At 31.8% G+C, this 57,005-nt stretch overlaps 2 protein-coding genes across 3 annotated transcripts; one reads left to right on the top strand and one right to left on the bottom strand.

The window, feature by feature from the left end:
* Positions 1-4,328: 4,328 nt before the first annotated feature.
* LOC118035951 (transcription factor-like protein DPB) lies at positions 4,329-10,566 on the bottom strand. The gene is made up of 9 exons (XM_035041625.2): positions 10,044-10,566; positions 9,628-9,710; positions 9,435-9,478; positions 7,974-8,036; positions 7,704-7,850; positions 7,548-7,616; positions 7,334-7,432; positions 5,249-5,319; positions 4,329-4,929 (listed from the first exon to the last, which is right to left on the bottom strand). Exons 1-9 carry the CDS (start codon positions 10,295-10,297, stop codon positions 4,689-4,691), a joined length of 1,071 nt encoding a protein of 356 aa, XP_034897516.1. The 5' UTR covers positions 10,298-10,566; the 3' UTR covers positions 4,329-4,688.
* Positions 10,567-22,804: 12,238 nt separating this feature from the next.
* Positions 22,805-24,748, top strand: LOC118035954 (heavy metal-associated isoprenylated plant protein 3). Of its 2 annotated transcripts, none has more exons than XM_073405156.1 (5): positions 22,805-23,050; positions 23,131-23,284; positions 23,372-23,607; positions 23,744-23,822; positions 23,910-24,748. In XM_073405156.1, the coding sequence occupies exons 1-5, from the start codon at positions 23,039-23,041 to the stop codon at positions 24,419-24,421; spliced, it is 993 nt and encodes a 330-aa protein (XP_073261257.1). In that variant the 5' UTR covers positions 22,805-23,038; the 3' UTR covers positions 24,422-24,748. The 2 variants fall into 2 exon arrangements, with proteins under 2 accessions (XP_073261257.1, XP_034897519.1); XM_035041628.2 differs by having other exon boundaries at positions 22,806-23,050; positions 23,134-23,284.
* Positions 24,749-57,005: the final 32,257 nt, after the last annotated feature.

Genomic DNA, 57,005 nt, shown 5'->3' with positions numbered 1-57,005 from the left:
TGTGTGGGTAGCGTCCGTATTCTTTAAACGAAGCTTGTGATGAATTTTGACAATTAAATGGTGAATTATGTGACGATGTTTAAAGCATTACACCTCATTTAGGTGAAGCATCTTTGGGCTCCGATGAGTTTTTTCTCTCTTTTCTTTTTCCCCTTTCTCCTTGAGAATCGTGTTGACTTGCCAAAATATAAAGGTGCCCTTCATTTATTTTGTGTATCACATTTAGTCCTCATTATTTTGATTGTTATTTATTTTATTTTGAATTTTGTTTTATTGATTTTGTTTTTATTTTTTCCCTTATTATTTGGTTTTATTTAATTTTTATATTAGACTTGATCCTCGTTCTTTTTATTTATAATTATTTTTTTTTATCATTTTCTTAATTGATTTTTTTTTCAATTTCATCCCTTAATATTTTGTTTAATTTAATTTTTTACTTCAAATTTGACGCTCATTCTTTTGATTACCATTGTTTTTAATTATTATTTTTTTAATTTTATCCTTCCTTATTCAATTGATTGGGGATTTTACTTTGTGGCTTTTTCAGGTTTTCCTTTTATAGGGTTAGCCCCAGCCTCATGACCCGAGTCATGGGTTTCAAAGATTATCTTGAGTTGACTTTTGGTGTTTTTTATGTCCTTTTATAATTATTTTATTATATCCTTCAATATAAAGTTGGTTAGGGATTGAGATTCATGATTTATTTTTACTTTATTTTTTAAAGGGTTTTCTTGATCTCATGTCTTGAATCGCAAGATTAACGGGTTAGCCCGGGTTACATTGAATTTTTTTTCAGTTTTGCTCTTCAATATTGGGTTGTATGAGATTTAAGCTTTATTTTTTTATTCAATTTTCTTTCTACGAGATCATCCTGATCTCACAACTAGTTAGTGTATTTGGCAGGTCGACTCGGGCGGACTCGAGTTATTTTTTTTATAATTTCATCCTTTAATATTTAATTTGCTGGAAATTGAGCTTCAATTTTGTTTCTTTCCGTGGGGTTATCACATTCTTATTTGATTTTTGTTTTGTTATCAAATATTGAGAGGATATATTTCCATAATATTGGCAAACGTTTATTTTTGAAGTTGATCATTGCATTTTTTTAGTTTAACTTATTTTAATTTAACTTATTTATTGTCGTTGCCTAATTTTTAAAATCATATCGTTAGGTTAACCGCGCTTATTGAGACAAGTCGAGTCTTAAATTTTTCTTACTTCTTTAAAAATGCTATCATCGCCTCAACATCCTTTTTTATGTTGAGAAAAACTTGGCTTGACCTGTAGCGTAGCGCGAGCTACCAATCTAGCATGCATACTAAAGCATATATTCAAATAATACTTAAAGTAAAAACAAGTAAAGCACTTGTTGAAGCTCTTAGAATTTGTTCAAGTTTAAATTTTATTGTTGTTAATGATTAAACTTATTTAGATACACTCCTAAACAAAGTTCAAAAAACGGAAAGAAATTATACTCAATATCTCTCTACAAATACCGAACATAAGCTTTAGAATAAAAGGAAAGAGTAAAAGAATATGTCTAAGAAAAACCAACCAAAGAAGGAATAATCTCAAGAAATTTCATCCGACTTTCTACCAATCTAAGACACCTATTTATAAGACTTGAAAACCAAAACATTAATTTCTTATAATTCATAAATCTTCATAATTCATTAATTATGATGAATGTTCATAATACATGAATGAGCATATATCGTAAAAAATATTTATGAATGTTCATATTTCATGAATTACTTATAATAACATCCTTTCTCATCGTATTAATTCATATACTAAGATATTTTATGGACTAAAAGAAATCTCTAATCAAACAAGGACTTAATGGTAAATATTTTTTTATGAACCAAACTTAAGCTCCAACTTATGAGCCTATAAATTCACTGTCTAATCCACAAAGTTATTTTAGGTTTGAAATATTTGTTATTCAAACGTTCTTTGAAAACAATTTTTCATTTAAAATTCAACATGGTTTTCAAATCTAAGTGAACCTCAAGTATAATTTTGATCTTAAAAGTCCCATTACATATTTTATAAACCAATTCCAAAGTTTCCAACACCTTTACCCCGAACTATGGTAGTAGAAGCTGGTCCAGGATTTGGAAGACTCCTGTCTGAAAAGCATATAATTTTTCTATTTCAAGCTGCTTGGAATTGACAGTTAACCAATGAAGTCCGTTTCCACAGAAACCTTTCTCAGACTTCACTTTGTGCTCGGTGTGGCTGTCAAGTTGAGTCTGTTCATCTTCTTTTTGACAGCTATTGGGCGAGACAGCTTTGGATGAAGCTCCTACCTTCTTCTAAAGTTCCTAATTTTTTGCAGGGTGATACTATGGTTTGGCTGGAATGTAAGAGCAATGGTGGCAGGAATCCTCGCTACTGAATTTGGTTATTTGTTAGTATTAGTATTTGCTGGACCATATGGAAGGCATGCAATGAGGTAGTTATTGATGGTGCCCTAATTAATATGCCAGAGCAGTTCCAACAAGTAAAGCAACTCATTCGTGGTTTTTCATTGGCTTTTTCGCCGCCTACAGGGTCTGTTTCTTCTCGTGCTGCTGAGTTGGTGTCCTGGAAAGTCCCCGATGTGGACTGGTGGAAATTAAACGGAGATGGCAGTGTTCTTGCCACTTCGGGAGCAGCTGGTATAGGAGGATTGATTCGAGAGCTTTCTGGACAATGGATCACATATTTTTCTTGCTTTAATGGCCCCTCCAGTATCATTTTTGCTGAGTTGTGGTCTTTACGGAGAGGGATAGAATTGGCAGTTTCCCTGGGCTGCCAAAAACTTGTGGAATCTGATAGTATGGAGGCTATTATTCTGTTGCTTACATCTGATATAGCAGATCATCACCCGCAGGATGCTTTGATTAAGGATACTCGTGTTTTTCTTTCTCGTATTCCTGCTTTCTTTCAAGTCCATGCATGAATTGAGGGAGGGAAGTAATTGTGCTCGTATTTTTGCTCGTATTGATTCCAGCAGGCCCAACATAGATCAGGTTCGGGATTTTCCTCCCCCGGTTTAAGGGATGCTCTCCAATCTGATGCAGTACGTGTTATGTTTAACAAAGTATAGTTTTCCCTATTCTTTCTTCTGTAAAAAAATAAAAAGGAACTCTACAACTCTCTGTTTGCTATGACTTTACTTCCACGATATATAAAATTTAGTATGTAATTAATAGCAAACGATGGACTTGATTATATAATAGCATATGATAGACTTGTATAATTTAAGAAAATTATAAAATTTACTGCGTACCGTCTCATTAAATATTATTTATTATAATAGTGTTTTTTTTTTCAATTTTAATTTTATTTTTTAATATTTAGTTTTTGAGATTAAGCTTGATGAGTTATTTTAATTTGGTTTTTAAGAAGTTAACACAATCTCCCCCGGATCACAGGTTTGATGGGTAAACAGTTTTTTATTATTGATTTTTTAAAAATTTCATCATTTAACATTTTATTAATTAAGAATTAAATTTCATGATTTGTTTTGATTTACTTTTTATGAGGTTATGTTAATCTCATTATCAAAGTTGGGAGTATAGTGGATTAAATCAGGTTGACTTGGGTTTTTTTTCAATATTTTTTTAAATTGATTTTGTTTTTTTAATTTTATTCTTCAATATTGAATTGATTGAGAATTGTGCTTTATAATTTATTTCGATTTAATTTTCTATAGGGTCATCTCAGCATCATAACCTAAATCGCAGTTTTGATAAATTAGTCTGGATTGACTTGAATCGTTTTTTATTTTACTTCCTATGAGGTTATCATAATCTTTATGATCTAAATCACGGATTTGACGTGTTAATCGTGGATTCAAGTCGTAGGTTTGACAAGTTAATCTCGGTTAACTCGGATAATTTTTATTTTATTTTTTTTTAATTTTATCCTTAATATTAAGCTAATTAAAAATCAAATTTCATTATTTATTTTGATTTGTTTTTTTGTAAGGTTATCATTATCTTATGACAATAGATTAATTTTGTTTTGCTATAAAAAAAAAGCTAGCAATGATCGAATATTATTTTTATGTTAAACAAAATTTAATCCGAACTACAATATAAGCCAAATATCTAAGTAGTATTAATAAATTTGATTAAAAAATAAAAATAAACAGATGATAATCAAATTGGACAGGCCTCGAACTAGTTTAAAACAATGGAGATCACTTTCTTGCATGTTCCATCATAATAAGCGCCCTTGCCTTCCTTTTCTAGGTATATATATCTGCCATTGAATTAAAATACAAATAAAACTGGGTAACAGAATGATAACATGGATGAAGCAAGTGCAAGGCAACATAAACTGAACATTAAATTCTCGATGATTGAATTAATTCTATCATTGTGTGTAAGCCTGGACACTCCTACGTAGCCTAACAAACTAAACTTAATTTTTCCCACAATGGGAAGAAAACAACAGGAAAAATGATTAAAAAATTACAAAAGCGAATTCTAAGGCTGATAACCTGACCAAACCACGCGTTCCATGGAAGTCTCAAAGCAAATGGACCAATCTGCTTTGTAATCTCAACTCCTCCTAAGATGGGCAAACTGTGAATGGGGATAATATCGAGAGGAGCCAATCTCCAGCAAGCTACTTTACACAATATACAGAATCAGCTGACGTTATTGCCCATGGCTCAGATGATTGAGCATGACTCAATGCTCATGCTTAACACGTGCTTTTATTATTCCAGGAAGAGGAGGAGAGGTAGGGAGCCTAACGGGATTGTTTGTCCTTGGGGAAGTACCGATTTGTGGTTGATACATGATGGACATGCTAGAACCTTCACCTCCGTCAGCCGCTGGATTGGGTGCAGCCATCTTATCACTCTGGGGTCTCTCACAAAACTTCATTGCCTTGAGAACATAATTATCATCATGGAGCTCGAAAGGAGTGCTGCAAACAGAGTGCAATAAAAGTGTTGTCAATGGAAAAACTCTTTAACTTTCACTGATTGGGGACGAGGAGAATAACAAGGTCCAGAAGTGCTCAGTTGCTAATTGAAAGTGGTATCTCTTTAGGCATGAATGATGAAAACTTATCCGAAGCCCCTTCACATCTCTTATAAATAATTTGATTATTTGCAGATTTCAAGTCCAGTCTGCCACAATGCTGTGCTTTGACTAAACCATTTCAAAATCATATGGTGTAGCAACTCAACAAACTTCACTAGCTTTACGGGGGAGAAAATTGAAGAGCTGAAGGGCATTCTTACCTATTAAAATCAAAATGAACGAGCTGCATATCTTCTGATATCTCCACTTCAACAGTTGCATGAGGGCGTGTCTACAGGTACCAATAGGGGGGAAAAAATTTTAAAAAAAAAGGCATGATAAAAAAAAAAAAAAGTGACTTCATATTCATGTACAATTCAAGAAAATATTTCCAACCATAAAGCATACTTCCAGATAAAATTTCCAACATCGTAAGGAAAATGCTATAAATCTGTTTATCCTTGGCTGATTACAAATTCCAAGAGCTCATCCCATTGCAGTAAGCTTGCCTTAAAAACTCAAAAAATGGCTTCAGATGCATAGGTAACAGTTCCAACTTACAGATATTATATTATTTTTTTCATTAAAATTAATTGTGAACTAGAGCATATGCAGACAATTATTATTTTTGCTCATATGGGAGGCTAACTGTACCAATACCCAAGATCACTTGATGTTTCTTTTTGGTGTGCCAAACATAATTTCTCTGTTGCTTGAAACCCTAGTCCACCAGTCACCCAACAATTAATGCAGTACAAGAAAAGCTCGAGACAAAAGCCTAAAATCCAAAAGGGAATCTTCAATGCAAAAGGATAGTGGAAAAGGACCTAGAAGGTGGATGGAACTTGAATTTTCAAGTCCTCAATAACAATTCCTAACCCTTTAAGGAATGGCTATCTATTGTGAGGCTTTGCTTTTTTCAGATTTCTGGAGCAGAATGTGTAATTCACATAAAAAATGTGAACGCATTCACACATGCTCTGCCTCAACAAAATTCCATCGCCACCTACTTGCAGCTAACCACTAAAAATGGCTCCCTTTATACACTGGCCTCTCCTTCATCTGCGACTGGAATCTACTGCACAAATCTTCATAATTATCAAACCATTAATCTGTAAGAACCTTCCAAACTGCAAAACCTTTAACTGACAGTTATTCATAGAAAACAGGGGTTACCTCCCTTTAACCTATTCAATGTGGGAGGCATTTCTCAATCTTCTCAACATACAAATTTAAAGTCTCTTCCTTCCACCATCCTCCTCCATATCCAGTCAGTTACTATATTCAGCGTGGATTTCTCAAATTAATTTTAGTGTTTATCACATGCAGGTGTGCAAAGAAATACTGTCTCCCTCACGCCTTGTCTGATCTATTTGCAACAACCTACAAAATATCAGTTTAATCCTATAAAGCTTAAATCCAGCTACAGAAAGCAGAAAACTTGCATTATCTCTTTATCCTAACCTATCCTATCAATCAGGTCTACATGCATGTGAAACATGGGAAGAAATAGAGGGAAACACAAATGCAGAAAACAAATGAATTCTCCAACTATTACTCTCCCAAACAAGAGTGCAAAAAAGGGAACCTAATGATCTCACAAGTGAACAGCAAATATACAAAAGCCAAACTGGATGATGTACTTTTAATTGAAAGGAGGATTTCTAATACAGTGGAAATTTTAGACCTGACTTGTACTATCCCTACCTGTGAATTCAACTAAGCCATCCATTTCACACCAAGAATCAGGATATTGAAGACTTGCTTGATCAAGGTCCATAGCACCATTTGCATGGAAGAGAAGTGGAAAGTATCAGTTAGGGAGGTGTATTTTTGTTCTGGTAAAATAAGAGGAATATTTGGGTTCATTCCAATAGACACCTAACTATCAAAATTTTGGCTAAATGATGAAGGTAAATGATTGCTGAGTACTGAATCTGCTGACTGCAATATGCAATACATAAACTAAATTTTTTAGATGAAGTTAAGCAACTGGTGACTGCAGTGCAAACAAAACATATTAACAGAATAACAGCTGAAAAAGGAACCATTCTACAGATTTGAGAAACTCATCTAAAGTAAAACATTTATAAATCTTTTAACCCCGAGGATGGATGGACAATAAGAGAGTTAAAACGCTATTGCTTAAATAACAAACTAGAGAATTTTGAGAATCCTATTGAATTTTGAACAGGGTGGCTGAGCTAAAACCATGAAGTTACATCTTTTTTCGTTGCAGTCTAAGATGTTTAAAATTAAACTAGTTGATGGTCAAATATCCAAAGTAAATTGAGGAAAACTTTTACCTGAACCAGAATAAAAGGCAATGACACACCACCACTAGGAGCATTTCCTGAGCTGTACAGTTGTTCATTTCGCTGTATCAGGTTCTGAAGGCCCATGAACTTGATTGGACAAGACAAGTCAGTTAAAAACACCAATGAGTTTAGCAAAGAGGAAAATGCCTAAGCGCATGTATCTAGCTTAAAATTCAAACCATACGAGTGTAGCTATTCTCACTTGTTCCTCCAGTTCTTGTAAATAGGCAGCTTTCTTTTCAATCCTATTTCTCAATCCAAGACGCTCAGCCTAATAATATTCAAGGAGTTGGAGAAGATCATGTAAAATCTTAAAAGTCAAAAGTCAGTTCTGTTGATACACAAGAAAAGCACATACCTTTAATTCTTCAATATCACTGAGGCTAGTCCGGGGGAGACCTTTCCACTGTATTTCCTTTTTATCCTTAGATATAATGTCTAATGCCATGAGTACATTCAGAGCATCATACACCCTCCGCCGTATGTTTTTCTCATCATATTGTTGCTGCCAAATGAAATTAATACAAAAAAATAAAATGGACCCGCGCCGTCAACTTTTAAGTTTTCACTTAAGATCAAGGATATATACAAAAAAAGGGCAATAAATTTAGTTGACAAAAGAGATAACCTGATCTGGCGTAGAAACACTATTACTAGGGTCAGCAAACTCAGCAACAAGTTCATCTGCTACCTGCGAATTACTTAAAACTCTCAGATATGGGTACAGGAACTTGTGATGATCATAGAAATATATATATATATATATATATATATATATATACAAAGAACTGAAAAGGCATCAATTCTAGTACACAAAACATTAGAACTTAAAGCTATTCCAGAAACTTTAACAGAGCAAGCCAAATAAAATCAAAGCAGATAAAAACAAATTCTTAATCAACAAAATGTTTGTATGCACACGTGACAGGTCACCAAGAAAGCATTCAACTATTGCATAAAGATCTAGAAGGATATTGACAAGGTATAACTGTTCCTGGCTGCCATCATCAGGAAAGTCAATTCATGATCAATCCAATTTGTCTACATGGAGGACTAGGGAAACATTTTTAAGTGCTTAAAGGTCTGAAATTCAACTTGGAAGTGAAAAGGAGAAACAATCTTTCAGCATCTCCAGATATTCTCTTTATGGCCTGCTAAATGGGAATGTAGACTCCATCTCTTCCATCCCCCTCCAATCAACAACCAAAGCAAAGTGGTGGAGTGCATAGCCCCCAACAACTACGCCATGATCAACCCCTGAAATGGTGATTGATATAGATTTTTATGTACTGCCAACAAATCTGACAAAAAATTCAACTTCTCTCTCATACATAACGCTCAATTGACCAATGTGAACTTTATAAATACTCTGACCACTATGCAATGTCATTCATTCTAGGACATTAAATATCGAGTAGTTCATATATTATCCTCATTCAAGAATAAAGGAAGACTTCTTTTGACAGCTCCAATACAAAACAAGTACGTTCCTGGGGATCTCAATCAATGAGCTGAGACCCTGCTATCTCTAGTGCTATTGCCTCTGAATTTCAAACCTAATCTCCCAACTAACCTCAACAAAAATATGCCTTTACCTGATAACCATAAAAGGGTGCATGGAAGCACCAGAGTATCTAGAAAAAGTAACATGTTAAAAGTTCAATAAAACATTTGGGATAAAGCAGAAGTACCAGCATACTTCAAATGCTATCTATCTATCTAATGCCATTACATGGTAAAAATAAGTTCCAGGTTGTCACTTGTATATATAAATAAATGAAGCACTCAGTAAGCACAGTTGGGAATGACTAAGTTCTCATCCCATTTTATATGCTAAGAACAACCTACTTCTGTGTTACTGGAAACCAAGGTGGAGCATATGTATGCTAATTGTTTATCGAAACAAAACAAGAACAATAGCCAATGCTCCATGTGTAACATTTTGACGTCTTGATGTAAGGGAAATTTACAGTGCTGCAAGTAGGTCATCTATACATAAGAAAAGGCATTTCCTGGAAAACAAGTGCCTGATGCAAGAAAAAGAAAAGAATAGAAAAGGAAATGAAGTGACTTCAAGAAACCACCTGACCTCATTGTAAGTGGTTGTTCCTTTGGATTCCACCTTTTCACAAACTGTAGAGAAGCAAAACAGTAGTAAAATCATGACGTCAACTCGGGTATGGCAATGTATCCTGTCTTTGAGAAGACAAGCATACACAAGTGCTGATGATTTCTCAAGTTGTAAAAAAGGAGACATATTAGAAAATGATGAATGCAAACACCTTTCATACTAAATTGACGAAGTCCTCTACCACTCTTATCGGCTCCACCAGCTGCCCGTTGACCTCTCTTTTTCTTCTTATTACTGATCATGGATAAAAACAACTTTAAGCCTCGCAATCGAATCCCTTTTTGGACAATTAAATCAAAATTCACAATTTCAAGACTATCCTAAAATTGAGGCAGAAAGTTATTGTTGTTGTTGTTGTTGTTTTTTATTATACAATGGCTGGCTGGCTGGCATACAATAGCAACCAACAGGTAACAAATTCAGTAATCAAAACAAGAGCAACATGATTTAACAATATATACACGTAAATATAAAAACCCTTCTCTTAAATTATATTTTATAACATGAAAGCGTGATTAATCAACCACTAATGATAATGAGAAAAAGAAGAAGAAGAAGAAGACTGACGCTGCGGCATCTTGAGTGGCAGCATCATCAGCGGCGTGAATGTCGAGATGGTTCAACCTTAAGAAAGTGGTGTCACTAGCGGGAGTGGCCATGGCGTGCTCGCTCCTGCTGGATGGAGACCCCACACTGCCGCTAGTTGACACCGATTGGCCAGACACCCAAGACCCGGTGGTGGCTCCTCCTCCTCCTCCCCTAGTAGCAGCCGACGACGGGTGCCTGTCTCCATCTTCTAGGTGGCCCCCACCAGTAACCATTTAGATTATATGTGTGTATGTATGTATCTATATAGTAAAATAAATAACAAAAATTAAAAACAATCATAAAAAGAAAAGGAGAGTGATGAGAATGGTGAGTTACAGTTTGGAGGGGGTGGGGGAAGGGTGATAAACAACAGACGTGATCTTTCGGAATTGATCTGATGAAATAGGGGAGCGAAGGTGTGGGAAGTGGGAATCCTTTTTTATTTTTCTTTTTAAGCTCAACACAACACACGATGCGGAAAAGAGGGAAATTTCAGGGTTTGGTAAGGTGTTTTTTTTTTTTTTGTTAATTTTTATTCTTATTTGTTGTGTTAAACTAGAGTTGATCTGATTTAATTTAATTGGCAATTTATTAACAGGTTAACGTTGTTAAAAATTAGTTTGGTTTTTTTTTTTCAAAAAATAATATACTCTTAACCTTTTTTAAAAAGAATTCAACATAATATTATTTTAGATCAGCCTGAATTAATTTGTTCAACCTATTAATACAAATAGAAGTTATAACAACAAAAACCACTCAAAAAACACATAATTTGATGAGTAAAAAATTGCATATATAAATTCTAAATTTATAATTTCATGTTTTGAAAAATAAGGCTAATAATGTTTGCCTTCTTAGAGATTCACAAAATCTTTAAAAAGACCTGAAATATTTACTATGAAACAAATCAGAATCCTAAAGTATAAATGAAATTAACATAAAATTTTAAATAAAATAATAAAGTCGAGAAATCAAGAAAAGTAATAAAATTAGCCTGAACAACATTTTCTAGGCCTAATTTTGTGAGATCTGATGAACGACAAAATGATTCTCGATAAGAAAACTATATGTAGAATCAACAATAAAAATTTGAGCATGATCCAATGATTGGATCTCCTTTTATGATCTTTTTTATATAAACCTCATGATCACGTAGTCACATAACCTATAACAAGATTGACAACAAATCCCTAAAAGCTAAAATATGTTTGATAGGAGTGTGACATAATAAAAACATGTCTTAAGATACCAACATTATTGAAATAAGAACCCCTACTCTACGAATATCAATTCGTGAACAAGAAGTATAAGAAATGCGTCACAAAGTCAATTAATCTTTGATAAGTTAATTTAGTTCGTTAGAAAATCAAAGAATGCGATAATCTCTCTCACATAACTTAAATAAATTTAGCAGCAGTAGTATTATCAAGTCAATATTTTATCCTTACAAAAGAGTATTTATACTCTTGAAAATAAAATAAAAAAACTATAATGCTAATGGGCTAATGGTACAGACACACACCAAATTTAAATAAAAATCAAACTAATAAAAATAAAATTTAAAAATAATAAAATAAATAAAACAATAGTCTAAATTTATTTTTAGCCCTTTACAACATATGATAGTGAAAAATAGTAAAGAAAAATAATTATTGAAGAATCCTTACTGAACAAAAGTTTGATGTCTTATAAAAAAAGAATTAATTTCTGATTAATTAATTCTTTTTGTTTGATATGAAATCCTTGTAAAATAAGTCAAAGGCTGTCATATAAGTTTCCAATAGCATTAAGGAGTTCTTGTAATGGATGAAATCTATAATTCTTAAGGAAATAATGTTTTTTCTATTTTCACACTTTGTTGGCAGATTCTACGCTCAGCTTTAAACACGTCGTTGGAAAGGTACAGATGCATATTTTCCAACTCAATTAGAATCTTATTCACAATCTTCATTTAGCTTCAAATATGACCTAAAGAGTAGACAAAAAATCTAGACAAACAAATTTGAACATTTTAAACCCAAGTCTCTTGACTTTGCCCATTGAACTCCTCTTGGATCCACTTCATTTTAGGCTTTAGTATAGACTTAATAGACACTCCTAATGTATTCTTTAATGTCGTAGCCTGGACTGTATCATGCTCTCTCTCCTCAAAAAAAATTGACACTGAATCATCACCTATATTAAACAAAAAAATATCAAAAACTTTAAATATAGCTCTATCAAGATACTTACCCTGTAGATTCACTTTGTAGGCATTGACTCCTTCAAAGATTCTGAATGAACCATCTCTTCTAAGCATCAACTTTGATTTCTTATGTTTAGAAAACCTTTCGTAATGCACATATCTTTTGTTGCACATGGATGCGTGGCATCGAGTGGTCATTTGGAGTCGCCACCTAGTTATTTGGTTCAGGGTTGCTAAGAAATTCGGGTGTACTAGTCTTTTCAAAGATTTGAGGGTAAGGGACTAGTTGTGTTTAGGGAATATATTAGCACCCCTAGCAAATCCTACCTGAGATAGGCTGCTTTGTGGTATAGTGGTTTTGATGGTTTTTTGGTCTCTAGTCTATTTGTAGTTTAGGATTGAGATTTACTTGTATGAATAAATCCGATGTTTAAGAATTTATTATGGACTTGTGCATTCAAACGAATTCTTAGGAAAAGTTGTTTGTAATTTGTGTATTACGGTGAAAACTACTTCCAATTAAAATTGATGAATATTTAGAATAACTCTGAGAATTTTTTGGTCAAGTCTAATATTTCAAGTACCAGCCTTACTTGTAGGTCTAGCATTCTATACCAGGATTTTTAACCATTAATTCTCATGAATTAAAAAAATGATGGTTTATTGAAATATTAATCAAATTCTCATGAATTTAATAATTTGGTTATTAAATCCTAAAACGCATGCAAAATACATATTTTGAATTTTCATATGAACATATTACACAATATGATTATTTTTGTATTTTTAAGACATTGGTTGTAAAAAATTAAAACATTTTTGAAGACATTTTTGCAATTAAAACATTTAATTCTTTATGTCTTTTTTATTTTGAACATTCAAAAACATATATATAAAAAATACAAACATACACATCCTTATCTTTTTACTATATTTTACTCACACACCTATAATTTTGTCCAAAACTCCAACATAAGTTTTTATGCATTTGAAACTTTTCTCAGCTTGCCTTTTTAAAGTTGCTAGTTTTTTTTTTAATTTTAAACGAAAATAAATAAATTTGAGGGAACTGCTTACATTAGGTTATGACACACATCATTTCTTTTCTCACATCATTTTGATTCTCCACTCTCTTTCTTCATTTTTTTTTTTCACTTTCTTCTCTATAAATTGAGATAAAAACATCTTTTTAGCCTTGGTCACAATAATTTCTCCCTCTGATCTGAGTGCCAATATTATGAGCCCGTTTGGCTCTGCGGCTGTGGCTGCGTTTTAATTAAAACGCAGTTTGCAGCTGTTTGGTAATGAAAAAAAATGATTTAATGTACATGGGTCCCACGTAAATTTTACATAAAAAACACAGTTAATGAAAAGCAAAAAAATCATGCTTTTCACGCACTGTGCAACTAATTGCACTGTTCATTGAACAGTGCAATTAGCGCGATGTTCACTTTAAAAAATAATGAACAGTGCAATTCAATTGCACTGTTCATGAGTGAATTGCACTGTTCACGTGAACAGTGCAATTCACTTGCACTGTTTGTCCAGAGTTGTTTTTTTTTTTTTTTTTTTTTTTCTGCAGTGTGTTAATTTTATTAAAAAAGTTTTTTTAAAAAAAAATTAGTTTAGAGTGAATTAAATTCATTCGCACTGTGATGTGAACAATATTTTTTTTTCTCGAAAAAGTAGTATAGAGTGCCCGTTTGGCATTGCGGCCAAACCGGCTTTTCACCAAAATTCAAATTTATTTTTTTTTGCTAAAATTGAGTGCGGTTTGTACTTTTTGGATCGTTTTGATGTGCTGATGTCAAAAATGATTTTTAAAAAATGAAAAAACATTATTGGCATGCTTTTCGGCACGAAAAGCTATTTGAAAAGTAACCGCTACCACACTCCCAAACACCCTCAGAGTGAATTAAATTCACTCGCACTATAATATAAATTTTATATTTGATAATATTTTATCTAATTTTACTACACGCTCAAAAAATTATGAAAACTGTAGTTCTTATCGGATGAATTTTGTACGTAATAGAATTATACATAGTTTAATGGAATAATAAAAAATATTTTATATAAAGTATTATTTATTCCATGATGTAATAGGAGTAATTAAATCTACAATATTTAAATTTAAAACCATCAATATTAATATATATTTCTTAAAATTATTTTATAACCTCAATTTTAAAAGCATTTTTAACCAAACACATTAAACTACTTTTTCTTTAATCTCAATTTCAACCACAGTTTTAACCAAACACCTATTTTTTTCAAACCAACCTCAATTAAAAGTATTTTTTATAAAACAATTTTTTTCAAACCACAACCACAATAGCTACCGCAATACCAAACACATATGCTTACCCTTTACACTAAAGGTATATGTGTTATGTCGTCCATCATATACGATATTTTTGTTATATTGCTATGATTTTCCTAGAAATCGATGGCATATATCAATATAATCCACACCACACCAAGCACTACCAAAATATATTTTTCTTATAAAAAAGGAAATAAAATTGCATTTGTCCAGGATTAACTTAATATCTTGATTTATCCAATTTAGTTTGTAGGGCTTTGTGTGTTTTTCTATCTTAAGTTGCAATATATCTAATGCCCTAAGCCGAATGCAATTATTCTTCAGTTTTTGACAAAAATTTTAAATACTATTATAAATTTTATGTTTCTTTTTATTTTTATTTTTAGTTTAATAATTTAGTTTTCAATTATTATGTATTTGATTTGAAAATAATAATACTAATAATAAATTGTTTATGGAAATTCAATTGAAATCGGCTGTTAATTATTAAAATGTTTAAATAGAATTGGAACATTATTTTACCATATTTATAATTTGTTTAGCTTTCAGTCATACAAAATATGAGCATATATTTTGATATATTTTCTTTACTTGCTTTAACATTCACAATATTTTCTCCTATATTGAACCTAACAAATCTCCTACACTGAAGCACCAATTTTGGCACCACTCAAACCCAACAAATCTCCTACTGCTCTTCTCTAAAAGCTCATTAAGTTCCAAAGCACAAGAAAACCACTAATTTTTTAGGCCAAGATGATGATGCCGAAGCCCCAACCAACTTTTGTTATCCAGATACAATGATTCATGCCCGTTTGCAACTGTGACTGCGACTGCGGATAAATATAAAAACAATATTGAAATGTTTGGTTAAGATGAATCACAGTTTTATTTCATATGAGTTCCACTCAAAAACTGAGGTTGGACCTCAGGTTTTGAAAAGCAATTTACAATTGCTTTTCCGTGTTCTCTTCTTTTTCACCGACACTGTAATTAACACAAAACTTTCTCAACCCCTTCTTCTTTCCTTTCTTCTGTCAAACAAGGCTTCTACCTGCACCAAATTCCCGTTAGCTCGTCTCCTCTGCTCCCTTCCACTCTGTTCCCAAATTACTACCATTGATCTGGAATCCCATTTCCCAAAATTTTCCTTCCCCTCCGTTCCCTTCTCTCATCTCAAACAGAGGCAATAATGGACCAAATGGGCAGCACGAAAAGGAGCAGATTGGGAGCTTTCAGATGCCACTGCACTACCTAAGATGCACCTGAGCCGACTATGAGACCATGCAAGAATGGAAACTTGATTGCCTGATCAGGGCGTATGGGTTACCCATCACTGGGATGTTGAAGAGAAAAGGAAGTATGCCATGGGAGCTTTTCCTTGGTCTCGTTATATATCCTTAAAAGATGCAATTTTATCCTTTCTAGTAGCATTATTAGTTTGAGCTAATTAACCAAAATTTTATTAATTTTGATGCCAATCTGTGTAAGTTAAAAAGACAAGGGCAAGATTATTGTGTGCACCAAACACAAGGAGCAAATAGTTGATTGTTCCTATAATAAAGTAAAATTGCATCTATTATAAATATATAGATATATGTTTTTTTAAGTAATTTTATAATCAAATTTTATACAAAAAAATATTTAACCAAATACAAAAAATTATTTTCTTTCAATTATAATTTTAATCGAAAATTTAACCAAACACATCAAATTTTAAAATGAACCTCGTAAAAAGCACTTTTTATTAAAATTTTTTTTAAATCACAATTACAAAAATAACTACAGTATAAAACGAACTCTAAAAAAAAGCTGTAGATTTGCACAACCAATAAATTCTTTATTGTTGGCTATACGTAGATCTACCCCATATAGATCTTTTTCTTTAGTTGGTAGATTTTGGGGGTCATTTTTAAAGAGCAAAGTAATAGAGCAAAAACATGAAAACAAAGAAAATGGAGAAATTAAGTTTGGATCCAAAAAATAAAAGATTTTCCTTTGGATATGCACAAATTTTTGCAGGTCTTATTGATTTGTTTTTTACCTTTTTTCTATATCTCTAAGGTCTCAAGAACAACCTCTCCCATCAATCTCTATTCACGAAATATAAAAGGAAAAATAAATAAGGATTTATTTATGGTTTCATTCAAATTTAAAAGTTACATTGATCTAAGAAATAAACTGTAATTTCTGAAAAAATAGAGTTGAAATAAAAACGACCAAACTATAGAATGATGAAAATAATTCAAATAAAATTTATTTATTTTCCCTTTCATTCTTATCTTTTTTAATCATAATTTAAGTATTAAAACAAAGTATTAATTCCCTTTACACTACTTTTCTTTCTATATCTTTTCCACAAAATATATACACTTTTAGGATTTGAATCTTGGAAAAACTAAAAGAAAAAAGAAAATTATATTTAAAAGCTCATGAGATAATGATTTAAATTCACCTTTTCCTATCTTGTGTTAATATATTTCATATACTAAATGCCTTCTCATACAAAAAGAGATGCAGGTATAACTTCATCGCTATGACAAAAAAAGAAGAAGGAAGAAAAGACCTTTCCAGCCCCGGATACCTTGAAAGAACCTCCAGTTGTTAGCTACGAACATGCATCTTCAAGATCCATGTATTCTTGAAGACTCACATGGGCATATTAAGACCATTGAAAAATAATCTTAAAAAATAACTTCAAGATCCATGTACTTATGGTGTTGAGATTTTCTTCAGTCACTATGTACATGATATTTCCGAGAAAATTTCTTCTTCCCTCGGTATGTAATGCACTGTTTTTAATATTGCGATGGATATTTTTTAAAATATTTTTTGTTTTAAAATATATTTTAATAATATTTTTTATTTTTTAAATTTATTTTTAATATTAACATATAAAAAAAAAATCTTAAAAAAAACTCTAAATGGCTATATGGGCATGTGGTCCTCATTCCTTCTTTGTTATTTTTCTTCCCCTTCATCCATGAGATCATCGTCCTTGGTCTGTTTTCTAATATATATTATACATTGTCTCGTTATAAGGCCCCCAACGAAGACAAATAAGAGTCGCATTTATATTGATGCTTACGTACGCCTCTTCTGTGGCCTAGAGGATTTATCCTCCTTTCTTGCAATGGAATCAAAGGTATAACTAAAAGTTTTGCAATTTTGGTCCATAAATCAACTATTGCATCAACACTCGTTGCCATCATGCTAGACCAGACTTTTGATGGAAGAAGCAATTGGCAGTGTGCTATCGCAGATGCAACATGCTTGAAATGGCACCCAAGTTTCAGTTGGATTCGAAATCAAGTATTTGTTTGGTACCCAGCTTTTTAAGATTATTTTTTAATTAAAAATATATCTTTTTATTATGACCAATGAAAAAACTCTTAAAAATATTAATTTAATGTTTTTTTCAAGTAAATTTAAAAAAATATTTTTGAAAATAAAAGCTAGCACAATAATAGACATATACTAAAAATAATGAATTCCTCTCGCTCTTAATCTTCCATTTCTTTCTTGGTGCAAACTTTTAATCTTTATGACCAGTTGATTCCAAAGCAACTGATATATATAGCGCAAAACTAAAAAGCTCAGCTCCACACCTTTTTTAGATTTGGTTATATTTTAAGAAATCAGTTGGACTGGATTTACATGAGACCAGGGCTAAGTAAAAAAAAAAAAAAAAAAAATTGATTAAATTGAGATAATCAAAAAAAAAAAACTGAAAAAACTGAACCGTAAAAAAAAAACCAATTAAATCGATTAGAAAAATTAAAAAATAATTTGGTTCGGTTTGGTTTTAAAAGGCTGAAACCGAATAAACCGAACTGAATCGATTCAAATAGAAATAAAAAAAAGGGTATTATAAATACCTTCCAAACCTATCTACTGTTCAACTTTTCATTCTCTTTTTCTAACCTAGCAAACCCAGCCCCCTATTCTCTCTCATCTACATATCAAATCTTCATCTCTATTCTCTCCCATCTACATATTTACTTTGTAGTTTCTTGATTCTTCTTCTAATCTTAGCAAACTTAGCCACCACCCTTCTCTTTCTTGTTCAATCTCTCGTTCAAATCTTCATCTCTTCCATTTACAAATCTACTTTTAGTTTCTTCTTCCAACCCTAGCAAACTCATCCTCCCCCTCTTGTTCGATCTCTTGATCAAATCTTCATCTCTCTCATCTACATATCTACTTTTTAGTTTCGAGTTCTTTGTCACTCCAAATTGGATGAGAAATTTGACGCTGCCTATTCTCTTTTCTAAATTGTTTTTTCTTCTTCTTTTTTTTCTTCTTTTTAGTTTTTATTAGTTTATATTAACCTAATTTGTTAAACTTTTCAGGTAAACTATTCAAGAGAACTAGATGCAGTTTTAATGTCCATGCTTGCGTGCCTCAATAGTTGGTTTTTTCTCCACAGTTTCTTCTCACTTGGTTTCTGAGAAAATACATGCAATAAAATGTTAAAGACATATGATTTAGTTAACAATAATATTAAAAGAGCAACATTTTTCTGTTTGTTTTGTTTTTGTGGGTGCTGGGATTAAGACAATCAATGCGTTTTATTTCAATTTCAAAGGACTTCTGCAGATTGTATATTTTTAGTTTTATTAGAGGCATTGTTTTCTTGGTTAAGCCCATAGTTTTCAAGGACTTAATTATTTTTCATGTTATTTGCTACATAATGTTTTTTTGGATTTTGATTAGAGTTGCTGGATACAAATTAAAAGATATTTTTCCTGTCATTTGAGATGAATTCTAGTAAAGGAAAGTTAAACAATGATTTTTTTTTTTTATCAATTACAAGCTTTTTAAATGGCCCAATCAAAAGTCACAAAAAACCTAAAAAAGACCAGAAAAATTAAACCGGTTTTTCCCTTCAATTAATTGAACCAAACCAAACCGAAACTGGTCGGTTTGAACTGGTTTTAGTTCAATTTCAATTTTGATTTTAAAAAAAAAATTAATTTGGTTATTTTTTTAGATAAAAATCGGACCGAACTAAAAATACTCATCCCTATATATGACCATCAAATTAGACTTTGATCATAACCATAGAAGTATTAATAATTAGGAGCTTTGAAACGGCAGCAAAATGACCTTTGTGCCAAGTCCGACTTATTCGAAAACAGAAAACCCTTAGAATTGGAAGATATCAAATTAATTACCCAATACTAGATATAATTTTAAAATTTGGAGATATAATTGTTATTTTTACAAATGTTTTTGCATCAGCGGAGTAGAGAATATCATTTTATAATATTATACTTTCGTAGGGAAAATATTATGCATGTATTGTGAATATAAATTTATTATTCTATAAACCACACTGTAAATATAAAAAAATTGTATTATGGACGACACTGTAGCACCTGAAAAGCATTATTTTTTTTGTTTATTAGTCAAAAAATATTGCGGAGCCTGGTTAGACAGCCGGACCTAACAATATTAGGTTTGGCTGGGCCGCCAAATATTTCCAATTTTATATTTTTGCCTCTTCAAATTTTTTTTCTTTTTTTTATTTAATTTTTTTCATACTGGTAAAGAGAAAATAAATAAATGAGATTTTTTTTATATTCTACATAAGTTGGGTGATGATAATTTTTTTTTTTTGAGATTGGGTTGAATTTTCTTATTAAAACATGTTTGTTTTGGCGTTTCAAAAATGCTTTAAAAAACTTAATTTTTTATTTAATAAAAATTGATATTTTTTTTTATGTTTGTGTATTATTTTGATGTGATGATATAAAAAAAATAAATGTTAAAAAATAAAAAAATATTATCTCAATATATTTGTTAAGAAAATATTTTAAAAAATAAAAATTATGTAATAATATAATAATATAATAATCAACATATTAGCATGCACTCCCCAATAGGTCAATAATAATTTTTTTTTCAAATATCAAAATGCTTGAGTTGGGTTAAAAGCATTAACTTTATTTGCACCATCACCATCTTCAAATAAGGTATTTTCTACAATAGCATCATGAATAACGCATAACAAAGTAACGACAAATACATTGGCAATTAATTTCTTTTCCTTTAATTTTTGTCCTTTTAAGATATTTTTAATTTTATTTTTTTTCCTCTTTAATTTTTTTTTCTTTTCTCTTCTTGAATTTTTTTTTCCCATATTGTAAGAGAAAATAAATTATGTAACATTTTTTATATTATACAAAAGTTGGATGATGATTTTTTTTTCATTTCAGATTGAATTGAATTTTCTTATTAAAACATGTTTGTTTTGCGTTTCAAAAATGCTTTTAAAAAATTAATTTTTTTCTTTACTTCAAATTAATATTTTTTATGTTTTTGTATTATTTTGATGTGATGATATAAAAAAATAAATTTTAAAAAATAAAAAAAATATTATCTCAATATATATATTAAAATATTTTAAAAATAGTACTGTAGACATAAACTCATTGTATTGTGGATCATATTGTAGACATAGAGTGTTTGCATTATGAACGAAACTATAGCACCCGAGAGGCGTTGTCTTTTCTATTTATTAGTCAAAAAGTATTGTTAGGTCTGACTTGACCACTAGACCCAACGCTATTAAGTCTGGCTTATAACGAGACCCACCGATCTTGGATCTAGTTGGGAAGTCGGATATTTTCAATTTTAATTTTTTGTCTCTTAAGATTTTTTCTTTCTTTTCTCTTATTTAATTTTTTTTTCATACATTAAAGAGGAAATGAATTGACGAGACTATTTTTATATTGTACAAAAGTTGGGTGGTGATATTTTTTTATTTTATTTCAGGTTTGGTTGAATTTCCTTATTAAAACATGTTTGTTTTTTTCCTTTAAAAAATGCTTAAAAAACAATTTTATTTGTATTTTTATTTTTTCCTTTAATTAAAATTGATATTTTTTTATTATTTTGTATTATTTTGATGTGATGACATAAAAAATCATTTAAAAAAAATAAAAAAAATATATTATCTCAATATATATATATATTAAAATATTTTAAAAAATAACAATTACATAATAATATAATAGCTAGCATATTGGCTCGCGCTTCGCAGCGGGTCAATAACATTTTTTTTAAATGTATAAATACATGAGTTGAGTTAAAAATACGAAATATATTTGCAACACCATCATTTTCAATAAAATATTTTTTATAGTAGCACTATGAGAGCAACACCCAATATACCAGCAATTAATTTCTTTCTTTTTATTTTTTTTTTCTTTTGAGAGATTTTCAATTTTATTTTTTCCTCTTCAATTTTTTTTATTTTATCGTATTGATTTTTTTTTCATATTATAAAGAGGAAATAAATTGATGTAACTTTTTTATATTGTATACAAATTGGTGATGATAATTTATTTTTCATGTCAGATTGAGCTGGAATTTTCTATTAAAACATGTTTGTTTTTTAGTTTCAAAAAAATATTTAAAAAAATTGATTTTTTTTTTCAAATTAATATTTTTAATTATTTTGATGTGATGACAGATCCAAAAAACCAGACTAAATGCTGTAAAGTTTGACTCCACAACTAGACCCATGCAATAGGTTTGACTCAACCTTTAAATTCAAAATTATTAGGTTTGACTCGGTCATAGATAGAAAGCATTTAAATTTATATTTCATACTTTTTTTATATTTAAAATAAAAATTATTATTTATCCCCTACAATATAAGCGGATATCTTAGCCTATAAAAAATGCCTGTTCACTAAAATTAAAGAAACAGCCCAGGTCATTACTAGAAATTCAACAAAAAGGTCATTTGAAATTCTTAACATTAAGTAAAAACAAATCAGGTAAATAGCAAATACAATTAATGAGGTATTAAAATGAAATTACAATTTCCTCCTTTGATATAAACTGCTTTTTTGCGTGTTTTTAAATAATTATAATATTTATTTTGTAAATATTTTTATATCATTTTAATTTATTAATATTAAAAATATTTTTTTTTAAATTAAAAAAAGTATTATTTTAATATATTTTAAATAAAAAACAAAATTAACAACAACTACCGAACCTTACCGCATACGTCTACTTTTCTGACACAGTAACAGCAACCGATTCCCTCTGGCATAACTGCCCACACCATCATCTCTCTGATAGAGAAATGACGAGGTCATTCCAGTAATTTTAGCAGACCAGTCATTGTCAAGTCAAACATCAGATGAATTGTCACGACTGTTATAGACAACTATAAGTCCATCAGGGCGGCACAAACCACAGAACTCACAGCCCATACACCTCTCTCTCCTTCTCCCCCGGCTGACCTCATTCTCTAAAAGTTCCCATAAAAACCATCATCATCATGATCATGATCATCACGCCATCCATAAAAACACATAACCCGTTTTATTGTTTCGCAACCATTCACTAATCTACCCACCGTTTCTTCTCTTTATATATTTCGCATCTTCAAAACCAATTCCAAGAATCCACAACGAGGAGGCAGTAACCAAGAAAAGACTAATGGATGCCGAGGTTAGTTAACATTAATAGCTCAATCACTTTCCGTTCTTTAATTATAATTCACTCTTGGCTTAATTTGACTTAATTTCAAGCAGAAAGAAGGTGCCAAAGTTGAAGGCGAGAAGAAGCCCGCTGCTGGTGCAGGTGTAAAGAAAGATGATGGCATGTTTATTTCCGTTTACAAGATGGACATGCATTGTGAAGGCTGTGCCAAGAAAATTAGACACGCTGTTAAACATTTAGACGGTAATATTTGTTTATAACAATTAATTGATGATTAGTTATTAAGGCATTGGAGGTTTCTCAAACGACTGTTTTTGTGGGTTTTTTCAGGTGTGGAAAGTGTAAAGACAGATTGTGCAGGCAACAAACTGACGGTGATGGGGAAAGTTGACCCTGCTAAAATCAAAGCCAGGGTTGAAGAGAGAACTAAGAAGAGAGTTGAGATTGTCTCTCCCCAGCCAAAGAAAGATGGTGGTGCCGCTGCTGGCGGTGGCGATAAAAAGGCCGATGACAAACCCGAAAAGAAACCGGAGAAACAAAAGGAAGCGGAAAAACCACCTCAAGAGGTAAATAAATAAATTACTAAAATTCAATCGTTAATCTCGAGGTGTTCCCCGTATTGAATCCGCAACTATCATAATTAGACGTCGATTATTATTTTTATTTAACAAGTTTTTTGATAAATTGTGGTGGTGGTTGCAGAGTACCGTCGTTTTGAAAATAAGATTACACTGTGAAGGCTGCATTTCAAAAATAGAGAAAATCATCTCCAAAATCAAAGGTAATTGACTCTTTTTTAAAATTTAGTTATTCAAAGTAGGTGGCAAACTAGTAAAATCAGATGGATGACGTGGCTAATTAAAAACAGGCGTGGGTGGCGTTACTGTGGACGCGGCCAAGGATCTGGTAACGGTGAAGGGAACCATGGACGTAAAGGACTTGGCACCTTACCTAAAAGAGAAGCTAAAGAGAGGCGTGGAAGTGGTTTCTCCAAAAAAGGAGGAGGAGAAGAAAGACAAGGGTGGTGGTGGAGATGGCGTAGAGAAGAAAGAGAAGGAGAAAGGAGGAGAAGCGAAAGCTGAGAAGAAAGAAGGGGATGGAGGGAAGGAGGAAACTGCTGGTGGTGGTGCTAAGGTGGAGGTGAGCAAGATGGAGTACTTTGGATATCCGGCATCAGCATCTACATTCTGGTTTGATGGAGTGGACGGTCAAAATCAAGTGGTGGAGAGTTACAAAAATCATTACGATCATCCTTATAACTATAATCAGCAAGGTTATTCTGCGATGAATCAACAGGGGTATGTGGTGGACCATCATTATCCTGATCCTGCACCTCAGATGTTCAGTGATGAGAATCCTAATGCTTGTTCTATCATGTGATGATGGAGATTGGTTGATCGGACGATGGTGGAGAATTGATGGATACATGAGAGAGGAACGAAAATGTGCATGAGCTTTTAGGAAGGGAAGAGTAAATACCAAGATTACGAGTGGAGGCATAGCAGGGTTAATTTTGGGAATGCATATATGGTTTAGGTTAGGAGAATCCGCAAGAGATGCACTGTTGACCGGCTAGATGGCCGACTGGCCCGTAAAGCCTGCTCAGCTGTTGGTGCTGCTTCTTTTTATTTGTTATTTTCTTTGTTTATTTGCTTAGTCAATATGATGAAGGGAATCAATAAAAAAAGAATTAATCATTTTTTTTAATTCTTAAATATTTATTTAAGGGATCTTCTTTGTATACTGTATAGAGAAAGAATATATTTGCAAATCAAATCTGAAAAGAAATTGTAAAACACAAACAAAAAAAAGAGAAAAACATAATATATACACCGTTGATAGATGTTTTGTTTTTCTAATTGGAATATAATATTTCACTTTCGAAGTGTTTCACCGTGCCGAGATTATATTATTCATACACAAACACCTATATGCATATATTCAATAAATATAATTCAAATTCAAGATAAATTAATTATAAATTATGCAATACAAACACAATGTCAAGCAAATATAATTTTAAAATTTAAAATATTTCTAAATAGCTAAGATTAAATAGATCTTTAATTTAAAATAATTCAACTTAAACAAAATATCAAAATATTATGAAATTAAAATATTTTAACACAAATATTTTAAATATAAAACTAGGTCAATGTTATAAAGACTAATAGGATCAAAGCATCTCTTGTTTTTCTCAAATTCCTATAAAGTATAAACTTGAAAAACACAACATGAATATAAACCATATATATTAGTGATAAATATAATTTTTAAGAAATTAATATCATTGTTAATGAAAATAGTAGTAATAATTTTCAATATTATTTTCAATATCATTGTTATTGAAAATAGTAATGAAAAAAAAGCTTTTTATATATGGTGATTTAATTAATTAAATTGAATCAGGTTCGATTTGATTAAATGACTTTTCAAGATCGGAACAAAATATGTAGAATGAAACCGGAACATTTCGGACAAAATTTAACCAAGAAATTCGGAACGGATCGAGCTAGATTTGAAATGAGATGAAAAATTATTCCGTTTTGTTTTATTTTTTGAATCGGTATGAAATATTTCGGTTATTCTGGATAAAATAAAACGAAAGTGACAACCTTGATCTATACAATAGAAATTACTCGGGTTTGAGAGATGGTATCTTGGAAGAGAGAGATTAAATAAGATATAGGTGGATGTGGTTTAAAATACAAGGCCGTAAGATGCAAAATGTATTTTCTGAATTTGTTTGGATTTTACTTTGGATATTGTCTTGTTTGATTTAGTTTTTTGTTCTGTGGCATAATTTTAAAGGAGTGCGTGTTGGAGGGACGACCACTCGTCGTCGTCACTCCTACAAAAGACAACAATAATGCAGCCCTTGGTACAGATTTTTCCTGGATAGATTTGCTGTTACAGACAACATCCACCTTCGTTTTGTTCTGTGTTGAAGGAGTGCAGTGCTTAGCTGTTGTAGTGTATCTTGCAGTCAGTGAGATTGGGACTCCCCTGTTCAGGAAGAGGTGGTACTGCAGTGTCAATTTTATATCAAGGTCAGACAGCAATTGGCACTAATGGTCCAGAAAAGTGGCAACTTGGGCGGCTGCCAAGTTTAGATATTTATTTATTCCGTGTTTAGGAGCATAAAAACAAAACAAAAAATGGAGTTTCTAGTTGAGAAGTCTCTTGAATAAATTTAGTGTAGAAATTTATTTAATCACTAAATTATTCGATACAAAAAATAACAAATCGGCTAAAACAAATTATATCAATAGATAGATTTGTTTAGAAGATGAAAATGAATAATTTGCAGAACCAAGTGCAAGTGCAATCTGTGATCATGCATGATACAATTTAGATGCTCAAGTTATAATTACTATTAATTTCACCGATATTGACTAATATTAACTCTTTCTGAACACTAATTAAAACTTAATTAGAGAGCCAAAATGAAACCAAGGTCTTTGTGTGTGTGTGTGTGTGTATCTTTAATGAATTCCTATGGGTTTGGTGATCCATATACGTATGAAGTATAGTAGTTACAGAGATTTTACAGGTTCATGCTTTGGACATGATAATGGGAAACAAGCAATTCAATTATTCGACCACGTACAAGCTGTCTGAATTCTTATCCGTAAAAATTCTATGCGGTGTAGACATTATTCAATTATAAATAGACTGTTTTATTTTAGTCTTAATTGTTAAATGTTTCTCTATAATACCAATACCAATACTAATAAATACTGTCATGTATTTTATAGGCTAATTATATATATATATATATATTAAAAAAGAGAGAAGCTTTCAGGTATCAGACTCCTTGAGTTACAAGCGTGCAAGTCTCTGATTCTTTGCATCTCTTCACATGGTGCAAGCATCTAGCTATAGGTATAACTCATGATTAAGAGGTTAATCATTGACTTTGCATTTCTATATTGTTTGATGGACACATCCTTCCAAGTTCAGTAAGCGTTGGGAAAGGTATTCAAAAAGGCCAAGAACGATCGAGGGCTAAGAAATAGAACTTTTTAGCTGATAAAAAAAGAGTGAACTCTCTTGCTTTTTCTTGACCAAGCAGAAACGCAACGGATTACGAGATGATATTTAGCAGCAATATTCACGACGACACGGGTTTTGTATTTCTCTTTTGATAGGAACTCGTATGATTGACGGATTACGAATACTGATGTGACTGTAGGAGAAGAGTGCTTCGTGACGTCTATACAATGAACGAGCCAGCCATTATTAGGGTAAAGAAAGATGCCTGTTTTTCTGATTGCGACCCGTTTTTGCACCATTAAAAAAGCTGGATGTGATCGGGAAGGGGCCGACGGGGGTCACAAAATGACTATATTAGCACTCAAATTATGTACATGATCAATTGCCTGTTCATACGATCTAATTCAAATTAGACGATAGACGGATTCCAAGACTTCAAGAACTTCATATGTATGGAAGAATATACGCAATAAAATAACTCTGTTGGAATATCATCTGAGTTTTGGATGTATGCTGTGAACTAGGGGAGGGGAAGGGCACAAATGAGGCATGATTTGAAGTTTGGTAGCTAGCTTTTCTTTCTTCTTTCTTCTTTTAAGCCACCTAACAAAGTAGATATATAGCCACCCTCCAGGAGTGGAAGATATATACAATGGAGTTTAGTGGAGAGTTGAATTTGTCAACATAATTAATTCACTATAGAAACAATAAATTTCGAAAGAGGAAGGTGAGTCACGAATAAGGTCTCAATTTCTGACTCAACCATGACTATGACCATCAAATCTCATTTTTGTCAAACATGTTGGCCTCTTCTATTGGAGGCCATGCATGGTAATGGATCATATAAAATGAATTGATGAGAGCCATGACATGCATGATAATGGATCATGGCATATTCTTGGATCGCCATGGATTGTCAATCACAAATTTAATATGAAGTGAAATCGTGGGGCATATTGGCTTTGAAAGGGGTTTAGTTTTGGAATATACATTTGGAGATTTTGCAGTTTGCCCACTAGACAGAAATGAAGGGGTCCTTTTGTGTTTAAAGGACCCACACATGGTCCCGTGCTGGATTGTGAATTTGCACGCTACTTCATTAGCTGTTTAAGTTTATTTGGTATTTCAACGAGATGGTATGCATGTGTGTTGCTGCAAGTTTATAAAATAAATGAATTTAATAATGTTATAATTATGAATTAAATAATAAAAATTAAAAATATGATAGAGTAAATATTTCATAACAGAAAAAAAAATTTATATTAGTGATAAAAAACTTAGAAACTGAACAAAATAATTTGTAGCAATCCACAATGTTTTGTAGGGAAAGATATAGTGTTTTCGCCACATGATTTAACATTTTCTATTAATAAAAAGCAAAAAAAATTACAAAGCTAAATTCTCTACCAGCTTAATATTAAAAAAGAACAACAAAGATAATTTTAATAGGAAAAAAACTCATAAGAAAAAACGTTGTAGCAATTGACAATGTTTTATGACACTACCAGAAATTCGCTTAGTACCAATGGAATCACCGACGGAATATTTCTGTCGGTATTTTTCGATCGAAATTACCGACGGAATATTTCCGTCCGTCATTCGGTCGGTAATTACCGACGGTTTTATTCCGTCGGTAATTACCGACCGAATTACAGACAAAAAGTTCAGAATTAATGAAAAAAGGGCAGGTAGCTGACGTGGCGATTTTGGCGGGTGATTTTTCCTATAGAATCACCGACGGATTCAAAACGGGTGACCCGTACGTGTGATGGGACCGGTTCACCGTAAAAAATACCGACGAAATCATCGAGGGATTTTAAAAGGCACATCCGTACGAGTGACGTGACGGTGCAACATCAAGAATACCAACGGAATCACTGAGGGATTTGAAAAGCAGGTCCGTGCAGTGACGTGTTGATTTCCCGTCAGAATTACCGACGGATGCATCGACGTAGTCACCGACGGTTTTATGCCGTCGATGAGACTGTCGGAAAAAGTTAATATATGGCCACTCTGCCGACCCTCTCCTCCCCCATTTCTCCTTTTTCTTCCTAATCCTAACTCTCCCCATCTGCAAATAACCAGCCCCCCCTCGCCCCTAAACAAAAATTTTCCTCATCTTAGCACAACAAATTGTATTTCTTAAAGTTTTGTGGTCACAACATCCGTGTTCTGATTTACCGACGGATTTTATCAATTTTTGTAAGTAATTCTATCTTTTTAAATTTTAACATTTAAATGTCAATTTTATTGTTTTTTTAGTATATGTATTTTTGTTAGTAGATTTACATGTTTTATTGTTATTTCTCAAAACAAACTTATAGTATATGAATGTATAATTTTATACCTGTTATGGTTTGTTTTAGATTTCGTAAGATTGTATTTGTTTGTAAATTGTTAAAACTTTATGGAATTACCGAATTACATGTTCTGTTTTGAAATAATTAATAGCTTGCTTAATGGGTCATTTTTAAGTTTTATCGATGGTATTGCAGAGTGGTAATTTCTGTTAATTTATATATATTAATTTGTATGGACGTTGATAAATGATAATGAATATTTAATATTTATGAGAAGTTGTGATTGGTTTGTTGGATAATCTCGAGGTAAAGTAATATTTTTGGAAGTTTATTTACCTAACTTAGTTAATTAATACATTATGTCATCATAATTTTATAGAGGTTTGATAGAAGTCATGGATGATCATTCATGGATGCATCTAGATTCACCTCAAGGATTGCGGATGATGGATTATTGTAACGGGGTTCAGGGTTTTATTAATTTCGCAATATCTATTCCCAGAAATTTTACTGGATGCGGTATTAGGTGTCCATGCAGGAAGTGTCAAAATAGAAAGTATCTGCATCCAGATGTTGTAATGATGCATCTTGTACACAAAGGGTTTGTGAATGATTACCAGTGTTGGTATGCACATGGAGAGGTATTTGTTAGTAATAGGAGAATAAGAGAAATGGTTTTTGGGTCAACTTCTAGTGCTAGTAACGTGCATGAAGCGGCAAATGACAACACTAATCCTTACAGAAACATGGTTATGGATGCAATGAGAATGAATCAAGGTAATATCAATCAATGTCCAATCGTAGAAGAAGAACCTAATGCAGAGGCAACTAGGTTTTTTGATTTGTTGAAAGATTCTTACGAACCATTATGGGATGGCTGCACAAACCACAATAAATTATCGGCCGTGGCACAGGTGTTCACCATCAAGTCAGATCATAGGTTAAGTGAGGCCGGGTATGACAAAATTATTGATTGGGCAAGAAGCATTTTACCTGAAGGGAACAGGCTGAAAGAGAACTTCTATGCTGTGAAGTCCATGATGAAACCCTTTGGTTTAGGATACTAGAAAATTGACATGCGCCCTAACTTCTACATGTTATACTACATTGAAAATGTTGAGATGACCGAGTGCATGACATGCGGGCATTATCGTTACAAAACCAGAACTGGTAGGGGAAACACTCTAGTGGCATATAAAAAACTTAGATATTTCCTGATCACACCTAGACTACAGAGGTTATTTATGTCACCAAGGACTGTTGAGCACATGATATGGCACCAAACACATGATGCGGTTGATGGTGTGATGGTGCATCCTTCTGACAGCGAAGTGTGGAAACGCTTTAACAGTGTGCATCCTGACTTTTTTGCTGAATCAAGGAATGTCCGTCTTGGGTTGTGTACAGACGGATTCAACCCGTTTGGGTCATTTGCTGCTCCCTATTCTTGTTGGCCGGTCATACTCACAGTTTATAACTTGCTACCGGGAATGTGTATGAGGCCAGAGTTCATGTTTTTATTTACTGTCATACCCGGTCCAAGCAGCCCGGGGCGGAATATAGATGTTTATCTTTGACCGTTGATAGATGAGCTGGCGCAGTTGTGGTCCTCTGGAGCTCTGACTTATGATATATCGAGGAAACAAAATTTCCTTATGAGGGCGGCTTTGGTGTGGACTATCAGTGATTTTCCAGCTTATGGAATGCTTTCTGGTTGGAGCACGCATGAGAAACTCGCATGTCCATACTTCATGGAAAACAACAAGGCATTCAAGCTAGCAAACAAAGGTAAAGTTTCTTTTTTTGACTGTCACCGTCGCTTCTTGTCACTTAATCACAGGTTTAGAAAGAACAGAAAAGATTTCTTTGTTGGCAGAGTTGAAAAAGATGTTGCATCCCTGCGTCTTTCTGGTGAAGAATTGCATCATGTTGTATCAGAGTATGGTGACATTATGTTTGGCCTTTAATCAGGTAAGCAGAAGTTTCCTGGTTTTGGTTTGACCCATAATTGGGTAAAGCGAAGTATCTTTTGGGAACTTCCGTATTGGAACACCAATCTTCTCCGCCATAACCTTGACGTCATGCACATCGAAAAGAATGTGTTTGAGAATATTTTCAACACCGTCATGGATGTGAAGGGGAAGACGAAGGACAACATGAAGGCTAGATTGGATATAGCTTTATACTGTAACCGCAAAAATATGGAGTTGGTTTATGAGGAGTCACGGGTTGCAAAACCAAGGGCAAGCTTCATGTTAGAGAAAAACGCACAACTGCTAGTCTACAAATGGCTTAAGAGTCTGCGTTTTCTGGATGAACATGCATCGAACATATCAAGGCTTGTTAACATAGAGGACTGCAGATTGTATGGAATGAAGAGTCATGACTGCCACGTGTTTATGCAAACACTTATCCTATTCGCTTTTCGTGATTTGTTGCCAAAGGGAATATGGGATGCACTGACGGTGATCAGTCATTTCTTCAGAAATATATGCTCCAGCAAGTTGAATGTTGAACACATTGAGAGGCTTCAAACGAATATCATCGAGACACTATGTAAGCTTGAGATGATATTTAGTCCTTCATTTTTTGACTCAATGGAGCATCTCCCTATACATCTACCGTTCGAGGAAAAAGCTGGAGGACCGGTCCAGTATAGAAGGATGTACCCATTCGAACGGTGAGATATTACAGTTGCAATGGAATTCATATCTAAATGTATTTTCTATGTTTTTCTTAATTGTAAATACTTGAATTGTAATTCAATGTAGGTACTTGTTTAATCTCAAGAAAAAGGTTAAGAACAAGGCCCATGTTGAGGCTTCGATATTTGAGGCCTATATTGTTGAAGAGATCTCAACATTTATCTCGTACTATTTCGAACCTCATCTCAGAACAAGAATCAATCGCGTTCCACGGCATGATGATGGCGGTGAAGTGCCTTCTAGTGGGAACTTGTCAATATTCTCCAATAACGGATGACCCACATCTAAAAATGTCGTAAAAGGAAGATATTTGTCGGAAATAGAATTCAAACAAGCACACAACTATGTTCTATTTAACTGTGATGAGTTGAGACCATTTATTCAGTAAGTCTATATATGTGTAATACTAATTAAACTTTGTCAGTAATATACTGTTAATTATATATTGTAATATCATACACTCATTATCACTTGCAGGCAACATCGACAATATTTGCTCTCCAATAACTTGCAGCTGACCGAATCCCAGATCTTTCAATTACAAGATGAACAATTTGCCACATGGTTCAGAACATATGTAAGCACTATCACAAACTCATTCTAACTTGCAAAATTACTATACGTATGCATGTCATTATGAGATTCTCGTTCATTTACCGTTTATTGATGTACATTTAATTACATATATACAAGGTTTATCAAATGGGAAGGAGTGCGCCTAAGTCATTGTCTTCACTAAGCCTCGGGCATGAAAGAAAAGTTAAGTGCTACAACGGGTATTTTGTCAATGGATATGTTTTCCATACTGAAGAATACGGGTAAGGAAGAAAGATATGTAACTGCGGTGTTTGTGTTAAGGGATCCACAAGTAGTCAGTTAGAAGTTGACTACTATGGTAGATTAGAAAAGGTCGTCAAACTGCAATATCATAGCGACCAGAATAAAGTGTTTTTATTCAAATGCTATTGGTATGACACGACAGACAGAGGAATCAGAGTTGATATGCACCATGGTCTGGTCGAAATCAACTCAAAAGCTAGACTCTGCAACATAAACGATGTCTTTGTTTTCGCAAAGCAGTGTCAACAAGTTTAGTACACATACACCCCTTCATTTAGAAAGGATCGATCAAGAGTTGATTGGTTGTCCGTTTTAAAAACGAAACCACGGGGTTGTGTCGAGGTTGTTCAGGATGAGAACGAAGACACAAGTGTGCGAGATGAAGTCTTTCAAGTTCATGAGTTGGTTGAACCATATCGAGTTGCTCCTTCGATTGAATTGGAAGAAAATTCAAATTTTCGTGTTCTCAATGATAGTCTTGTTGATATTGACACAAAGGAGTTGAATGTTGTTCTGAGCTCTAGCGGACAAGCAAATGTTGATGAAAAAGATGATATCCATATTGAAGATTGCGATGAAGGTGATGACAATTCAATTGATGAGGAAGAAGAAGAAAATTCTGACTAACTATCAAAATGAAGCCCTATGTAAAACCCTTTTTCTCATATAATTTAGATTATGGATGATATATTTTGTAACACAAAATATATACTGTTTAAGCAATGTTGTTATTGTTTTATGCGATGGATCAGTTAAGTTTTTGCAGGAAGGTAAATAGGCAATACAAATACAACCTTTCCTGTAAAATGCAAACTTATCGACGTCCATACCGACGGATAACCATCCATCGGCATCTCACAAAGAGTTCGAACTTAATTACGCAAAATGCCATCATCACCGACGCCTTTACCGACATATTCACCGACACCCACACCGACGGATTGAAGTCTGTCGGCATCTCACATAGAGTTCAAAAATTATTACGTGAAATACCACAATCACCGACGACCTGACCGACGTAATTATGTCCGTCGGCATCTCATAGAGAGTTCGAAAATAATTACGCGAAATGCCATTATCACCAACGCCATTACCGACGACTTCACTGACACATACACCGACGGATTAACGTCCTTCGGTATTTCACAGAGAGTTCGAGAATTATTACGTGAAATGCCACATTCGCCGACGACCTTACCTTCGTAATTATTTTCGTTGGCATCTTACAGAGAGTTCGAAAACAATGACGCGAAATGCCACAATCACTGATAAACTCCCCGACGGTATTAATTTCGTTGGTAATTTGTCGGTGGCAAAAAATTACCGACTGAAATACCGACGGAATGTGCGAATTCCAAAGGGTCTACATTAAATGAACCTCTGACTAAGTCAGATTACCGACGGACCTCGAAAAATATAGAGGGTAATTAAAAATTTCAGTGCGAAATTTAAAAATTGCCGACAGATTTTTAGCACGTTACCAATGGATTTAATTTAAATAATATTAACTTTTTATATCCGTCGGTGATTCCGTCGATAAAACTGCCCTATAAGTTCATGTGGCCACCCCTTCAGTTTATTTTTTCTTCTCCTCTGTTTCTCACCTTAAACTTTCGATTTTTTTCCTCTCAAATCTTCAAGTTTTGTTGAATATCTAGCAAGCTTGGTTGTGAATCTTCATCACATTAAAAGGTATGTGTTTTTTTCTATTTTATTTTATTTATAGTTATTTTTATTCTTTTTATGTTTTTTGTTTTGTTGTACTTTTTTTATAATGTAGATAAAGTTTTTGTTTGAACACATTATTAAGGCATGCATATTTCTTCCCTAAAGTCTATAGTTTTTTTTTTTTGAATTTATTGAATATTTTTTATTGTTGTATTGGCATAATTGTTATTAGTTAATTTGTTGAATATTTGTTGTTAATGTTGAATTTACCTTAGAATTAGTAATTGCATATGTTGGAATAATTAGTAATTTTACTCTATTATTGCATGATTTGTGTTTAATTATTTCCATTGTTTTTAATTGTTAGTTTATTATTTTTTTAATTTATTGAATATATTTTATTGTTGTATTGACATAATTATTGAATAATTTGTTGAATTAATATTGTTAATGTTGAATTTACCTTAGAATTAGTAATTGGATATGTTGGAATAATAAGTAATTTTTTTATATTATTGCATGATTTGTGTTTAATTGTTTCCATTGATTTTAATTGTAAGGCTATAATTCTTTTTTTAATTTATTGAATATATTTTATTGTTGTATTGGCATAATTATTTAATAATTTGTTGAATTAATATTGTTAATGTTGAATTTACCTTAGAATTAGTAATTGAATATGTTTGAAGAATTATTAATTTTACTATTATTTAATAATTTGTTGAATTAATTATTGTTTTGTTGTATTGGCATAAATATTGAATAATTTGTTGAATTATAATTGTTAATGTTGAATTTACCTTAGGATTAGTAATTGAATATGTTGGAATAATTAGTATAAATTGGGTCAATTGTTGTGATGTGGCTATTTTTTAATATTTGCAGGTTTGTGGATTTGGGTAGTATTCATTATAGGAGAGGTGCTACCGAATTTTTTTAAAATTTTTGAATTTAATTATATAATTATTTATATAAAATTGTTTAGATGCGCAGGATGAAAACCAGAGTTGGTCGTTCACGTCCGGTCGAATTAAGTTCGTCTGGCAGCGAGGATGATATTTCCTTAGGTGCCTCTCAAGAAGAGGCACCTACACCACCTGCGCCGTCAACCGATGCTGCCTCTTCGAGCACTATTTTATATTGCAGAAGCGGTGTGCCTTCGCATTGGAATCAATTTACCCGCAAGTACGAGGCATAGTGGAAGGACGATTTTTCAATGTAAGTTTGTTAAGGTTTTAGTTTTTTTTTTTTAAAAAAACAAATTTAAAACATAATTTATGAAGTAATCACTATTTCATTAATTTCATTTCTTTTTAGGTTCACAAACATTGAGGCCGCCCGAGTAATATCATCGGCGTTTAAAGCGTCGATGGAGATTCCATTGTTTCAATGGAGTCAGTTATCCAGGCATTCTGAATGGATGCCTCGAATCAATGTATAGTTTTCCAGATTTGAGGTTCGTGTTAATATATAATTTTCAGCTTATTTCTAATATATAATTTTAAATAAATTATTAACATTTTAAAAAATTAAATTTTTATACACAGCATCGATTCTGCTGGGACGATGAACATAACACTGTTGTGAGGAGGGGTGTGGGAAAATCACGCGGCAAACTAGGTAAACATCGAAAACAATAGAACTTTTTTTACATAAAAATTTATGTTTCGAAATGTAATTTTTGCTTGCGTGAATTAGGTTGCGTGATTTTTGGTACGAAGCCCAAAAAAAGGAAAAAAAAACTACGAGGGATAAGGGGTTCCAAGGCTGGAACAATATTGCGGTTTGGAGAGATTTCAAACCGATATACATCCCGAAAGATATATGACCGCACTATCTTCAACACGTGACGTCTAAGCGGTTCAAACGACGCTCACAGTCTGGTGCTGGCAACTGGAATCGGCCAATTCATGGCTCGGTGACAACGCACACCGGCGGCTCCGTTCCGTTTGCTGCACATGCGAAACGGATGGTAAGATTAATTTAAATGAAATATATCGTTCAATTAATTTGTTGTTAATAATTTTTTTTCATTATAGGCTACGTCTCTTGGACGGGAGCCGAGCCCTATGGAGCTGTTTGTGGAGACGCACGTGCGGAGTCAAGACCGCCAAAAGGGGGCGCAACAGTTCGTTGACAACCGTGCTCAACATTTTGTGGTATGTTTGTTCAACCATTTTATTTTGTAAGTTATTATTATGTTTATTGAATTGAATATGATGATTACTTTTTTTAATTTTCAGGAGACCTATAATAATCGGTTGAGGGAGAGATACGGGGACGATCCTTCGACCCATTTGGAATTCGATCCGGATTTGTGGATGGAGGCTGGATCGTTAGGTGGACCCGATAAAAATCGGGTTTGCGGGCTCTCCAACACTATGGCCAACAACTTGCAGTCGGCCCGTACTACTTCAACCGTCGGGAGCTCCCAATCAGTATCGAGCTCCCAATATTGCTAAGGAGTTCATAGCCTTGCAGCAAAAGTGCGACCACCTATCAGAGGCGTACACACAACTCAAAGAACAATACAGAGCAGATTCTGAACAACAAAGAGTGGCCTATGAAGAGCTTCGTCAAATGGTCATGAACATGGTACAAGGTGGAACATGGGCGCCTAATCCTTTTTGGCCATCTAACCCCCAGCCTCCTCCTCCTCCTCCTCCTCCTCCACCTTTATATTAATTTTTTAATAAACATTATTTACATTTAAAATTTCGTTTAATATTTTTTTGAAACACATTCATTTTGTAATGAATATTATTTAACTTTGATTTTTTTGTTTTGATGCTTAATATAAATTTTATTTGCATAATTGGTTTGTATTACCATTAATTTATATCATTTTATATTATGTATTCTAAATAATTTAAAAAAAAAATTAAAAAAAAACAATTACACAGGGATTTATCGACAGAATAACTCCGTCGGCATTGGACAGTGGCTGCCACCATCACCGACGAATATTCAGACGGATACATTTGGTTGGTATTCCATACACTCACCGACAGATTCACCGACGGACTTCATCCGTTGGCATTTGACAGTAGCTGCCAAACATATCGACGAAGTTACAGACATATATATTCGGTCGGTATTTCAAACACTCACCGACAAATTTACCGCTGGATATGGGCCGTTGGTTATACACTATATCACCGATGGAGTATTTTCCGTCGGTATATTCCAAGCGGGAAACTTTTTTTTTTGGCGTGCACATTCCGTTTGTAAAACCGTCGCAAAATGTTTTTTGTTATTAGCGACGAAATGTGGAATTACCGACAAAAGGTAATCCGACGGGCGTATTCTGTCGGTAATATAGTCGGTAATTAATTTACCGACAAACTCTCAGTCACACACCAACGGAATATGTCCGTTGGTAAAACTGTGAAATCTTGTAGTGTGAGGAAAATTACAGTGATTTCTCTAATAAAATAAAATACAAAAAATATTTAGAGAAATAATATAACAATCTAGATAGTGTGGTAATATTTCAAGACCCCAATTGGATTTAGTAGGTTTTAATTATAATTCAAGATTGTTTCTTTTTCTTTGGAAAACTAATATTTCAAGACTTCGTCAAGGTAGTGTAATAACTAATTTTTTCTTAACAAACTTTTCAATATGGATTTCTAAAAAATAAATTGCTTAATATGCAATCACATAACTCTTGAAAAAACAAAATGTATTTATTTTACGGTTTTATATTAAAAATTTAAAAATATATTTTGTTTTTGAAATATTATTAAAATAATATTTTTTTTATTTTAAAAAAATATTTTTAATATTAATATATTAAAACAATATAAATATACTAGAAAAAAATTAATTTGAAATAAAAAAAATTAATTTTTTTTTACTGAGCTGTTTTGTAGTAATTAATGTATAGAAATGGATATAAAAAGGTCTGAAAACTGAGCTGTTGTTAATAACGGCTCCCGTGCACTCCTGACACGACCAAAAGCTTGATGTCTTTTCCCAAGTGCAGGAGTGTCGAAGTAATAAATAACCCGGCAAGACCGGGGTCGAACCACAGAGAGGTTAATTGTATAAATTTATAAATAACAATACAACAACAACAACAACAACAACAATAACAATAACAATAATAATAATTATAATACTCAGTACGTGGCGTTGTTACACCTGAGAATGATCCAAAAGATCGGGTCACAGGTTTCAGCCTATATACTGAGTTTATGAAAAGATCAAAGGGATATATTACAGAATGTAAATAACAACAACAACAATAATAATAAAAATAATAGTAGTAGTAGTAGTAGTAATAGAAGTAGATGAAGAAATTAATGAGAACTTTGAGTTGGAAGATTAATGTAAGGATTAAACAATGATAAAAACGAATGTCAATGTTAGAGGATCCACTAATGGTACTTCAAACAAGTATAATATAAACTCTTATTACTCAATTGGAAACCACACATAAAGGAGGTTCCAATCAGATTATAAATTGTTAACATGATTACATTAGTTATCTTATTCGAATAAAGCTAATACTTGTAAATGTTGGCAGACACTCATGATTATAACTTATGTTAACAACAAATCAAGTCCCTTTCATAGCTCAGGTGTCGGTTATACCATACAGTATGGGCTATGAAAGTACCAAGTATTTGTTGTACCAAGTGTTATACAACATAAATCTAGATTAACCATTTAACAAGCAAAGTATTAAAAGTGAACAAGATAACAAATATAAAACATGTTAGTATCCAACGTTAAGGTCCATGTTAAGTTTATATTATACTTATTCTTACACCATTAGTGTACCCTTTTCACCTTGACATAATTAACTTAGCTAAACATAATGAAAGAAAGAAACATAAATAGACAAGATAAGAACATAAATGAGAAAGAAGTTAACTAAGTAAAAGAAAGGAAATGAAGTGCATAAACTTGATATTAATGAAAGAAAAACATAAGCAATACAAAGAGAGAAAGCAAGAGCATGATCTTGATCTGGAAACCAAGATGCCTCAATACATGGTAAGTGCCTCCTTTTATAGGCTAAATTTTGGAACTATTGATTTTTTAATTAATTGATGAGTGGGTGGCCACATCTTGACTTGGTGACAATCCTTATCTTCTTGTCTGAACAAGACGTCATTGCTAACATCATAATTTGCCCAGAATCCTCAGTAATGTTCTAGGAAATTTTCTCAGCTTTCCAACAAAAAAAAGATGAGGTCATTTGGACTTCTAGAACTCAAGATATGGGCTGAACACTAAATAGTGTCTGGGCTGGAGGACAGCTTCGGACTTCTTCGTTGTTCCTTCAGTTTGGACTTCAAAACGGCCTTTTTAAATCTTGGGCTCCCATGAAAGTTGTAGGCCTTTGTCTTACCTTTCCATCCATATAAAATGGACCTAAATCCGAGATCTAGAGCTCCATATATGATCCAATTACCGAGCAATGTTCCGGTTTGGAATGCACCGTCATCTCTTTTCTAAGTTTGTCCATCTCTTTGTCCTTTCACTTTCAATACTTAAACTCATCAATCAATCCTTTTATTTATGTGATCGGCCTGCATTTAAGATGAGCATTTACCATAAATTAAGGTATCTTATAATATCAAAATTGTTATTATAAAACATGCTTTAGTTAAGGAGTTATTGATACTTCAAGTGCAAAATGATGATATAAAACCTTGATAAACATGCACTTTTAAGTACTAATCACACCCCCCAACCAGCTTATTACTAGTCCCTAGTAATACTAAAGCGTTAAAATAGAGAAACAATTTTGCAAGTATCACAAAGCAAGGCATTCATCATTCAACTTCCATTAATCTATCCAGATAAAACAAACTCTCATTAAATTTATATTACTGCTTCATACTTCTTAAACAAGATATTAATAAACCTTCTTTTTATGTGCTCAATATATGAAAACATAGATGATGGGGCTTTTTGTTGGAAGAAAACAATATTATGTTCAAATGTTTAAGGTGAACTTCTTGGGTTGGGATTATTATTATTATTACTTTTTTTTTCTTTTTTTATTTATTTATTTATTATTTTTATTTTTATTTATATACACATACAACTTAAAACATAATGTATCTTTAACCCATGTAACGAGTTTTAGGCTAATGACTCCCAGACCAGTTGGTCTTAGGGCATTAGGTGTTGAGACACCCCTACGAGCTTAACAACTCGGGTTGTAGATACTGATACGTAGATAGTGCAATGTTTGATTCCCTTAAGCTTTTCTCCTTAACCCATGTAACAAGCTTTGGGCCAATAGCTCCCAAGTCAGTTGACTTTAGGGTATTAGGTGTTAAAACACCCCTTCGGGCTTAATTGCTTAGGTTAGGGAGGCTACGAAACCAAACTTATCTACGTTTTTATTATCATCAATATTATCATTTTTTTTTTTTGCAAATTATATACTATCCCTTTCCTTAGTTTGTTACTTTAACAAAAGAACATAAATAATGTATAATCCAATGTGCAACCCACAATCATATGTTAAAGTGTGTGTGTGAAAATGAAGGTTTAATAATACTTGTTAAATGAGTTATATGAGCAGAATCAAAGTGATAACAATGCGAGAGTTTGTAAAACCTGAATATTTCAAGAAGTATTCTAATAGGCCTTGTTATGAATATTGCAAATAACCATTAGAAAATTTTTACTACGATGCGTCTCAAGAATAATTTCCTCTTTACTCTGCCATCCTAGTAATAAGGAGAGTTTTGCCAAATGGTTTTTTATTTTAAATAAAAACAACAACAAGTTAGTTTGGTTAGTTTTTTTTTTTTTTTTAACTACTACCGCTCTAAGCATGCATCTTTGAAACGTGGCTGGTGCAATATACATAATCCAAAAGGCACCTCCTTCGATATGCAAAAGTACCAAATGGACATGTGAAAGTAGTCTTCTCTTGATTTTCTTACTGCAATTTCAATTTGAGTTGTAACCTGAATAAGCCAATCTAGGAAAACAATAAAATTCAATGACCTGCCAAATCTCTTCTAGGAATTTGGTCCATGTAAAAGGTAAAAAGGGAAATGATCTTTTCTATGTCATTTTGATTAAGTTTCCTATAGTCAATGCCACATTTTGCGCGCACACTCAGTAACAGTCCTAGTTTGGAATTAACGTCATTTTTCTCATTCGTTATCACAGTGACTCCAGACTTTTTGGGTAGGGTACAACTGGGTAGGACTTACCCATTTGCTGTCAGAAATAGGATAAATGATTCCATTATCTAGAAGCTTAATGACTTTATTTTTCACATACTTCTTTCATATTAGGATTAAGCCTTCGTTGCATTTCTCTAGAGGGTTTTTAGCATTTTCCTCCAAATAAATCCTGTGTGTGCAAATCAAAGGGCTAATTCCTTTTATGTCAAGCTATGGTCCATCCTAATAGCATTTTTGTGTATTTTCAAAATCTGTAATAACTTACCTTCTTAGATGTGCATTAAGTTTGGAAGAGATTATTACGAAGGGGGAAAAGTTTCAATTTTCTCCCAAAAATGAGTATTTGGCAGACGTATTCGAAAATGGTAACGACTTCAATTCAGGTTTTGGTGGTTGAACAAACTTGAGGGTATGGAGGCTCAATTGATCGTGATGGCAATTCTTCAAATTTGTGGTCTCCAATTGCATGCCTTTGATTCCTGAAAGTAGACCATTTGCCAACAAATCATCAAGATTCATCAATCTCAGTTTCACTGGAAGTGGTTTGGAATTGATAACTGAACTAATTTTTCAAATAAAGTCCACTTCCTGTAAATCATTATCATCTCCAGGTTGCTTGTAAATGTTGAAAATATTCATCTCCCAATGTCATGTTTCCAAATGATAGCTTCATCAGCTTCCATTCCTACAATTAATCAATGCATTAGAAGTGGCAAAGAAATGGACGTCCTAAAATGACAGGAATTGAATTACATGCTTTCAACAGGTTGTGTATCCAAGATAACAAAATCCACAGGATAAAATGAATTTATCAACTTGTACTAACACATCCTCAACTATTCCTCTAGGCACTTTTTTACAGATTCTATCGGCAAGTAAAAGAGTTACATAGGTTGGTTTTAACTCACCTAGATTGAGACTTTGAAAAGAGACTGAAATATGGAAGTAAATTCACCACTAGCTCCAAGATCAAGTGTAAGGCTCTTTCAATTTTATGTTCTCCAATAAAGCAAAAATTGTTAGGACAACCAGGGTCTTTTATATTTCAAAGCATTATTGTTCTGAAGAATGGCACTTACTTGTTCGTTCGGCTAAAAAAAGGATTTCTTTTTTTTCACATTCAGTTTTCTCTTCACAGTGCACAAATCTTTCAAAAAATTTAGCATATGAAGGAACCTGTTTATTTTTTTTTAATAGCAATCCAACAAAGGGTAATATTGATCCTTACCTGTTTGAAAGTTTCAAAGATTTCAGAGTTGTGATTAACTTTCCTTTGTTTGGTCATGGCATGAGGAAATGGAAGTGCTGACGGGGAATCATCCTTCTCTTTGCAATGTTCAGGTTTAACCCATTCCTTACCCTCAGAGATAGACTCATCATCTTTCTCACAAGGTTCAAGAATGGGTTTTTCAATAACCTTACCACTACAAAGAGTGATGACTGATTTGACTTGATCCATGTGTTGGTTTCTAGAACTACTCGCATTTGCATTGTATTGCCCTTTTGGATTTTGCTGTGGTTCAGATGGAAACTTACCTTTCTCTTGGAAACTGAGAGCAGATGTTAATTTTGCAAGAGCATCTTTAAAATCTGTCATGCTTTGAGCAAGTTGAGTGTTGATTGTCTCCTGCTTTTCAATGAATGCATGCAATGTTTCCTCAAAATTTCTTCTAGGAGGTGGAGCATAAGGAGGTGCATATCCATGAGAATTTTGAAAATTATGGTGTGCTTGAAACGGTGGCTGTAAAGTTTGTGCATTGTTGCTATCACTCTTCCAACTGAAATTTGGGTGATTTCTCCAACCAGGGTTATACGTTTGGGAGTATGGGTTATGGTTGGGTCTTTGGAAACTGTTTAAAGCATGAGCTTGTTCATGGAGGCATTCCTTAAAAGAAGGCAAAGTTGAACAATCATTTGTTGAGTGTTCCTTGGTTTCACAGATTTGACACACAATGTCTTAAACAAATTTTAATTGACCACTCTTTTTCAATTCAAGTGCTTCGACTTTTCTAGCTAAAGATGCAAACTTTGCTTGGAGGTCATGATCTTCCCTAAGGTTGTGCATACCTCCACTAGATGTATGAGGTTGAGTTTTACTTGGTGCCTCATAAGTACCCTGTGGTGTCCCAATTTTTGAGCATTTTCGGCTAACAAGTCTAGGTACTCCATTGCTTCATTAGGGTCTTTATCTTCGAAAGTTCCATTGCACATCAATTCAACCATTTGCCTATCTCTAGGTGTTAAACCTTCATAAAAAATGTGAAACCAATCTCCATGTTTTCAAAACCATGATGTGGGCAAGTATTAAGCAAAATCTCGATACCTATCCCCATATTGGTAAAATGTTTCCTCCTGGTTTTTTGAGTGAAAGTGATGATTTGTCTTTTGAAAGAATTTGTTCTTGTGAGACGGAAAAACTTTTTTAAAAAATTGTTGTTGCATTTCATCCCAAGCACGAATGGATCCTGGTCTCAAATTTTATAGCCATGTTTTAGCTTTTATCTTTTAATGAAAAAGGAAAAAAGCTTTAATCGAATGGTGTTCATTGCTACAATTTGAGTCATTATAGGTATTACAGAACCTCCTCAAATTCCCTTAAATTGCAAGTATGGATTTTCTAAGTCTAAAGCCATGAAAAGATGGTAAAAGTTTGAATAATGCCCTGGCTTTAAAATTAAAATGAGATGCATCAGGAGGGAAAACTATGCATGAGGGTGCACTTGTTCTTGTGGGATTCATGTGGTCTCTAAGTGTTTCTCATACGGTTATTCTCATTATTCTCATTATGAAGCGATTGATTATCTTCTTCGGCCATATTTTCTGAAAATGATGAGGATACCCTACAAAGTCGACCACTTAATGTACGTGACCAAACTCGCATACACGTGTAAAAAGAGAATAAAAGGAAAGAAAAGAAAAGAGAAGAAAAGAAACAAAACAAAAGTTAGATAAAATGAAAAGTGAAGAGAGAAAATAAATTAAATATTATAATTTATACAAGAATTTACCTCCCCGGCAACGGCGCTAAAAAAACTTGACACGACCAAAAGCTTGATGTCTTTTCCCAAGTGCAGGAGTGTCGAAGTAATAAATAAACCCGGCAAGACCGGGGTCGAACCACAGAGAGGTTAATTGTATAAAATTATAAATAACAATACAACAAACAACAACAATAACAGTAACAATAACAATAAACAATAATAATAATTATAATACTCAGTACGTGGCGTTGTTACACCTGAGAATGATCCAAAAGATCGGGTCACAGGTTTTCCAGCCTATATACTGAGTTTATGAAAAGATCAAAGGGATATATTACAGAATGTAAATAACAACAACAACAACAATAATAATAAAAATAATAGTAGTAGTAGTAGTAGTAATAGAAGTATATGAAGAAATTAATGAGAACTTTGAGTTGGAAGATTAATGTAAGGATTAAACAATGATAAAAACGAATGTCAATGTTAGAGGATCCACTAATGGTACTTCAAACAAGTATAATAATAAACTTCTTATTACTCAATTTGGAAACCACACATAAAGGAGGTTCCAATCAGATTATAAATTGTTAACATGATTACATTAGTTATCTTATTCGAATAAAGCTAATACTTGTAAATGTTGGCAGACACTCATGATTATAACTTATGTTAACAACAAATCAAGTCCCTTTCATAGCTCAGGTGTCGGTTATACCATACAGTATGGGCTATGAAAGTACCAAGTATTTGTTGTACCAAGTGTTATACAACATAAATCTAGATTAACCATTTAACAAGCAAAGTATATTAAAAGTGAACAAGATAACAAATATAAAACATGTTAGTATCCAACGTTAAGGTCCATGTTAAGTTTATATTATACTTATTTCTTACACCATTAGTGTACCCTTTTCACCTTGACATAATTAACTTAGCTAAACATAATGAAAGAAAGAAACATAAATAGACAAGATAAGAACATAAATGAGAAAGAAGTTAACTAAGTAAAAGAAAGGAAATGAAGTGCATAAACTTGATATTAATGAAAGAAAAACATAAGCAATACAAAGAGAGAAAGCAAGAGCATGATCTTGATCTGGAAACCAAGATGCCTCAATACATGGTAAGTGCCTCCTTTATAGGGCTAAATTTTGGAACTATTGATTTTTTTAATTAATTGATGAGTGGGTGGCCACATCTTGACTTGGTGACAATCCTTATCTTCTTGTCTGAACAAGACGTCATTGCTAACATTCATAATTTGCCCAGAAATCCTCAGTAATGTTCTAGGAAATTTTCTCAGCTTTCCAACAAAAAAAAGATGAGGTCATTTGGACTTCTAGAACTCAAGATATGGGCTGAACACTAAAATAGTGTCTGGGCTGGAGGACAGCTTCGGACTTCTTCGTTGTTCCTTCAGTTTGGACTTCAAAACGGCCTTTTTAAAATCTTGGGCTCCCATGAAAAGTTGTAGGCCTTTGTCTTACCTTTCCATCCATATAAAAATGGACCTAAATCCGAGATCTAGAGCTCCATATATGATCCAATTACCGAGCAATGTTCCGGTTTGGAATGCACCGTCATCTCTTTTCTAAGTTTGTCCATCTCTTTGTCCTTTCACTTTCAATACTTAAACTCATCAATCAATCCTTTTATTTATGGTGATCGGCCTGCATTTTAAGATGAGCATTTACCATAAATTAAGGTATCTTATAATATCAAAGTTGTTATTATAAAACATGCTTTAGTTAAGGAGTTATTGATACTTCAAGTGCAAAATGATGATATAAAAACCTTGATAAACATGCACTTTTTAAGTACTAATCAAACTCCCATGTCAACTGGGGCCAATAATCATTAAAAGTTAAGAGTTAGCTTCCTGGGATAAAGATTTGCGAAGAATTATTTTAGTTTAGGCTGCATTAGTTTTGGAAACTGATTTTTATAAAATTATTTTTAAAATTTTTTTTTGTGTTTGTTTATCAATTAAAAAAATTGATCAACGGAAAATAATTTCTAGTTAATGGAAAACAATTTTCGGTCAAAAAGGTTTTTGGTTTGGTTTCCAGAAAAGTGTTTTCCTTTTATTTTAGGCGAAAAACACTTTTAAGAAGTTATGAAAAATTTAGAAATGTCATATTATTTCTTTGATTATATCAAATTTGGTCATAAAAGTTTTGATTGCTATTTATTTTATTTATTTATTTTTCAATTTCATTCCTTAGAATTTAATTTTGATATTAATTTTGGTCCTCATTTTTATAATTATTAATTTGCTTTTTCCTTATCATTTTTTAATTGAAATTTTTTTATCTATCAAATTTGGTTCTCATTCTTTGGATTGTTACTTATTTTATTTGAAATAATTAATGAAATGTTAATTATTATTATTTTAATTTCTTCATCTTTCAATTTTTTATTTTATTTTTTAGATTTGATCTCTATTATTTTAATTATTATTTATTTTATTTGAGATAATTTATTAATACGAACCTCGTGATCACGTGGTTACGCAACTCACAATCAAGATTGAAATATGATCTCGGAAAGTCGAAATAGGTCTGTTAGAAGTACGACACAATGGAAACCTGCTCCAAAGCACCAACACTATTGGAATGAGTAAAATGACACCATGAAGCCAATTAATCTTCGATAAGTCAGATTCAGTTCGTTCAAGAACTGAAGAATGCAAGAATCACTCTCACACATTAAAACTGAAAAATTTAGAAGTAATAAGCATCAAAGCTGCCGATTTTTTGGTTATATGTGTTTAAATAGTTCTTAAAAGTAACCCTAATGGATCTACCCTTGTGGGCTGAACTGACCCCATACAAAACTGACTCAAAAACCCTAAACTGAAAAGCCTATAACCTGATCCAAACAAACCTTGGACCCTAGCTCAAAACAAAGTTTTAATTAAGTCCAAACATGAAAGAAAATAATAAAAATAACTAATTTTTCATTAAATACCACCAGCCCTTCTTTCCTTGTGTAGCTAGGATAAATGAGTCCTTATAAGAAAAAGATTCTGAAACATTAATGAATCCTTGCCACACTTGTAGATTATATTGTAGTTCATTAAAGATCTTTGTGGAACTAAGAAATTCTCAAAATCAGCTGTCACATTCTTGTAGGAAAAGAATCCTAACCAAATAGAAAATCCATAAGTCAAATGGAAGTAAATAACAAAATCTGTACAACCTTTGTTGATCAGTATTGTGGTTCTTTCCCGAACTCCGATTGACCTGAATGTTTAACCCAAGATAGACAAACATGTTTGAAGAGTCCACATAAAATATTACCCCGATCCAATAGTTGGATTGAAAATTATGACTGTTGCGGTAAACCTGGACTGTTGCGCTTTTTTACACCAAAATCTAAATCTGACTTTACTTAGGTTGTATCACAAGGTTGAACCGTATCATTTATGAAATTATATATATATATATATATATATAATATATATATATATATATATATATATATAATTTCATTCTCATTCAACTTTTTTAATTTGTAAGATTTGTGCCTTATTATTTTAATAAACTTGAAAAAAAAAATAAAACATTAATAAATTTTTTTTCAGCTCATTTTCCATGACATAACCAAACAATGGAAAATGTTTTTCATTTTGTTTTAAATTAAACTACCAAACATCAGAAAATAATTTACTTTTTCATAATTCATTTTTCTAAAATTCATTTAAAAAAAAATACTTTACAACAAATAAACAAACAGACATTAGATTCATTTTCAACTCTCAAGTTGTCTATTGAGAAGGAAGCATTGAGCAAATGTGATGGTAAAACTGGGCCGATTTGGAGTCTGCAATGGGCGAGGTCTTATAACTCTCCACACCCTCCCTTCAATTTTCTAATTAAACTCAACTTATATGTGTTGTATGTTTCAATCCACACCCTCCCTTCAATTTTCTAATTAAAACTGGGCCGATTATGACATGCATTCTAATGGAACATATATGTATATATGTATTGTATGTTTCAATTCTAATTAGTGACTTTATGTGTAATTTCAATTGATATCGTTAACATTTATAAATACTAAATTAAACTTAACTTGATATTTTTTAAAACATTATAAACTTTATTTAATTCATTTTTATTTGAAAAACCATTTTTCAAATTTTAATAAAAAAAATTAATCATATTATAATTCTTATTAACAACCTAAACTCTCTTAGGATCAATAAAATTATGAGCTTAAAAACTCCCTTTATATAAAAAAAACAAATTTCTAAGTTTAGTTTAATTAAATTTTTTAATTCAATCCTGATTGAATTATAATATTATAAAAAATAAAATTTTGAATTAACCAATGCAATTCAAACCTAATCCAATTAGAAAAAAAAATAATTTTATAATTAATTTAATTTAATTTTTTAATTAAATATAAAAACAATATTTTATATGTATAGAGTTAGAATCATAATTATACCCAGAAAAACCGTAATCTTTATTAGGTTTTAGCTATAAATGAAGAATTGTAATTCTATAATTTCCTTTTAATTCTCCGTCTGTAGTGGGCACTATTGCCCATTGCCAAACGTTGACATTAACACAGCAGCAACCACACTAGTAGCCTTGGCTACTGCTGCCCCTCGTGTAGTTTTACCGGATTGATGTGCACAAGGTAAGTAGCCTTGCACAAGCCAGGTGTGCCAGCTAACCGTCATTGGTGGAGGCAACGTCCCCATGCTTCGTTTTTTTTATTGTTTTTTTAAAGTTTAGGAGAAAAAATTAATTTTAAGAAATTTTTAATTTTATGTATAAAATTAATTCATAATTTACACCAACACCATAATTAAAAGGAGGGCATCTATGCTGGAAATTGGGATCAAGGTAATCAATAACCCTAAATATTTAATAATTTATCTAATACCACTGTTGAGTTTCATAAAAAAAAAATATGAATCTAATAAAAATAGTAATTTTAAATTTTCAAGAGTTCGAAGAACCTCGTTAAATAATTGTAGGGTTAATTAGGGTTTGGACAATGATTACCTGAAAATCAATTTTCTTTATAGGGTTCTATTAATTCTTCAAAATTAGATTATTATAAATCAGAAACCATTCAATTATTCAATATTTAGCATTAACATGTACGAATAATCAAATCATAAATATCTTAAATTCTTTTAAGAGAGAGCTTGAAGTGCTGTTTCTCTCTCATTTTCTTTTTTTATTTATTGTGTGTAATGTAGCACCATACTCTGTATTACATCCATATGAGGCATATTATTTTTTTTTTATAGGAAAAAATTAATAACTATTAATGATAAAATATTAGTTTGTCCTTTGAAAAAATATAACATACTTTATTTCTAGACAATTATTAGAAATTTATGCAATCAATTTTTTATTTGGTTTTTTTTAAGTTTACAATTGTAAATTTCATGTATTTGATATACTCTAGTATTTAAAACTTATTTAATCAAGTCATACTTGATTAATCATTTCAGTTTAATTTTTCAAACAATAATTCTTAATGCGTTTGACTTATTATGTTCAAACAAATTAGTTCAAATATAAATATTACTTCCAATTAAAATAGAATTAGATAAATTAAATATTTTAACTTAATTGCTACAAGTGATGCAAGTGGATCTCTGAAATGGTTGTTGTTGGATTTTTAAGAAAAAAATATTTATTGGAGTTGTCACTACTTTTCCAAGGAGATTAAGAATCCCAAAGTATGCATTTGTTATAAAGATTCGAGTAATGAGTTGATTATGCTTAAAAACAAAATCACATTTATTGCATCATTACAAATGAATTGTTATCTTAGCAATGTGTTTTTTTTTTCTAAATTCATTTAATCCACGCCATTAATTATCCAATTATTTTTAAAATTTATTCGCAAACTATTGTTGATGGATGATCGTTGAGTTAGTGTTGCCCCTTGAATCAATTGTCTCACAATTCAATAAATTTTTGCAAAGCAAGATGAAACTATTGTTGTACTTAACCTTCATCGATCCTTGATTACAGAAAAAATTGTCAACTCATTATTGAACTCATTTTAAGGTTAAAAATATCACGTTAGGCCTATGTTGATTGCTAAAAACTAGAAAATACATTGATCTAACTATTAAAATCCAAGTTCACTAAAAAATTATGCTAACTTAATGAAAATTCATCAAAATTATTTTTTATTTTCTTAAAAGAAATATTTACAAAACATATGCACACATAAAAAGATGAAATCATAGTTTTTAAGAAATGAAACAAATATTAACACCAAGTCAATTAAAAATGTAAAATAAAATACATGGGTGAATACTAACCATGCTTGAATACATTGGATTTATATATTTTTTTTCATTTTTGATCAAAAAATATGTATCAATTTTAAAAAATAAATTGATTTATATTTTAAGATCAAGTACAACATTCTAATAACATGTCATGATCTATCAAATATAATAAAAGTCATATGTGGTTAGATTTTGTTGGTCAATCACTTTTTTTTAATCAATTATGACTTCTAGTCACTTGGTTGATTGATCCTTCAATAACTCTTAGTTGATCAAAGACTCTTCTAGTTTGGTATATTTTTTTGATTCACAATCAATTAAAGTTTTCTTCCTCTATTTTGTTGTGAACAATAACTGTTTTTTATGTTTGACACGCATATATTCATTTTGGGTAAAAATAATATGTGTGACTTAATCAAAGGTAGTGGTTGTTCACTTTGTGAATGGTGAAGATAATTGAGATCGATCATCAACTAAAAAGATGACAATTCAAGTTATTGATTGATGATCAAGTTTTATTTTGAGCGATATTCTATAATAATTACACTAGCAAATGTTATAGTATAATTGGAATTCCAACACATAATTACTAAGAAGAGATGCTCATGAATAAGAAGTGTGAATTGTAGTATGATTTAAGTTGTAAAATCATTATGTCAGACAATTTATACAAGAATAGGATTTATAGTTTTTGTGAAACTCAATTCCATTAACATTAAAAATAGGTTGTCTAGAAACTGGAAGCATACATTTTATCTTTGCAAATTTATCTATCTTTATAGCTTTCTACAATTTATTACTTTCTTTTATCTATTGTAATAAATTTCATTCCTTTATAACTTCTTTTTTAATATTTATTGCTTTGCTTTTGTTCTTACTTAGTTTGTAGATTCAAGTTATTAAATTAAGCATACTTAGTTAGGTTTTTTTTTTTTTAAATATGGTGATTTTTAATTAAAATACATAAATATATTGTTTATGCTCCTTTATATATATATATATATATATGAAAAAATAAACCAAAAAAGACTTGTTAATGAAAAGCTAATTTTTCTCCTAACAAAAAGACAGATGCATAAGAAAGGATTTAACATTGATTTATTTTTTTATTTTATCTTTGGGTGTATTTTTTTTTTTTTGCCAAGAGCAAATGAATTTTAATTTTATAAATACATATACAAATAAAAATTATTTTTATAAAATATAAAAAGAAAAAAATTAAAAAATAAATTACATTAATCCCTTTAAAATATTATATAATAAAAAAATAACTACTATGAATTAAAAAATTAAAAAAATAGAAGAAAGAGTATTAATTAAAATTTAAATAAAAAATATATTGCAAAGGAAAAAATAAATATACAATGGAAGGTATCAATTAAGATTAAAAAAGAAAAGAGGAAAAATAAAAGATTAATCAAGGTGATTGAGGAAGCCTACAAGTTAGGCGCACGCTCCTAGCCGACAACCTAAATTAATCCTAGACGCATCTAAGCTGTTTTTTTTTTTTTTTGGAAGGAGCATCGCTTGTTCATTCTCTATAATGTATGACCTATCATTCTCTACAATATATTTTGGTCACTTCCAAGTTTAGAAACCCAAAATTTCATTTTCAGCTTGTTTTGAAATTATAAATATATCATGCAAAATGCAAATATAATTCTTTGAAGTATTATAAAGTTATTTTTTAAAAAAATAAGTATTATTAAAAAAAATGAACTAAATAATTTAAAAAAACACAAGGGAAGGGGTATGAATTAAAAATTTACATAAAACAATTCATGCAAAGAAAAACATAAATAAAAAATGGGAGAGTATTAAATCAAAATTAAAAAACACAAACAAAAGAGTTAGATGCTATTGGGCCTTGCAAGCTAGGCTTGCACTCCTAGCTAACATAGGAGACTAGGCATGCCTGGCTTGGAAACCAAGGCCACGCGGCGTTTGGGAAACCTAATAAATTTTTTTATAGTGTTCATAAACAAGTTTATCAACTCAAAACACAACAAAATTGATCCAAATATGCAAAATCAAACTAGAAAAAACAAATCTTTCTCAACCATGATGAACTTTATTCAACAAGTTGAAAGTTAAAAAACATCCCATTGGAACTCTTCTCGTAAAATAAAACTTATTGATACTAAGATTAGCTTTTATTTATTGCTAGAATAAAACCAACCGATTTAAACCATAACTTATTGAATTTGTTATTAAAAGATTCAATTGAAAAAAATAGTTTATGAATGACATTGAAAAACAAAATATTCTAGTATAATAGTTAATATTAGATCATTGGCTCATGTTACGCTGCGAATTTGATCAAAGTTTTTTTTGAACATACAAAATAAAAAAAAAAAACATCCAGGAATTGTTAACATTTTGCTAGTAAAATAAAATAAAATATATGGAGGTTGACCTGATATGACTTGATGAGTCTAAAAACAACCCGAATGATTGGTAAATATATAGTTTGATTCACAAAAATTCAAGACAACTTTTTTAAAAAATAATATGAAAACAACAACATATTAAATCGGTCCTGACAAACCTAGGTTAACTTGTCAAATCCCGAACTAGATCATAAGATCATGATAACCCCATATAAAAAAAAAATAAAAAAAAAAATTATGAAACTCAATTTTTAATCAATTCAATGTTGAAGAAAATAATTGAAAAAGATTAATTAAAAAATAGCAAAAAAAATTGACCTATATTAACCTGTTAAACTCGTGATCTAAATTATAGAAAGTAGGAAAGAAATAACTTGAGTCAACTTGGGTTAACTTGCCAAACCTACGACCAAGATAATGAGATTGCGATAACCCCTTATAAAGTAAATAAAAAAACTTATGAAACCTAATTTTCAATAAATTCATTATTAAAGGTTAAAAGTTAAAAAAAAAAAAAAATCTATCTAAGAAGATGACATAATAAAACAAACTGAATATGCCTAAGTTAACCCGCAAAATACATATCTCGAGTCATAAGATCAAGATAACCTTATAAAAAGCAGATGGTGACAAGCATGAGAAATCAAAAAGAGGAACAACAACAAGCTTAATAGAGAATAAGAAGGGAATTGTTTCAATATTTACAATAAATATCTGCAAAGGTAGATATTCTAGATTGGGTCTAACTTGAAACCCAAGCTCATAAACATAACTCAAAACAATAACAAAATAAATAAAGATCAAACAAAGTTTTTTTATTTGAATTTGATGAAGAACACGAAGTATGTGTTGCGATGTCATGATCACACAAATTAATAATCCTAACTTAAACAAATAAGATAGTATAGAGTAAGTAAGAGGTCGATCCCATGAGGAAGATATAGTTTAGATTTTTATGCTAAATGATTCAAAGTTAGGGGGTTTTGAGGTTATCTAAAGTATGTTAGGGTAAACAAAATAAAGTAATCAAACTAAATTAAATAAACTAAAATTTATTAAGAGAAAAACCTTGGTCTCAAATAAACATCCACCGATAAAAATCAAAACTGATGATTGAAATGATACGTCAATTTATATTCTGAATAATTATCTTTTTTCTTTTTTAATACTAGTCAGTTAATCAATCCGAAGCATAACTAACCCTAACTATTAAACAACCACAATATCCACACTAGTAATTTAATTTAATGACATCCTTAAGAACTAGATAGGTTGATAAATCAAAATAACTTAACTGTTTGCAGTCTATGTTCAATTTAATTGAATGTTTTTCCTAAAATTAATAATATAGATCCGTCATAGTTATTAAACTTAGTCGCTTCACAAGTTAAATATCATAACTTCGGTTTTGATAGCAAATTTAGCAATAGACTAGTTAGAATAATAACTTAGAGTCCACTCTAACATTCAAACTAAACAATTATAACAAATAAGCATAGGAAAACATTCATACTCATCATATAAGCTGAAAAGAAAATATAAAATAGATCTCAAATTTTTTTGAAATTTTAAGGCTTCTTTATAATTTCAACTAAGAAAAATAATTTAGCCTTGCATGACTATCAAAAAACTAAGGAAGAGAAAAGGTGAAAACATAATTTCAGGTCTAGAAAAAATAGTTAGAGTGTTGCGATGTCGTGGTCGCATAAATTAATTACCCTAGCTTAAAACACAACACATAAGATAGTATAGAGCAAGCAAGGGGTCGATCCCACGAGGAAGATTTAGTTCAGATTTTTATGCTATACGTTATGCAATTTGGGGGGGGGGGTTTGATTTGTGATGATCTAAAATATAGAAGAAATTAAACTAGCAAACAAAATTAATTGAAATCGAAATTTATCAAGAAAACAACCCTTGGTCGCAAGCACACATCTGCCAACGGAAATTAGAACCGATCCTTGAAATGAAAATTGCAGTTTATGTTCTGAAATTTTATCTTTTCTTAACGTTGATTAATTAACGGATCTGCCGTATAACTAATCCTAACCAACAAACAATCAAAGTGTTCGCACTAATGATTCAATTTAATGGCAGCTTTAAGAACTAGATAATTTCATCAAGATGAACATACAAGCTGTCCGCAGCTTGTGTCACTTTGTTCAAATGTTCTCACTAAGTTCAATAATGTAGTTTCGCCACAATTATCAAGCTTAGTTGCTTCACAAGTTCGTATATCACAACTCCGGTTTTGATATTAAACTTAGCAATAGATTGTTCACAACAATAACTTAGAGTCCGCTCTAGCAATGATCAACAACAATCATAGGAAATATGCATAGGAAAACAATCATACTCATTCATAACATTAGCTGAAAATAAAAGGAAGAATAAATCTCACAGTTTTTGAAATCCGAAGGTTTGTTGTGTCCTTGCAATCAAGAAAAGAGTTTAGTCTTGCATAAATATTGAACAACTACTCCTAAAGAATGAAGAGAGCATAATTTTTGGGTTTGTAAAGGAGAGAATTTGTGTTTATTCTCTGGTGGCTGTTGGTTGCTGCCTCCTTCCTCTCCTCTTTCTCATCTCTCTTTCCTTTTATAGGCTAAGAAACCCTAGTCCTTATTTTACAAAATAGCCCTCCCTTAAGTTGCCAATTTACATTTAAGTACTTCAATAACTATTTTTCCTAAAAAGGAGAAATAGCTTTGCATGAAATCTTCAAGCTTTGACTTAGAGGAGCTAAATTGCTGATATAAAAACTTGGATGTCGATTTAGATGCTTCGGAATGTAATTTGGACTTGTTTCTTCACGAAACCTGTTTGTTGGTAGAATTCAGTTGTCATCTTTGAAAACTCATATCTCCCTCATATGACATCTTTTGTGGCTGAAATTTGGAGCGTTTATCGTATTTTGAGCGAGGAATCCAAGAAAATTGAGTTTGCATCAATTGGACTTTGGAAGCTCCAGATATTGAATTTTGAATGGCCAAAGGTCAACACTGGCAGGATGCGAGATTTGACTTTTCAGGATATGATTTCTATGATCTTTCTCTTTTTATTTTTCTTGCATTACATTTCCAGAAAGGTATGGATGTTAGCTTTTTAATGCCATTGTAATCACTTCATTTCGATCTCTAGAACTCACGCTCTGCACGAAACATCGACTGAACGTCAAATCTGCCAATTACCTCAAATTTACTCCTTTTTGCATCTTTCATCCAAAAATACCTTTAAAACATAAAACAAAGAATATCAAGGCATTTTTTATATATAACATGGGTAAAACACTAATTAAATATGAGTGAAACTATTGAATAATATGGTTACATCATAGAGTTTCTTTGTTTTTTAAGCCACCACCTTTTTTTTCTTTCTCTCTTTCCTTTTTATCAGATAGAAAACCTTATTCCCCTAACAAAAACCAATACTACTAGTTCTTTTGTATCCTAAAAAAAATAGGAGTCCTTTTCAAAGTAAACAATCTATATTCAAGTAGTACAATAACTATTTTCCTATAAAGAATGAAAAATAGTCTTGCATAAAATCTTCAAGCTTTGATTTTGGACTTAGTGAAGTTAATTTTCCCAAATAAAGACCTTTTTCCATACGAAAAAATAATTTTCATGTCGGTTTGGATG

The sequence above is a fragment of the Populus alba genome, chromosome 16 (genome assembly GCF_005239225.2).
Source record: "Populus alba chromosome 16, ASM523922v2, whole genome shotgun sequence".
NCBI classification, from domain to species: domain Eukaryota; kingdom Viridiplantae; phylum Streptophyta; class Magnoliopsida; order Malpighiales; family Salicaceae; genus Populus; species Populus alba.
Note: the sequence above shows the minus strand (reverse complement) of the source record. Positions and strands in the feature narration are given on the sequence as shown.

Bases quoted from the DNA above. Each gene is read 5' to 3' on its own strand.
- LOC118035951 (XM_035041625.2), bottom strand. From the start codon at position 10,297: ATGGTTACTGGTGGGGGCCACCTAGAAGATGGAGACAGGCACCCGTCG. The intron at 9,711-10,043 runs GTCAGTCTTCTT...ATCCATGATCAG, and splicing joins GCCACTCAAGATGCCGCAGC to TAATAAGAAGAAAAAGAGAG. The intron at 7,433-7,547 runs GTGAGAATAGCT...TGTCCAATCAAG, and splicing joins TACAAGAACTGGAGGAACAA to TTCATGGGCCTTCAGAACCT.
- LOC118035954 (XM_073405156.1), top strand. The intron at 23,285-23,371 runs GTAATATTTGTT...GGGTTTTTTCAG, and splicing joins CGCTGTTAAACATTTAGACG to GTGTGGAAAGTGTAAAGACA. The intron at 23,823-23,909 runs GTAATTGACTCT...AATTAAAAACAG, and splicing joins AATCATCTCCAAAATCAAAG to GCGTGGGTGGCGTTACTGTG.